Here is a 71,895-nt window from a genome sequence, read left to right on the forward strand (position 1 = left end):
ATTGCCTTGCGAGTGGAGAATTACGATTGGAGTGATACACAAAAAAGACACGATTCACTAAGTACTCACGTTTTAACAGATCGCAATCAGCTGATAACCAAAAGCAGGTGGTGTTTCAAAACACCGGTAGTATGAAGCGTCAAGAATTGGCTCACTTCTCTACTTTGGCCGCCTTAGAAGCCTTCTTCTCAGACTTCTCAGACTTTTCAGCAGATTTCTTTGGCAATAGAACCTGGTGGATGTTCGGAAGGACACCTCCGTAGGCTATAGTGACACCTCCCAGCAATTTTCCTAATTCTTCATCGTTCCTGACGGCAAGCTGGATATGACGAGGAATGATCCGGTTCTTCTTGTTGTCACGGGCTGCATTTCCAGCGAGCTCGAGAACCTGAACCCGAGAGGTCGAACGACACTTAAATCTCAACAAAATCAAGAGCAGAAACGATTATCGTGACAACCAAAAAAAGGCTCAACTGAAGACAAATGCCTCGCAATCACATCGTTCACTGAAGGCTCACAGCCTGTCATCAACTAACGATCAACGTGGCCAAAGCAGGGGCGCAAGAGGGCGGAGAAGAAACGAACCTCTGCAGCGAGGTACTCAAGGACGGCAGCGATGTAGATGGGGGCACCGGTGCCGACACGTTTGGAGTAGCGACCTTTCTTGAGGTAACGAGCGATACGACCAACGGGGAACTGGAGGCCAGCCTTGACGGATTTGGAGACAGACTTTTTCTTGGACTTACCACGGCCAGCGACACCCTTACCACCTTTGGAAGAATCCATGGAGAGCTAGAGAAGAAGAGAATGGGAGCAGAGAACGAAGAGCAAGCAGGCTGGCTATGGCGGATTTCTGCAAAATCTGTTGAAGAAGAAGAAGGTGGGAGAGAAGATCTTATAGTCTCTTTTTGGAAAATTTTGAATTTCGTTTTTGGCTCCAAACCATCCAACGGTCTCAATTCAAACTTTTGGCCCATCCTACGCTCCAGATCAACGATCCTCCTCCTTTCCTCTTCTCCAATCAATCCACTCCCTCCCACATGCCACCTTCTCCTCCTCTCTCTCTTTTGCCTTTTCTCGTTTGCGTAATTCTACCTGCATTCTCTACGTGCGTGGGCCCCCCAACAGACAGGGCAGGCCAACTTCTTTTAAGCATGTGCTCTCTCTCTCTCTCTCTCTCTCTCTCTCTCTCTCTCAATAGATTTAACTAGATTTACGGCAGGCAGTTTTTCCATCGTGGAGATAGTAACTACTAACGTGAAATTGAAGCTGAATCGTACTATTTTATCAATTGTTTAAGGAAAAAAGAGAATGAGTAAAATAGTGGACATGAGACGCGACACAAGGTCCGTTAGGACCCGATCCTCCCTGCAAATGTCAGGGGTGGTGATTTATTATTGATTTTGTGATGTCCATATTTTGGAAGCTGAAGTCCAACAAATACATGAATAAGGCGATACAATAACTGATCCTCATTGCAATTTTTACAATATTGTCACATGGACTACAACCATCGTTAGGACCCGATCCTCCTTGCAAATGTCAAGGGTGGTGATTTATTATTGACCTTGTGATGTCCATATTTTGGAAGCTGAAGTCCAACAAATACATGAATAAGGCGATACAATAACTGATCCTCATTGCAGTTTTTACAGTATTCTCACATGGACTACAACCATATGAATAAAGGTGTAGTCATCCTTCAATCTTGCATCCATCTTGCTTGCTCCCTCTCATCGATAACATGCATTAAACGAGAGGAATGTTGTAAGAATTCAGATTGAAAACAAGAAATTTTGAATGGACCAATAATTGAAAATATTTATATTATAATATATAATATATAATTATTATAACCACACATTATGTGAGCAGGGAGGTGGCGCACTTCCTTCCCCAAAGAGTTATAATCTGAGGGAACAGGCCCTTCCCTGGGTGCTGAGAATATAACGCCAAGAATATAAACGTCAAGAATATTAGCGCCAAGGACAAGTCTCGCAAATGGATAAGAAACTGGCATATTACCTGAATGTTAATAGTCAGAATCGTAGTCGAACGTCGAGAGATAATATCCGAAAAACTTGCCAATGTGAACCTGAGAGAGGATCTGCGTGTGTCGTTAAGCAAAATGATTCCAACATTCTCAAATCGCTCTGGACAGCACAAAAAGACAAGTATCATTAGAGGAAGTCCGAAGTAGAGCACGTAACATTCTCACCCTCCACTTAGCCAACGTTACGTGCCTCTCCAACCTCAAGAAAATGGATGCTTGAGCTGTTAGACTTGTGAGAGTAGAGCATAAGGTCATGCGAGGCTTTCCAAAGCTTCACATGCCAATAAGCCCAAACTTGCAAATCAAGTAGACAATCTCTTCAAATCGAATAGGTTTGAAACGTTAATATAGTCTTTTTATTGTGAAAAGCACCTATATGCTTCTAGTGCTTTAGTCAAAAGCTTAGCTTTTACATCAAACAAAATCAAGGGAAATCAAGGGCTTAGATTCATGACACATAGCTCAAGGGGGTGTGAGAAAACCCAAACATCTCCCTAGGCTATCTGCCATTAAAAAATCAAAAAACTATTAAAGATATATCACACATAATTGCACTGACATGTGAGAACATTGAGGGAAATAGGTCCCCCTACATACGAAAAATACCTCAAGCCAATTTATTAGTAGGGGGAGGGGGGGGAGTGGTATAAAGGTCCAAATTAACCTAAGGTTGTTTGGGAGATGAGGGTTATGCCAAGTGTCATCTATTCTGAGAGGTTTTGGCACCTTGCAGAGTTTTCGCAGTAGCTCGTGCAGGGTATAAGGGAGGGGTGGGAGGGCGAACTCGATTCGCTTCAAGACTCTACTGTAAGAGTGCATCATAAGTAAGAGCACATCACGGATCTTGGATGCTACTAACGTTAAACTTCCCAAAATGCATTTGAGGAGTAGAATAAGGACATGTTGCTGTAGAATGAGGCGAAAGGTTGCAAAAAATATGCAGACATGCTGCTATTAAACAGAGCATGAAGAGAGAGAAAGAGCTTACCATTACGTACACACCTGTAACATTAGTGATAGAAGTGGCTAAGGAGTACCTGGAGAGAACAAGCTTACGTAAGTGACCCACAAACATGATCGAAATTAACTGAATAGCGGACTGTAAAATGTTCACACATCCTGGAAATCCGTCAATTCATCCAATAACATGATCATTAGAACAATGAGATTCGTAAGGATGAACAACCAATGAGGGAAGGGGGAGGCGCGGAAGGGGAGGGGAGGGAAGGGAGAGGCGGACGGAGAGATGAAACCCACATGAATTTTCTTCCAAAAAATAAGAATTCGATCCAATTCACCCGAGATCGAAATCCTGTGTAGCATGTTAGATATAGATTTTTGAATAGGAGTGGGTGAGAACGTTGAGGGAATTAGGAATAGAAGAATATCACAAACACAAATATAGGTTTTCTTGTTGATATTCAAGGTGTACGCTTCCTCTTACATGCTATGAATGACTTTGAAATATGTAAGGCAAATACTACTAAACAAGGCTATACTATGTATGTACATATATTAGTAGATGCATTCTCCTATTCATTCACTCCTGCTCACTTGCTCCTATTCAAAAATATGTATCTAACATACTACACAAGATTTCGATCTCGTGCGAATTGGATGAAATTCTTATTTTTTGGAAGAAAATTTGTGTGGGTTTCACCTCTCCCTCCACCTCTCCCTTCCCTCCCCTTCTACGCCTCCCCCTTCCCTCACTGGTTGTTCATCCTCACGAATTTCATTGTTCTGGTGATCGTGCTACTGGTTGAATTGACGGTTTTGCAAGCTGTGTGAACATTTTGCAATCCACTATTCAACTGATTTTGATCATGTTTGTGGGTCACTTAGGTGAGCTTGTTCTCTCAGGGCCCTCCTTAGCCACTTCTATCTCGCTAACGTTACAAGCATGTGCATAATGGTAACTCTTTCTTTCTCTTCATGCTTATCTCATGGCACGTCATTCTGCCCCATCTTTGGGCTCCGTTCTACAGTAGCATGTCCTTATTCTACTCTAGCTAAATCCTCTGATGCATTTTGGAAAGTTTAACATCAGTAGAATCCAAGATCCATAATGCGCTCATACTTATGATGCACTCTTATAGTAGAGTCTCAAAGCAAATCAGGTTCTCCCTCTCACCCCTCCCTTATACCTTGTGCAAGCTACTGTGAAAACTCTGGAAGGCGCAAGAACCTCTCAGAACAAATAACACTTGGCATAACCCTCATCTCCCAAACAACCTTAGGTTAATTCGGCTCCCCTTTATACCACTCCCCCCCCTCCCCCTAATTAATTGGCTTAAGGTATTTTTGGTATGTAGGGGGACCTATTGTATCTACATATATTAGTAGTTTCTATGACATGAAAACATTAACCAATCTTAAGGAGCAAAGGAGATGGACACCAAAAAAGTGTTAAACATTGCCTCATCAAGGAGCTACAAAAATATTAACCCATCTTAAATAGCAAAGGAGATAAACACAAAAAAAGTGTTAAGCATTGCCTCATTGAGGAGCTATACAAAAACATTGTAAATTCAAAGAATCTTTATAACATCTAAATATGTATGCCCAAAAGGCATTGTGGCCAAGGGGAGAAAATTAGATTCCAAGGGGTTGAGATTGTATCTCTATAGTAAATCAATCAAAACAGACAAGCAAACTTGTCATTATGTAAGCAATAATGAACCAAATTCCAGTCATTTGTTCCTTGCTTGATCCACATGCCTATGTTCTAGCTATCGGATTGGAATAAAACATCATAATTCAGGCAGGCCTCTACAATTTGAGGCTACTTGATAATGAAAATCCATCTTAGATGGATGACAAAGTGAAAAGTGAAGGTGACCTTCCACTTTCACCATACACGAGATTTAAGTTTGTGGTGGTTAAGCTTCTATTTTTATTATGACCCTGATAACAAGGGAGGGATGTTTATGACACCTATCTTCCCAACTAAGGTCCAAGCAAATTCTCACCACGTTTTTCTTATTGGATGGTGGTAGGTACGTAAACTCCCTTCTTTAATAAAAAGTGATGCTTGCTATGACTTATTAAAGTTAAAATTTTTGTACAATTATGCATTCTACAAACTTTTTGCATATTGTTGTTTTCTCTTTCGTGTCCATTACCAAAATTGTTTTCATTTCACCTCCCCCCCCTCCCCACACACACACACACAACAATTGAAATATTAGTATATTAAGGTAGTGCAAATGTCAAAATTAGTTAGAAGGGTTAGGAGCACTTTTGCTTTACATTAGGTTACCCCCCAAACCATAGTTAGTTTAGGTTCACGTGGCTCAAAACTTAGTTTGGGGGTTCTATCATGTTGACAACCCTTGTCTCTTTCACGTCTAATTCTTGCTACATTAGTTTTTTGATTCTCACATTTTACTCTCTCAATGTTATGTGCTTCGGCCCGAGCTCCATCATTTATTATCAAGGAAAGTCTCATCCTACTCTCCCCATTCCAAGATCAAGAGCGCAATTTTATTTTGCTAAGAACTGGGCTGGTTAACTTTTCACGTGATACTACCTTTTTTTGCTTAGTCAAGCCCTTTTGGAGTTGTTTGCATGGTGCTACAACTATTTCTCAGCTTGCCACCACCTTTATTGGTGAAGGATTGGGTGCATCCTCTCAAAACTATTGTCTAGTTTTTTTGGGATATTTTGTCATTTTGTAGGTACAGCAAGTTGTGCATTGTTTATCCAAGCATCAACTTCTAGGGTAGTCTAATTTTGTTGGTGCAATATGATTTTCAATATGTGAACTTCTAAGGGCAATTATTTCTACATACATTTGAGAGGCTAAAATTAGAATCAAAATATAGGAGATGATTTTGGGGTTTTGGCCTATGAGGATAAATTGGGTGGCACTAAATACCCCCTTTGGAGTTTCATTGTGAAAAATTAGCTAGATTCAAAATGTCTTTGGGCTTTGTCATAGGTGATAAGGTATGCCTAGTTGATGTAGTTATTGCTCTTGCTGCACCTTAGCAAGGAGGTAATCCACATGGTAATAGTAAGCTTTGGAACAATCAACTATACCTACTACTCCTACCTAAGTTAGGGGAGATGAGATGCCAAAGATGTTGAGGATATGTCTCTCATTCCCTTGTTTTTCAAAAGGTTTATTATACTTATACCCTAAAGTACTTTGGAGGATATGTATTAGGCAAGGAATGAGACTAGGGTTTCTTATTTGAAAAGATAGCTTATAGTGTTACGATGCAAAAAGTGAATCAGTATTAGATCACTTGATTAAGGTCCAATACCTTAGACAACAATTGTTAAACATTGATGGGATGATATCTGATAGTTAGCTTGTCTCCTATACTTTGAACTCATTGCTAGAGTCTTATTTGGCTTTTTGTACTTCTCTATCCATGAGGGGTAGTACAGTTGCACTTATTTGACTTTTTGTACTTCTCTATCCATGAGGGGTAGTATGGTTGCACTAACTTTCCAAAACCTCATGGGATTGTTATTACAAGAAGAACATACAAGAGAGAGCATCTTTGTTGATATGCATTGCAAAAGGCATGGAAAAGCCTCATTTTGGTGGCTATCAATCCAGGATTGATTTGGCTTAGCCATCAAAGAAGAATTCAAAAAATGTAGGCTAGCCCAAAAAGAAGTTCCATTGTTGTCAGAAGCCTAGATAGAATATGGATGAATGCAAGAAAAGGTTGATAGTTTTAGATTCCAATGCATCAACTGCAAGAAAGGGTAGTGATTCAACAAATATGTAAATGAAGATTGGTCTTTCTTTTTTGGTTAACAATATGATGCTAGGTATGATCCCAATTATGAGATTACCTCATTCATTGTGAGTGATACTTCAGCTATATTTTGGTATTTTGTATCGGGGATTCCAAGCATAGCATATCAAGGAAGAATTTGTTTGCCAATTTATAGCCTACTCCAGTTGATAAGAGAGTGTAATAAGTCTTCATACTTTATGAAGGGAGGTAGAAGGATTTTGTTATCGTCAATTGATGGGACAAATTTATGCCTTCTTTATGTCCTTTATGACCTAGGGATTAAGAAGAATTTGTACTTAATTTTTGCTTTTGGGAGAAGAGGTTTTGCTATTAAAGGACCATTAGATGTCCAAAGGCACTTTAAATTAGGGTTTGTACCAACTACACAAACATGACAACATCATGTCAAATGCACATGTGTCATCAATTAGTTCATTAATGATGAATTCAAATTATGGCATGCCAGATATGGCACCATGTAAACTTTGGTAGTTCATAGTTATTGTTGATACATGGGATGGTACAAAATTTTCCTTTTATAGAGACTCCTCCTAGGCATGTTTGTGAAGGGTGCATTTTGGAAAATATGCACAAGAATTTCTTTTTGAAGGATGGATATGTTAGAGCTTGAAGAAAATTGTTGCTACTGATGTGTGCAGTCCTACAAGGACACCATCTTAGGAACATCATTTGTATTTTGTGACCTTCATGCATGATTTCACTAGATTCTCATGGGTATATCCCTTAGAAGAAAAACCAAGTGTCTTAGTGTTTCAAGTAGTCTGTGGTTATGGATGACAATGAATAAGTGTGTCAAGTGCAAACAATATGGGCAGAGAGAGGCAGGGAGTATATGTTTGATTCCCTCAAAGATTTCTTGAAGTGGAGAGGCGTTTTAGCATCAATGTACAACCACATATTTTGTTGGAGGATAGGGGGCTGACAGTGGTGTGCACAAGATAGCTAACTATACACTATGTTGTATTGAACATAAAGATGAATTGCTTAAGGTGAGGGTTACAATTTAATTGTATGACCTTATGCTATGGTGCAATTTACACAATGCTTAACACCCCCTCTTAAATTGCATCGGGTAAGTAGAGGTTGCATGTACAAGATATTTTTTGGAATTTTTTAATTGCATATGATAGCAACCAAAATTTAAAAAGAAAGATTGAAAATAATTAGAGTAGTATGTGCATGTGCGAGCACAATGACTACATGAAAAAAGCCTATAAAATTACTACAACTTAAATGTCCTATGCATAATTGTATATCTTCCTCTCTTAACTTGTAGGCCATCCTTTTCCTTTGGTAAGAAAACCTAGAAAATAGGCCAAAGGGATGAGAGAAGAATGCAAAAAGAAAGAAGCTTGCCTAGATCAAAGATTGGACAATAAAAAGATGATAGCATGAATGACTACCCATCCTGTGGATGGTTGAGTCAAATATGAACATAGACTCTATGGGCTGCAAAGTTACACTATGGAAAAAGAATTTGAGTGTGGAGCAGTGCGGCTATGAAGAAAAAATCTAGTAGATTGTGACAAAAAAACATGTCACCAACCCAGAAGTACTAATGTCTATCTATGGTATGTTGTAGTAGAGTAATCTCTATTAAATGATGCGGGGTTGAAGAAGATTGCATAGTCAATGTGGATAGAGTAATCTAGGGGTTGCATAAAAGCTTGGGCCAAAGGTGCAATTATGCTACTATGCACTGCTAAAGAGGCCTAATGAACTAATAAGGCATGGATTGCAATCAAACATATATGCTTAATCATTATGAGCTAAAGTCATTTTGTCGTGTGCATGGCTTAACATCCATTAGCATAGGATGTAGCATGTCCCATAGCCTCTTCAAGGAGCTAATAATAAGAAGGCATAGAAGCTTGAAATACAAAAAAAATGCATAAAGTGTATCTAATTTGGTAGTAGGACATATCTAAAGTCTTGGGTCCAACAATTAATTTGCATGAAGTATGGACTGCATACAATAGCCATAAGCACATGTGAGAACATTTTCGACTTACCAAATGCATATCTACATGGTCATTGTTGAACTCCTATGTATCTACATCATCTGTCACATTATGTGCTAAAGCATATGGGAGTGCCTCATGTTGATGGCTTACCTACAAATGTGTAAGATTAGAAATTAGAGGTTGATCCATACTAGCATATGATATATGTATCCAATCTTTCAAGACCAAATGAGATTCTAGTTGATGTCATAAACTGGTACATCCCTTTCGCCAAAAAACTTTAAAGTATGTTCTCTTTCTACTCGTAGATTTCATCTAGAGTCATGGCTAGTGTATCATTAATATTATGTGACTATGAATAGCTCCATATTAGAGATTATCTAGTTCTCTATCTGAGAGGCCTACCATCAAGAGTGTCTTCCCACAAGAACACTATGTGTGAGCTACCAATATGGGGCTTCTGCTCTGAGCTACTATTGTGGGGCTTATGCTATCCTATCATGCTATGATACTCTAGTCCTTGCTCTCAAACAAGGTGTTTCATAAGCATGCTCCAATTACATGGAGGAACATGTACCAAAGATTAGGCCTATTATGATATGATGAAAATAATGTGTTAGGAATAGACAAGAGATTGTACAAGGCTAATGTATGCGTGCAAGAACTAATGCCAAAAAAAGTGAACAAATGTATGACTTTACATAGGTGGCATGTGTGTGCGGTGTTAGATGTATGAGTGTGTACACCGATGATAGATTGAATGGACTAACACCGATGGAAACTAATCAAGTGATACAAGAAATGGCTCACTTGGATTGGTGGAACTCAATCTCCTTTAAGGCTGTGCTAGTCTATAGCTGTAATACACGTTTGATGCTGCATAAAATGTTTTATCTTTATTCTTTTCATGAGTGCAATGAACCAAGATGGTGCAATGAATCAAGAGGTGGTTCTAATGGGATAAGGGTTGAATGAAAATCTAGAGTAGATCTGATGTGCTTAGCATGTAGATTATGAGATGGTAATCATTTTTTCTTTTTATACCATTGCCAAATTTCTTAAGGATCAAAAGATATGACCATTTGAAAATACAAAAGTGCACTTGTGTAGCACTATGTGCTTAGGTGGCATTGATGATATGGCATGACATGATGACATCGTAGTTGCTAATGTGGCATTATCAATGTGTTAATAATGATGTGGCATTCTATTTGGAACTACTAATATGGCACTACCATGTGTCATGATGATGTGGCAAGCTAAGGTGACAATTTGATGATATGGCCCTTATTGACTCACCTAATGATGTTTTAGTTAATATGGAAGGCTCATGAGGCCTATGCCACATGTCATTGGTGATATGGCAAGCTAATTGTGCATATGATGACATGTTGGGTCTTGCCATGTGGTAGTCTTGACTAAGCCTATCCTATCCTACCCTTTATGGAGAATCAAGATGGAGGCCTGAGGTAGCATTGGTGCCTTTGCAGAGGAGGAACAGGATCACTAAAGTTGGAGGTGCTTGGTGGTCCTTTGTTGGTGTTTATTGGCCATTTAAGTCCCTTTTTAAAGACGATCATAGATTCATTGTAGATCTTTGCTTCATTTGTATTTAGTCATCATGATCATAGTCCTACTAAGTTGCGTGCCTATTGAGTCTGAGTTTCCTTCACTGTAATTGAAGCTACTCTATTGTGTGTGTTGGCTGTATGTTGAGCACCTTCCTTTTTGTTATTCTCTAACATTTTGTTCTTAAGTAGCTTTGTTTGCTTGAACTTTGCATTGTGTCATCGAATGTCATGGTCTTTTTGCTTGTTGTACATCGCAGTTCCACCCATCTTTGTAGTGTGTGCGCTATTGCATGCTTTGAGTCCCTTGTGTGCAATACTTAACTTGCCAGTGTTGAGATGCCTCTTGTTTGAGTCACCTTTGTGTGTGTTGAGTTGATACTTTGTAAGTCTACTACTCTCTTGCATTGTTTGTGTGCTTTGGCATCATTGGTAAGTATCGCTCATCATCGCTTAGTTGGTTTCTTCTCTAGTCTTTACTACAAAGTTGTGGGAGTCCTATTTTGCTTTAGGTAGCCATAGTGCTCACCAGTCCATAGCTAAATTCATAGATGCTTAGTTTGCAATAATCATGCTTTGAATGTCTCTGTGATCACTGCTAGTTGATAAATAGAAAACACACAATAGGGGCAGACATCTTGATAGAAACAACAACTAGTTTTAATTTAGTCTAGAACCTTCATCCATCATAAGTCTTACTTCTCAAGCAATGCTCTTGCAAATTCACAACAAAGACTACACATTTTCATTAGACATCTAGCTAGTACCTTGGGAGTTAAAGTGCAAGTTTATATTTATGTAAATGCCTTATCATAAGAAGGTCATTTACAAGTGCAAGTTTATGTTTTGTATAAAGAGCTTAAAATTGCAAGTTTATATTTATGTAAAATGTCTTATTATAATAAGGCCACGTAAAAAGATGGATCATTGGCTGGACAATTAACCAAATGTACCAATCTACAATTGCAAGCCATTTGCAAAGCTAACAAAACTTGGCATCAAATAACCAAAATGTTTACAAGCTACCTTAAAGGCTCCGAGAATTATGGATATTGTTTAGCATTAGGTTTCCTGCAACTAGTTGTAATTCATTGCAACTAGTTGTAATGCATCATGTGGCATCTTAACAATTTTTTGACCAAATAGCCTACCAGTTTGTAGGCTTTAGACCTAAACTAAAAAATATAATGAACTCTCTTTCTCTGAGTTAGTTTGAAATTTTCCTTGATCGGTCTATATATCTTTCCTACCACCGCCATTTGAAGTAAATTTTGGATTGATTAACTTTGATTTGTTCCTATCTTTTGATTTGTCTTTATTCAAGATGTGATCTTCCTGAGCCCTTGTGTCTCCTTGTCTTGTATTATCCATTCTTCTAGCTTTAGTTTTGGCTCTATCTCTCCTAGCTTGCTTTAAGAGGGATTGAGTAGACTTTAATGCTTTTTCCAAGAATCAAAGGGAGATTCAATAGCTACAAAAGTAGCCTTCCAAACCTCAATAACTTCATTTTGAACACTCTTAATTTAAAAAGCTCTAGATTAGCTTTCAATCATGAGAGTGATCTAATCCACTTCCAAACATCACAAACCAAGAAAAGGGGCTTGTAGTCTAAGAGAAAGACGAGTGAGAGGGTTTGAGAAACCAATTTAATAGCTTAGTAGGTCATGTGATAGGTAAGCCTATCCAACATTTCTTATGTTCTTAGGCCACCTACCTAACCATTTAACGATGTGAAGGTACCCTGACTAAGGTGTAGGGTGTCTTTTAGATTCTCCCATGCATGTAATTCATTGCCTTTAATAGCCATGCATTTATGCAACCATTTATATTTTACATGTTCAATGATATTAAAAATCACTAATAACAAAGGCATCACCATTTGACAGCGAGTCCCTACTGCATATTCTATGATGAGTACAACATAAAGCATTCCAATGCAATACCTCTTTGTTCCCATCTGTGTTTACCTCAATAAAACCTTCCTTGGAGTGGGAGAGTATAGCAATGGATGTACCCCCTTTAACCTCTTCATGATTAGTAAAGAGCCATTCCCTCCTTCTATCAACCATTTTCAATCTATTTTGAAGTGTCTGATTTGTGACCTCAACTTCCTATAATGCTAAAATATTGGTGAGAGAGCATCGGCTCTCACAACCAACTAGCCAAAAGATGCCCTCTAGAGAGGTCTCTAAATCCACATGCATTATGTGTGATGGGATTAGTTTACTTACCATTCTTGTTTTGGCCCTTTTTAGCCCTGGGGTTAGGGTGTTTTGCATGAGATACTACCTTGTTAAATTAGCAATTGGCAGTCTTCTCTTATTTTGTAAGAAAGCAAGGGCCTTGCTTGGATAGAGAAACCCTTCTCTTTCACCATGGCTTGAGGGAAATCTTCCTGTGAATGGTCTTTATCATTGCCATTAGTCATAGTTAGATCCACATTATTTGCCTCTTCTCCAAACTCCTTTGACCACCTTGACTTGACACCTATATCTTTAAGAGCATGTTGATGCTCTTAAATCCCCACAAGTTAGTTCTTGATCAACCAAGACTTCAAAGGATCTTTTGGTGATAGTAAAACTACCCTAAGCCATAATAGTCTATCTTGGATACATCATCCAATCATTTCTAGAGGGCTTCTTGTTGACCATTTGTATGTTCGACAACTCCGGTGCTCATTTGCCATCTTGTGAAAAACTATATGAACACTTTTTTGTTGCTTCGCCTTGACCCTTTCCTCATGGGTAGTAGTACATTGTTGATTTGTTGTGTTGAATTAGGAATTCCTTTGTCATGATCTCAGTTGCCAAATTGAAGGAGTGAATTCCTTGGTCTGATGATTTCAATGGGAAATTCAAATGTATAGATGACACTTGCATTTAAGAACCTTGCTATGCTTTGGATTGTGTTGTTTGCAAGCATTTGCTTTGGCCAAATTGGTGATGTAATTTGGTTGTAGCCACAATGTCCTTGTTTTTGCCTACGTGCATGGCAACTTTGAGTAGACCGATGAAATCCAATCCCCACTTTTGAAAAGGTTTCCATGGGTAGATCCACCATAATGGCATTTGACCTAAAAAGGTGGATCTCCCTATTCATTAGCATGAATCACAATGTTTGTAATGTTTTGCAAAATCTATGTAGATGATTCTTCACCATAGACTTGCACTTAGGATTTCTTTTACTGTGACTTTGTGGAAAATGACCATTGGCCATGTCTTAATGTGCTTCATCCATGATGTTGCTCTCTTGTGTGGGAAGACACATTGCTAGAGGAACATGTCCCCCTTTTTTTAGTACAAGTTGCTATCTATTAGGGTATACTTCTAGGATTTGAGAAAAATCATTTGCCATTCTTCTGTAGTTGCATCTTCAAGAAATTTTTCCATAGAGAGATATTCAAGATCTCTACATGCTTATCCTCATGCATCATCTCACCACCATGAATAATCTAGCATTTAGAAGACCATCATATGTCCCTTCATTAGGTTTCTTGTCTTTGTGCATGACAAGTAGTTGGTGTTAGAATGGGACGAACCAGATTTGTGGATGGTTTTAAAAGTTGACTTCCTATAGAAGTAATATCATCCATTTGATCAATCATGGCTTGATGATTGGTTTGAAGAGAAACACTTGGTGGTTCAATAGAAAACAAATGGGTTGCCCCAAAGATTATGCAAATATTTTTGAACATCATACATGATGACAAGGGCTTCCTTTTGATGTTGAATAGTTCATCTCCATTGTTGAGAAGATTCCACTTGCTTAGTAGATGGGAAAATCCAAGTTCCTACCTAGATGAGTCAAAATGGACCCAACTGCCCTCACTGTCCAAATACACATGAAATATGAAGTTCTAGCTTAACTTCCTAAGGGTCTTTGCTTTCAAGAATATCACTTGCAAACCTAGAACATTGCTCAATCCTTCATTCCACTCAAACTTCAAAGGGACTTAGCTATACCAGTGAACTCTTTGATGAGCCACTTGTAGAAGTTGAGAAACCCCACAAATGAGTGCATAAGAATTCAGATCTTTCATCTTTTATATGGCATCAATTTTGACTTTTCCATAATTATGCCTTTGCTTGAGATTGTGTGTTCTAGCAAGACTCTAGAGAACACACATTTGTAAGGGTTGAGGAAGATCTATGTCTCTTGGTACTTCTAGAACACCTTTTGTAGCATTTTGAGTGTGCATACTTTGTACTATAGATGGAGAAATCATCCAAGAATATTGATAGGATTTCATGTACTCCTATCATGCTCCACCATGAAGCACTAGAATATGGCGGGTGAATTCTTCAACCCCTTTCAATGATGAATCTCATATTCTCTTGATCCACTATATTCATCCATGAATGAATACATCTCGCGCTTCACTACTTTGTCTAGGATGTTATCTATAAATGGTAACAGGAATTCATCTTTGATTGTCTATTGATTGAGATTTTAGTAATCTATATAGACTCTCAATTTGCCATTTTCTTCAACATAATCACAATTGGGGACAATCAATCACTTTAGTCGACCTAGTAAATGAAACTTGCCTTTAGCAATTAGTTGATTTTGGCTCACTAAGCAATATGTAAGATAGCACATGAGTTCAATAGGAAAGGTTTTATTTCTTATGGAGTTACAAAAAATACACATTCATAAGGGATATAAGGGGTATAAGGGGTACCTAAGAAAAGGTTTTATTTCTTATGGAGTTATAAAAAATACCCATTCATTACAATTTGATCTGCATTGTTCCAATCCTTGTCTTCTCTAGCACAATTTGATTCATTCCGCAACAACATCACCAAAATCTTATGCCCAAATTATGGTGTCGCATGCAGGTAATTTACTTCATTGATATGTGCTATGTATGGCTTCGCATTTACTCTAGGTGTGCAAGGAATATAGCCATTTTTGGATGGCTAGAGGATGTAATGAATGAGTGTTAATCATATGTAGTGTAGAAGGGAACATCGAGGAAAGGGGGGAATTCTTAATTTATAAAATGAAATGGAAAGAAAGAAGACCAATAAGGAAAGAAACAGTAAAGATCAACGAGGGCATTGATGAGATTTGGATCAGAGGAGTTTGTAGACATGTGTTGAATGCAAAGTGGAAGGTGGGTCGCAGGATTGGGTCGCCTTTAAAGACGAAGGGATTATCAGATACCATGTACGAATGTATGCATGCAGAAGTGCGAAGAGAAAGAAGAAGAGGACGCACATGAGAAATTGAGACAAGAAAGATAGATCTGTTGAAACTGAGAAGTCGACTTGTATTATTCAACGATGAAGACGTTGTTATAGATGAACACGGCACGCTTGGTGGTTGTAACTATTGATGTCATTACATATCCAGAGTCCAATCTCCTTATTAGATTGAACTAACATTAGAGCTAAACTAACTAGCTTCTAACATGGTCATTGTTGAGAGCTGGTTGAAGGCTGCATTTTTGGTTGGAGCGCTGAGGCAACACTTAGAGCTTGGTACGTTGTTGAATTATCCATCGTGGAAGCTATTTTGCTCGTGGCTCGTTGGTCATTGTTGAAGCATGTTGTTTCCTCATGTGGCTCATCAGCCTAGAGCCTTAGTTGTTGCTAGAGTTTGTGGCCGTATCTTGGTTGTAGACGTTGAAGTCAACTCATGGAGGTCGAGGAGCTGGGTTGGCGCTGCTAGTTGGAGTCCCATTTTGTCCAGCAAATGGCTATCTTGGGTTCAGCTCAATGAAGACAATGTTGACTTATGTGAAGGGGTCGCCTAGTCCTTTGCCCCTTCTTTCATTTGTCCTCCATGATAGTATCATATGCATTGGACACATACACATATGGAAGCCGATGATGCATATGTTTTTCACTTGTGCATCATGCATAGTTAAAATAAGAATTACACATGCCTAACTATACAAATGGTATATTCATGACCTACATCAATCATTGTGAGCACAAGAATCTCACTTAAGGTCTCTACAATGTATCATACTCATCAAACACATATACATGTGGTAGAAGCCACTAATGCGCATTTTGTATACTTATACATGGTGCATGGATAAAAATGAGAAAATCTGCATGCCTTACCAGAAGTAATATTTTCATGCTATTTTGAAACATTTGCAATGGAATAAATTAGGTTGGAGTGTTGCAACTTGGACTGGTTACATAATCCCATACCTTTTCTAATCACGATATGCCCTCCCCCATATGCTAATAGAAGAATTAGATTGTCTTCATTGGATTGTGAATGATATGTTTGATCTCTAAATGCTTGAATGTTTCTCTATTTGCAAGCCTCTTCTCTGAAAATGGTGGACAAAGATGGCACTAAACACTAATGCAAGAGTGAAGCTTAAATTTTAATTCTATATTTAGTCTAATAGTTAGACTCAAACCAAAAAGGTCCAACAGCTACTATGTTAGATCGCTTCTTATGGAGTTAGTATACTCTTAAATTTTTCCTTAAAGTTCACAAAACTATTGAGCAAGCTGTTCTTTGAGTGGTTTTTACTTTTGAGATCCTCAATGTTATGGTCAATCTCTTTTTTGTACACTCAAGTTGTCAAATCTTTAAGAAATGTTGTCTCATTTACAACAAGATATTAATATCTACAAATATTAGTGCACCTTTTATAGAGTTATACCCTTTAAATTTTTCTTTATAGGTCACAATGTGTTTCGTGTACATACCAACCTAGTGTTCAATTAATGTCCGTGCACTTAGAAACTATGGTAGCTAAAGTGCACTTCTAAAACATGGAATCTATTGCAAATCAACATATATTTTCCACAACTTGAATGGGAGAAAAGAGACACTTCAAGAATAAAAGCAAATACACATGTTCAAACTTATTAAAATTTAATTAATAGCATTCATATACAATAAGGAAAGGTGGATTTATGCTATAATTTGACACACCATTAACTTCAACAAGAGAACAACAACATATAGAAGAGAGAATTACAGTTCATGGCAATGCATATAAAATGGAGTTGCCGCCACAACATCTAGAGAGGATATCAAGAGCTCAAGCATTGCAAGGGTAGGTTGAGAGCAATCTATTATTTGAAAATGGAAAGGTATAGGCTAGAAATTGAAGATAGAAACCTCTATTAAAAAGGGCAAGCTATACACTCTGATGAACATTTGTAGGTTTCCATCTTGAATTCATCGAAAAATGAAAATTTTCCTTGATTGAAGAGCTTACATGATTTCCCACCATAAGGGGAGGTGATATCTAGGCTAACAATATGGCATCAAAGAAATGGATTCATGCCAAAATGATTTTTGCCTTGATTCAAGGGATTACATGAATTTTTACCATAAGAGGAGGTGGTAGCTAGGGCATCCTCATATCTCTCCTCTTGCTCACCCATGTCCAATGTATTTTCTTTCATGCGCTCTCCTTGGAAAAGTGTCGAACATTTGGTGACAACTCATGCATATTTTGGAGGAAGTATCATGATGTATATTGATGCCTAGTATAGTACATTAGTTCAATTTTTGGCAACAACTTATCAAAAAACCTATAAAATTGTATTTAGTCAAAATTTTGGTGATATTTTTCTATTTTGGAGCCATTTATTCAGCCTAATCATGCTTGAGTCTACCAAAAATTCACTCAATAAAAATGCATTATTCATCTCCTCATGTTCACCCTCTTGCGCATCTTTCATGCTCACCCATTTCCTCATGCTAACCTTCTTGCTCAGCTCCTCTTGATTGCCCTCTTGTGCCTCTTTCATGCTCACCTCCTCTTGCTCACACATCTCCTCATGCTAACCCTCATGCTCACCCATCCCCTCATGCTAACTTGCTCACCCACCTCCTCTTGCTCACCCATCTCCTCATGCTAACCCTCTTGCTCACCTCCTCTTGATCACCATAGCCTTAATATCTTCTACTTTAGCAAGCAGGTCACCCCAAGTACGCACATTTGCATTTGGCTATTTGACTTTGCTATCGGATTGGTAGCTTTATCAACAATTATGAAAGCAACCATAGAAGCTTGTTAAAAGGCATTTACATGTGTTGGAGTTATTGATTTTTGTAGGTTAGTTTGCTTGCTTAGTTGCTCTATTTTTCATGTCATTGCATTATGTTGCCTACTTGTTGTATTGAAGCTGTGTGTGGCATCACCATTTGCCTTCTTGCTACCATCATTTGTTCTCTATTTTTGGTTTATTGTGTGGTGCCTTTAGCTAGTTGCCCTATTAGCTTGTTTGGGATGGGAAGTTGATTAGCTGCATGAAAAGGCTCTTTGTTTTAATATCTACTTTCCACTTTTGTCCTATCCTCTGGTCTTCTTTTAACAATGCTAGTCGTACTCACTTGTTCTCAATGTCAACCTATATGATCACAGCATATCGTGAATCTTGAGAACCTAGCATATCCTCATTTACTTTTACTAGCATCACATCACTCTCTTCTAGCCATGGAGGTACATAGCCAAGAAACCATGGACTCAATAATCTCTTACGGACTACAGTATCCTTACATTCATAAGCAATCAGACTATTAGATCCCTTGGGTAAAGGTATGAATTTATGCAACAAAGAAGTTACATGCATATGCAATCCCAAGTAAAAGGAATGCGGTTTTTTAATAAGAAACTCATTCCTGTGGCATCATGTATTTCTAGAGCCTCAGACCCATCGGCAATTGTGATACGTTGCCTATAATATTGTGCACCAAGGAAGATCATGAGATCATGTTGGATGGTAAAGAAAGATAAGATGTGTCCTTTCCAAGTTTCCCACACCCAAGAAGTCTTCAGCATTATCATCTGATTTCACAACCACCTTATCTCCCATCTGGTAAAGCTCTCCCTCGAACAATAATTTATTGTACTCTATGGCATTTCCAAATTTGCCATGACACCTTTCAATACCCCAAAAGTGCTTTGCATAGCGAACTTCTGCATCTTCTAGATTGTAATACGTCTTTCTCTTTCTAGTGATTGCGATGCCTTTTCATTGTAGAATCCTCTCACATGGATATCCTTGACCATATTGAATGTAAGCACTCCATATTTCTCTTGCTTTCTCAACAGAAGACACTTCAAGAATTCCACACTTACGCCATTCAAGACATTTAGGATATCTAAAATCTACATTGGCATATCCATCAGGGAGAATGAGACATCTATACAGTGTGTCTCTAAGCATTCTAGAAAAAGGTATAAGACCATCTCTGTCCCTCTGTATATGACTAAAAGTCTAAGTGAATAACTTGCGAGTATGATATTGAATGTATGAGATCTCATTGCTTCGGTTGTTTGTAGATATGTTTACATACGTACACATGTTTTGCTCAAAACCGAAGCACCAATAAACATCATGCATGCCGTGCCTTATGATATCATCAAATATTTCTCCATTTCCTGTAACCACATGATTATAAATTAATAACATGCTTTCTAAATTATGTAAACAGGTGAAAATAAAAAAGTTTCATGCAATTCAAGAGAAAGAACAAACCTGCCACATGTTTGTTGAGAGGAGATGAATTTGGGTGGTACGAACATGAGGCGACAAGCATATAAACATAAAGTATACATGTATATGTTAGAATAGTATCCATGATGCATGTGTGGTATATACAATCTATACAGATGATATTTCCCACCATTGGATCATCACCAAAATTTGCACAAGTCTTAAAATAATTGGTTTTTATGTCCTTGCAGAGTCTCTAGTGGATTGGATGCCAGATGTTCCACCAAGAAATAAGAATGCCCATATTTGCATGTAGATGCTACATATGTGAAGAAAAAATGTGCAACGGACACTGACATCCATATATCCCAACATCGGATTGGCACCAACTTTGTAGGGGTCTTAAAATAAGTTGTTTTAATGTCCTTGAAAAGGATCAGGTGCATCTGGTGCTGTATGTGATACTGAGAAGGCAGCTTGCCCCTATCCACATGTGGTCATATGTATGTCAAGGAAAATTACACATCGAACAAGGTAAAGGCCGTCGGGAGGCTGTGCTGTCTTGCGATGTTTGGTGTAGGATGTAGTTGAGGGCACTGTGTATTCTTTAGGTTTTGCAGTTGTTTAGGAGCTGCAAGTCAATGGCTAGGTCGACCATCTTGTAGCTTTCACTGTAGAAGTTGCTGGGGCAAGGAGCCGAGCCGAGTTGATGTCACGTTTGCTTGTAGATGGGCACCGTTAAGGTAGATTGGCTGCTCATCATGATAGTTGATTGTTGGTGCTACGCATATGTTGTTGAGTTGCTCATTTGGATGAAGGTGTTGATAGTCGATACTGTAGGGACATTGACTGAAGGCTGTGAAGTCGTTGGATCCACGCTTGTAGTTGTAAGTAGCTGAATGCGTAGTTGCTTTAGAGTGCTATGTCAGGCACAACAATTGTTGCAGCTCGGTGTGTTGAGACCCCAAGAAGCTTAGGATCTCTCTTTCTCACTCTGAAATCTGTCAATGGGATCTCTCAAATGCACAAGAATAGTCACTCAGCTCCATCTTTCACTCTCAATGGAAACACTCAAGATGAAGAGAAATCTCTCCATGAATAGAAGATCTCACAATAGAAATAATCTCTCTCTCTCACAACAAAAATCGATGGAAATCATATGGACGGAAATCCTTCACTTGACGGATGTGAATGGAATGAAAGAATAGAATCCTCTCAATCTCACATGGATAGAAATTTCTCTCACAGAACAGAACACTCAAGACTCTTGATCTCTCAATCTCTCAAATATGGAGAGGGAGAGGAGTGGAGATGAAGAGAGAGGACACACTTAGAGAGCAAACCACAAATGACTAAATGTACACTAGATTTAGTAGAAAATAAAGAATATATACAACACCTTTAGGGTTTGGGTTTGGGTGTACAACCCTTTCCATTTTAGCACTCTTTTGAATTAGTGTTATGCACAATATCGAACATGATGTCGAGATGAATCCTCAGCATTGTCAACATCCAAGAAGCATCATTTAAACTTGTAGCCACCTGGCCAACTTATTACTAAGAAATTTCAAATTTGGTAGACCTATGGGAGCTCCCAAATGGAAGGATTACCCTATGTTGTTAGCAATTTGTAACCCTGAACCTTGCCAGACTAAGGGCAGCCAATTGTGAAAATCTTTATGGTATGCCTTTGAACAAGTGAAACGACAAATTGTATTTTCTAGGAAAGATTCTTTTATGGGAATAGATTCAATATGGGTATCTGTCCTTTTAAAAAACACTCCCTAAATGACTTAGAACTACTGAGAGCTTGTCACTTATTTAAGAAAGGCCTTTAAACTTGGGAATAGTTGTGGGTCACAAAAGACCTAAAATGGAAATCCTGGCTTGAGATAAGGAGAGTTCAGATTATCAAATCAAGATTAAGAATTGGTCATGGGTAGATTAAAATTGTGGAACAATGATATCACATGGAAAGGAGGAAGTGTCCTAATATACACCAGGAGTTTAGTTGGGTGGGGTACACTTGTTTTCTTTCAATCCCAAAACCTTTAGATGGTCTAGAAGAAATAGTCATAACTTTAAATGGTAGGTGGAAACTTATATAAATGGAAAACTAGGTTCTTACGATCTGGGACAAAAAAATACCTCAAAGAATTTATACTTTATTATGGCTTATTATGCACATGGCTATCTGGACTAACTGTAGAAGTGAAAGAATTGGCAAACGGGATGGAACATGCAAGAGATGCCTTGATTTCAAAGAAGATGTCTTTCACCTCTTCATCACTTGCCCAGGTGCTAGAAAGGTGTGGAAGTTTGTGCAGTTTCACATAGGAGAACCTTTGAACTAGAAATCTTTGCTGCTTGGGAATGCACTCAAGATACCTTATGCTTCGTGGGCCATGATCAGAGCACATACACTATGGTTTATATGGATTGCTATGAATGCTTTGCAATTCAATGATGAATTTGGCATTGCTGAAGATCTATTTGCTCACTTGCTCATTTTACTAAAAAATGAGACGGTGACATCCTCCTAGTACCCACCCCCACCCCTTGTCAGAATACCTTTTAATTTCTAACACTCTAAATAGCATTCTGGTAGACTTGATATGCTACCAAAAGCCACAAGGATGGATGGCAGCCCTTTGGTATCTCCCAAGATAATAAGCTTCCAGTTTGAGGTCAAGGAAAACTAACTCATCAGCCCTACCTTGTTGCAATCCTATACCACAACCTCCACGACGCCAGACATGCCCAAAACAAGTGCATCACATCTTCCACCTCTCTGCCACACAGTGGGCAAAAGAGGATTGCCCCAGGACCATTTCATCCTACCTCGAAAACCTATCTTTCCACCTCTTTGTCGCAGGGCAGGAAAAAGAGGGTTGCCCCGGGACCATTTCATCCTCGAAAACCTATCTTTCCACCATTGTGGGGGTCTACATAGCTCCCTTTTTTTTAAAAGTAGGTAAAATCTATTTGCCATAAGATGCCTATAGGCAACTCTCACTGTCACCTTTCAAACCTGTGGAACTATCCACTAATTGGCCCGCCAAGAAAAAGAGAGAATAGTATTCATCGGCCAATGTTTCCACAACAATATCCAGAAGTGTCCTCTCCTGCAAAGTGAGTGAGTACTAGTCACACAGAGCATTCAGTGAGTGTGATGCCCCTTGGGTGGTATGGCTTAAATGGTTCCTCGAGAATGGCAAGAGTGCTGGTGTGTGGAGGATATGCCTTGGTATGTTCTAGTCAAATTTGTGGGTCGAACTTGCTACCAGGGTTTGTTGATGTTGTGTATGTGTGTGGTCCATTGTTGCTGAAGTGGAAAGGGCACGTGGTATTGCATCCCCCTTACAAACACACACACCCGTGCGCGCACACACACACACACATTTTCTACTCTCTCTCTCTCTCTCTTCCAATTTCTTTGACACACGCACAATTATGTGCCACAATAAATTTTTGCTCCCTTGTATGAATTACTCTAATTTCCCCTTGCTTTACTTCTGCTTTGCCTCTAGACCTAATCTCTTTTGTATTGAATTAACTACTGTATTAAACTGCCCTTGTATATTTATTTTGTCTCTTTAAAATTGTCATATATCATTAAATTGGCTCTTGCATAATAGTTTCTCCTCTTATAATTTTTCATTTATGGACTTTGGATTAGTAATGTTTCTTGGTATACTTATAATATTTTAAATATTTGAATTATAGTGCTCTAGCATATGGTGGATAAAAATTAATGATCTTTTAGACAAAACATTAGGTTTACATAATTTAATATGCTTGTGAATAATGTCAGCTCTAGATTAATTGTAGTTACCTTTATGCTTATAAGGTTATATGTTTTTATATGTATAGGTTTCTGATACCATTTGGTGAATATTAATTAGGCACTGTGTCAGGTACATATGCTAGCTACTGGGTTAATGCTAGCCTCGTGGAGATGGGATGATAATGGTTGGAGGGGTTCTACTTTGTGATGGTCTCTTGTATGTTGGGAAATGCACATATCTAGAATTCTTCACCTTCCTTAGCCTCTTACATATGCTGTGAGCTATGCATTCCCGAGTGCATGCTTGTTGGTTTTTACGTGCTAATTCACTTTACCTTGAGAAGGATTAACTTATTCACCCCCCAACTTGGTAACGCGTGCTTTAGACAAGGATGGGTGTCATTGTGAAGAGCAAGTGTTTCCTCCTTGTCTAACGCTGAGCATTCCTAAGATTCTCTGGTGGACTTGGTAGCATTAAGTAGCTCGTCTCCTTCTCTGACTTTCACCTTCCTTGCTTCCCCATTGTTCTTGAGTGTCTCATACCTTCTGTGCTTCAGGTTGCTCGACTAGTGCTCTTACTGCTAGTTCCTTCCGCGCATCCCTTGGGCCTATGGAAGTATCTAGCCAAGCTCTTCATTCAAGACTTTGTGATGGCGATGTCTCAGGTGCATGAGATTGCTTATGTGGTGACTACTTTAGTGCTTTAACTTGGATATACACACTAACGTTTGTGGGTGTTAACTTCTAGTGTCTGCACACTCCATCTATCTCTGCTCATATCTCATTGCTTGTGTTTGAGTGTTGAGTACCCGCTTGGTGCTTTAGGCTATTGTGTTCTCAATATCCGTTATTGCAGTGCCCTTGGTCGGTTGATTTTTGGTTCTTATACATGCTGTGGTTGCCTAGCCAGCCTTCTATCACATTTTGTACGTGGGTCTGGGCTAATGGCCTAGAGTTGCCAACATGATTTCCTCCATAGCTCTCACAATCTGCACGGTGGTGTTGACTTATGGTTCTCAATATCTCTGGCTTTGACTTTCTTCTCAGGCCTCTTGGAGATACTCAATTTCTAGCTCCCTTAGTTCCTAATGTCTCTTGTACTGCGGCTATTCTTGTCGGCTTATGTCCTCCAATGCATGGTATCTCTTCTATTACTTCCTTGTGCATTTCTAAGGATAACTCTTGCACGAGTCTCTCAGGTGCTCTATTGATCGTAGTCTCCTCTTGCTACTTTGACTCCCTTGTCATTCATGCTCCTCTACATGCATTGTTCCCCATTATAGTGCTCACCAGGCACCGATACAATTATGCGTTGCATAGTGACCTCACTTGTTTGCAACAACCTCCCTTGGGATGGTGGATACCAGCTCTTTAGCTTGCAACTGATTGCTTTGTTACCTTCATGCTCTTATGTCATTCCACTACTTCTATACGGTGCCTTTGCCGCCATTCATCCTCAAAGATCAAGTGGCGTGTTCCTTTTAGTGATCTGTCGCTCCTCCTATTGTTCTCATGCCTTGTGATTTTTTGGCTCACGGTAGCCAGCTTCAAGATGGTTCACGAGCCTACATTGTTGGCTCCTTCACGCTCTTGTTGCTGGTTGTTCTCCTCAATATCTAGCCTTCGTAGCTTTTAGTCTTACTGTTTTCTTGCTTGGAGAAGGCGTTCACTGTGTCATATACACCCTTAGGGACGTTGCCAAGCCAAGGTGGCTACCGTCAATGCCATACACTACAAGACTGCCGACAATGCCATACACTACCACACCTTATATAATTTAGATTGCTTTATAGATATTCAAAAGGTAAAGCTTATATAGTTTAATTGCTTTTAGTATATATATATATATATATATATATATATATATATATATATATATATATATATATATAAATACATATATAAATATATAAATACAAATACAAATATAAATACAAATATAAATAAATAAATAAATAATATAGTTTTGCTAGTACTTTATTCAATGAAAATCTAAACACACACACACACGCGCGCGCGTGCGTTCAGACGTCCGTGCCCATGTGAGAGAAGTTGTGGGCGATGATCGCTTACACACCAAGTAGACTCAAAGAGCCTGTAGTGACAAAAAAAGACGAGTTCATAGAGGAAAATGTTTTCCTATTGGTAGCTAGGCCCGGTGTGAGGATGAGTAGGCAAGGGGTGATGGTTGCCCAAGGTTTTGGGTGCTTTGCTAAATGTGCTCGCAATCATCGGGTGCCAAGTGGTGGCCACATTGAGGCACACCCCTGTTGCCTAAGCTTTGATGCGATAGCCTTTAGGCTAGGTTCACACCACCGTGTAGCCATCCTCCAGAAGGTGGTGTGAAGGCTGTCGTCCTAGTTGGCCCAAGAGGAGGGACGGGCTTGGCCACTAATATAAAAAGATTTGTGTTGGGCCAATGAAGGCCAATGAAGATTTGTGTTGGGCCAATGAAGGCCGCCCACTCTAATGGCAAGCTCCGTCCAAGTGCGACATAATGGACCCATTCCATTTACTCCAACCGCTAAACCAATCACACGTTGGTGACATAAATTAGCAACGTGATGACATAATTCGGCCACGGGTGGTTTGGAATCCATAATGGTGTCGTAGGTCCTGTTTCCACGCACCCAAGTGCGAAAGTGAACGGCAAAGACGGAGCGGAAACAAATCCACCCTTGTCTCCATGGAATGGATTCGCCACAGGTGGCTTGAAGGTCGGTGTCGTGCACCCGGGTGCGCGCACCTTGGGTGTGTGGAAGGGTGCTGATGATGAGAGGTCTTTTATTAATCCACAACTAATGCTGGTGGTTGACCGATACTGCTTAAGGTTTGATTAAGTTATGATTACTGAATTGCAAGCAACATTGAAGAATGTCTTTCGCGGATAATCTTGCATCTGCAGCAATCGATGCATTTTCTGGTTTCACAAACTCTTGATTCTGCGAATGCAATGCTGAAATCACAGATTTTAATCACAGGTTATTTGACGCACCGATTCGTTTCTTGGACGCACGGATTTTCGTCAAATGCCAGCTGCGGAGATCCAATGTTTTGCACCGCGCCAGCGTTTCGTTTTTGATTTCAAACAGCATTTGTGACATTTCGATTTTTCTATGGTTTGGAAGCGGCGATTCCATAGATGAATATCGCGTTGGATTTTAAATTGCTGCTTTGGGATTGCTGCCAGGTTGCGGCGAGATTTGAGGTTTGCAGTGGCATTTTGAAGCTCGGCTCCTGTGATTGCAGTCGAGGAAAGTGTTGATAGTTTGCACATGCAGCTGCGGAGAAGACTCGAAAACTTTGAGAGAATGGCTGTAGACTCGTGCTTTATGACTCTCGTTGCCAGGCATTGTAGGCAGCAGGCATGAAAAACGAGTTGCGGATTGTAGGAAGCTAGATATGGTGCAGGGTTTGCTTTGAATCTGTGCGAGAAACGAAGCTATGCTTGATTTGATCGGAAGTAGGCATCGGATGAGCGAAATCGGAGCCTTGAATCGTTGCAGGTTGTCGGTTCCGTTACTGGTTTGAAGCTCCCATGGCCGCCCCCGTTTTCAGGCTACAAGGATTGCCGCACGATGCATTTGGAGCTCCGAGTTTGAAGCTGCAGATCGAAACAAGCTGTGCTATTCATGGTGGTAGCGGCGTGGTTGATTGCAGCTATGGCGGACTCAATCCAATGCGAGCTTTGCAATGAAAATCTGCAAACGTTTCTGCTTCATCTGTGAGCTCCTGAAATGAAGAAGCCCTCGCATTTTCCCGTTGGTTTCGTCGCGGTTGAACGCCGATGGCTGTTTCCCTTGTTCGCCACCATCATCGCTTCCTCGCTTCTGTTGTTGACCGCAATCATCAGCCTCGGCTCCTCTTCTTCCTATCGGGCGAACTCCACCGTCATCAAGCTCATCCCACCTGACTCGGAGGAAAGGTTTTCAAAATCCTCTGCGCTCTCCTCGGACATGCCCATCCCCCCAAGGTTCGCTTATCTAATTTCGGGAACCAAGGGCGATGCCGCTAGCATGAAAAGAATCCTGCAGGCTATCTACCATCCTCGGAATCACTACTTGCTGCACTTGGATCTCGAAGCGTCTGTCAAAGAAAGGATCGCGCTTGCGAGATTTGTGAAGCAGTTTTCGTACTTCCAGCAGGTAGGAAACGTTCATGTTGTTGGAAAGGCGAATATGGTGACTTACAAGGGCTCTTCCATGATCGCATCCACACTCCATGGAGCAGCCATTCTGCTGAAGTACAGCCAGCATTGGGACTGGTTCATCAATCTCAGTGCCTCCGATTATCCGCTTGTGACTCAAGATGGTAATTCGGTTCCCAAGAATCATGAGCATGTTGTGCTACCGAACAAATTAATTTGACATGGTACTCAGTATTTTGTTTGCTTTTTCAGATCTGCTTCATGTTTTCTCTTACTTGCCCAAGGACCTCAACTTCATCGAACACACCAGCGACCTTGGCTGGAGAGAGTAAGCCTTTCTGGAAATGGGGCTTCACAAGTTGATCATCCAAATTATTTTATATTTGATGCATATATTCGAAGCTTAAACAAATTATCAAGCTGCATTTTAATGCGTGCACCTGGCAGGTTTCAAAGAGCCAAACCTATCATAATTGATCCAGGGTTGTACATGGACAAAAAGAGCGATGTTTTCTGGGTCACACAGCGCAGACCTCTCCCCAAGGCCTTCAAGTTATTCATAGGTATTTAAGCTCTCAAGCTGAGAGTGGTCGAGCAGTGTTTTATCAAAGCATCTCAGGGAAATAATTTCATTGTGTGACCCCTTGTACTTGATTTTGACTGTACAGATGGCTGCCGTCATTCTTGGCATTACATACAGCCATTTTGCCACGGGCTGCAGATTAAAAGTTATGGCACAAATTGGTTGTCGAGTAGGTTCTGTAAGAAGCATCCCAGGGGCGAGTAGTTTTAGTGGGCAATGATTGCTCTTGATGTGTGGCGGGGCTTGAGAAGATCATGGTCCTTGCTTTTCCAAGATTGACCTTCAGATCATGTGTCTCACAGAAAGTCTAAAGCTCATCCAGGTGTCGTTGGAGACTCTCGGTTGAGGAGAGTAGAACAATGCCATCTGCATATAGTAGAATCGTTGGGATCAGAGATCCAGTTAAGAACTTAAGGGTGAGCCTGCTCCATCTATTGTTATGATGAATGACTAAGCTCATCAATGTATAGTAGGTGATTAAGGTGATTAAGGACAACCCTGTTTGACCCTAACCGTCCTCATGATCTTGTGTGTCCACCCGATCGTCTTGAATCTGCCTGATACTTACTCGTAGAGTGTTTGGACTGCCCAAATGATCTCCCGATTGTATCTAAATCATGTAGTTGCTTGAGTAATCGAGCCTATAGCACTTGTCAAAGCCTCTGTTGCTGTGCCCTAGCCTCCTCAATTACGCCTCCTAGAGTGAAAATGTAGTCCATCATTGCACGATTTGCTCGGAAGCCTACCTGCCTAAGATCCCTCACACTCCACAAACTGACTTATCGAAGTGTGTCGTGCTGAGGCATAAATGTTGGACATGACATGCTTGATCATAATGGTCCTGTAGTATTTCAGACTCATGGGATCCCTTGCCTGTGGATGGGGATGATGGTGGTGTTTAGGGTCCAGGTGTGAGGGAAATGGGTGCAAACCGCTTCTTTGAATAGCTTTGCTAAGATTGAAGCTAGAGTTGTGTTGTTCTAGGTTGCTTAGGTTCAAATAGGATTTTGCAGCATAGATTTTCCCGCCTTTGTACAACTAAGGAGTCTTTTATCACTCAATATAGTAATTTGATCACTTTACTATTACACAAGAGGTATAATCCAAGGAAAATAATGAAAAAAGTACGCACAATCTTAGATATCAAGTCTTTTATCTATGGTGTATTGGCCTTAGGTGTGTTTAGAATGATTGAACCTAAGCTGAAAACAAAAAGCGGGGAGCTGAATAGCCCGTTTTTCTTTTAGTTTCAAAAGAGAGTTTGTTTGAGTATGCTTGTGCTTTCTAAGTTAGAAATGTATTTTTGACTCTTTGTAGGAAACAATACATAAGTGTAAAGGACCATTTAGCTTTTTATGTTTTAAATAAGAGTGAGAGTGAGAGTGAGAGTGAGAGTGAGAGTGAGAGTGAGAGTGAGAGTGAGAGAGAGAGAGAGAGAGCGATATTCCAATTTTTTGGAAGATTTTGTTTCTTGACTTGCTTGTTTATTTTTGCTTAGTCACTTGCTTCCTTTCTTCTTTATTTCTTGTTTTCTTTCTCTTTTGTTTATTTGACGTATTTTAGTAAGCACTGGGTATGCCCAAGAGACTCTGCGGGTCTTTAGAAACAATATAGCTGCTTATGCTTGGGCACTGATGACGACATAAGTGTTGCTTTGCTTGCTAAGTATGTCTTCCTTTTGTTTTTCTTAAAAGTTTTTGTTTACCTCTTTTTTCTTCTCTTTCATATTCTCTTTTATTTTCTCTCTTTTTTTCTGTGTAGATTTTTGATCTTCAGAACAACAAAAAATCTAAATTTGTCCGATTGGACTTATTCTAGTCTTACAAAGGTATATATTCATATCATCTATCAGGTCTTATCCATGTGCAATGTACTTATTGCATAGCCCCTCATGAGTCTTTGGCTCGGCCATTGTGTAGCTTGAGGGTTGCGTGTTTGATATCACTAGTGGTGAAGAGTGAACAAGAGGCAGGGCGGGGTAGCTATGAAAGGTGTGTCCTAGATGGTTGCGTTCGTGAGGGGAACTTCCGCTAGAAGTCCTTGGAGTTACTTCTAAGCAGAATATTTAGTAATTCCTCCTCATTCTAGTGGATGAAGTCCTTCTTCCGATGGACCAAGTGATGCTATTCTTGTTTGGTCTTGGTCTCAGGTGGAAGATGATGTTTTGTCTTGAATCTGAGTTGACAGTGCAAGGCTTTACACTCATCATCATAGCAGCTGTTACAACGGACTGATCCAATGGGTTGCAGGTGGATGGATTTTGTGTGAGAGTGCAGCGGAAACTAAAAGGAAAAGAGAGAGCAAACCACACCACACAAACTGAACTTAAAAGAAGGATAGAGACTGTAAGGGATCTTAGGGAAAAGCCCTCTGATCTGCTGGGCAAAACCTCCAATGATGAGATGATGCAACAAGGGAGGGGGGGCTATATATAGCCTTAACACGCCCCCATTCGGATGGTACGTGCTGGCCGACCCAATTTAGGAACCCGACCAGAGCTTGGGTCCTACTACAGCCAAGGGGTGGCCCCTCAACTTGGCCTACATAAGGCGCAGTAGAGGGGCTGGAATCGCTCAACCAGGCCCTATAGGGCTGCGATACAGCTCGGAACTGTCCTGTCTAGGTTCGGACCGACAAACAGATCCTCCTGGTACATGCGTAGGCCCCTGGTTCAGCATCCAAACAGCCAGAACACCTTAGAGGTGTCTGGACACATCAATAACCCCTGGCAGACACATATGCCTAGGTAGGCTCCCAACCCTACTCCTAAGCTAACCTCACGAAGGGCAGGCACACCCACAACAAAGGCCCTCACTCTCTGCCCTAAACATGGTACATCAGGAGATGCTCATCTCTAACACCCCCTCTCAGCTCTTGGATGTAACATCATCTTCAGCAGCTGGTGTGCCGCTGGAGCAACTGAAGGAATCCATCGTGTGAACCTTTGTCGTTGAAGGCCGCCACAGTATTGTCGAAGAAGCTCTCTCTTGGCACGAATCGTCTGAGCACGATCATTGGAAACCTGGTCCTACTGCTCCCATAGGTGCTAGGCAGAATGCTCTGGTCTGGTACTGTACTGGTACAACAATCCAATTGATACCGCCAACGGTGCAAGATCTGCTTTCCTGCATTGTATCACAGAGCTATACAGCCCCCTTTGAAGCCCCCTCTCACGTCCAAACTTGTACATGGACCCCTGATTGCTCCAGAAACAATGGGCATCCTACTGCTCACTAGGATCACATTGCAGTGTTTGGATTCTTGCACTGGCAATCATCAGATCCATCCGGATCTCCAATAGCTCGGTAGACAATAGCTGCAGCTGAACACAAGGAATTCCTCTCGAGGTCTGCTTGGTAACGTCCAAACAAATACAAACTGGATGCTGCCACCTGAGTCAACGCGAACAACTCCTTGTGGCTCGAGGGCCTGCCTGAAAGCCTGGTTTAAACAAAGACTCCCACCACTGCACCTGTCCGGCAGGTCCCGCTGCCACACACAAGCAAGCAATGTTCCTGCATTCATCAAGGTATATGCTTTTGCCGTATTAGCGGACATGCAAATTTCACCTTGTGAAGTTTTCGTCCATGTTGCGGCCTGCTGGTATTGCGATAATTCTTTCTATCTTAAATAGTGCGTTGCCCTGTCAGCTAGATTTAAATGCTTGTTTGGGAGAGACTAAAATGAAATCGTTTAGACTTCACAAGCAGTTGTAACTTGAATGAAGAGATTTTGGACTTCTTTTTTATTAGCCTTCTCCTTTAGTGCTAGCCTTCGTCATGGCTGAGTCTGCCCTTCACCTCCGGACTGCCAACAGAAACTCAATACGAAGACTTTGTATAAATGGATGCTCAAGTATGTGTGGGTGTGTGGATTTGTATGTGTGAGAGCATATTTTTATACTATGGTCTACACCCACTGTTGGGTGCTGATGACGTCAGTGGGGATGTCATAGTAGCTAGTCCTTGCTATGTGTGATGACGTCAGTGGATGTCATAGTAGCTAGTCCTTGCTATGTGTGAGAGCATATTTTTATACTATGGTCTACACCCACTGTTGGGTGCTGATGACGTCAGTGGGGATGTCATAGTAGCTAGTCCTTGCTATGTTGTGTTTTTAGAGGATGAGTTTCGGAATGTTCTTGGATTCATCTAGGTATATATATAAATCCTTCGTCTGGAACCAGAAGGCATGCAGGCAGCGCATCCTGCGTTGTGCTACTAGAAGGTTGGAACAATCGAAGTGTGGCTGTAGAATTTGCTTCTTTTTTCTCACTAGTCCTCTCACTTTTCCTTTGAGGACACTGCGGTCAATAGTGACCTTTTTGGCCACAAAGGTTACATGTATGTGAAGCCTTTATGTCCTCTCTTTCTGCATCTGTCAGCTTACCCCTACCCTTATGCTCAGCTGCCAAAGCCTCTGAGCAATTGTCTTGGGAAGGACTTAGAAATCTCTCCTCCTGGTCGAGCACCATGGGTACTAGTTCCTCCCAGGTTAACGTATTCTTCCTTCCACTGGTAATCAAGGACAAATAAATGCAGAGTATTGGGAAGACAAGTGGGACAGCATTGTTATGGCCATGTCCTTGTATGATATTTGCTTCCGTGCCTGGAGAATCTCTTGCTGAAGCTTGTAACTTATTGATGTTCTATTGTACAACGATGCCAAATGCTTTTGGCCACCGTCATGTGCTTTACATGATTAATTACTTGAGGAGTACAGTTTGGGAAAATGAAAGACCTTACCCTCACATTGACTCAGTCTTAGCTGAGACATGGTCTTGTCCTGCTGCTGCTGCAGGATCCCTAGATTTTCTGCAAGGGGATCAGGCCTGACAACCCCCAGCAATATGAAGTCTGCTAAATCATATGACTGCAAGAACTCCATCATGACCAACCACACACCGTAATTGAGTCCATCCAATTGACGGTCTGGGGGAAGGTGGGTAATACAGGAATTTTCACCTTGCTCTCGGCCATCTCAGCCAGGGTAGCCATGTCAAAATGAAGAGAGAGTTGAACTGAGAAGAGAGGGTGGATGGGAAAGAAGGTAGAGAAAGGGATTGACGGAGAAAGGGAGGAGAGGGCTGGAGAAGATAATGAAGAGCCTTGGGGCGTAGGTACCTTCACATTTTCGCTGTCCTGTCCCTCGAAAACACCTCCTTTCGAATCTGAAAACACCCTCCAAAGACTTCGCACCTTCCTTGACACCTGAACAGTCCACGCCTTCGCACACTCCTTGTCAAACACCTCCTCCACACAGTTTGCTGTCTCCAGACTCCCTCCACGTCTCGGGTCTCTACCCTGTGAGTGCAGCGGAAACTAAGGAGAGACACTGCAAGTGATCTCAGGGAAAAGCCGTCCGAGGGAAAACCTCCAATAATGAGATGATACAACAAGTGTGTGTGTGCGGGAAGGGGGCATATATATAGGCTCTACACCCCCCCAGTCGGCTGGTACAAACAGGTCGACCCAACTGCTCCATAAGGCCGAGTGGACAGCCAGTAGGGGGCTGACCAGCAGGTCGGTCCTTCCACCCCAGTCAGCTGGTACAAACAGGTCGACCCAATTGCTCCATAAGGCCAACTGGACTGGCAATAGGGGGCTGACCAGCAGGTTGGTCCTTCCGTGCATCTGGCCCTGGTGTGCTTCCCTAGGAACCCAACCAAACAGGTAAGGTCCTACAGCCAAGGGGTGGCCCCTCAACCTGGCCTATATAAGGTGCAGCAGAGGGGCTGGAATCATGCCATCAACCAGGCGCCTCTAGGGCTGTGAAACAGCCTGGAACTGTCCTGTTCAGGTACATGCACAGGGCCTTGGCTCAGCATCCAAACAGCCAGAACTGCCTCAAAGGTGGCTGGGCACATCACTAGCCCCTGGCAGACGCATATGCCTGGGTAGGCTCCCAACCCTACTCCTTAGCTAACCTCACAAGGGTGGGCACACCCACATCAAAGGCCCTCACTCTCTGCCCTAACCATATGCTCATCTCTAACATTTTGGTGGTGTGGGGAAAAGACGGAAGAGTGGCATCATGAAGTGAGTGGGTGATCAGGGTGGCTCTATCTTCTATTAGGAGGGTATCATCAATAGCAACAAGAAAATTGGCCACCAACACCGTTTAGTTTGCCTTGTATACATGGATTATAGTTCATTCCAAGATCAAGAAGGGGCCACCAACCTCGTTTAATTTCCCTTGATTCAAAGATCAAGAAGGGGCCCCTAGTAAGGAAAAGAGTGGCATTGTGCACTCTCCTACATGAAACTTCAGTCTCTCTTAGCTATAGATGAGAACTAAGAGAGGAGTGGGCATAAAAGACGCCACACTTGATGCGAGGAGGTTGTACATGACCTTGAAGAATGCGCGATGTGTGCTCATGATGAGGCAATGGATGATTCGAATGTGTATTTTGAGGAGGATGGGGTAGTGCCCAATGAAGAGCTCCCAAAAATACCATAAGATGAGGAAGGTGTTCATCAAGGATTCTTGGTTTGCTTGGGTTGACATTTTAGCCCTTGGGCAAAGTGAACGTCGCCCGAGTGTCCATAATTTCTAGTGTTTCTGCTACGTTGCACAGCTCTGTATTGAAATTCACGCCATATGGCTACTCAAAACTACTCAATATTGCCAGTTCAGGTGTATTAAATCACGAGACGGGCTAAAAAATGACTTTCCATGTTATTTCCAGTCTGTGGCAGTAAGCACAAAATTTGGAAGCTTTGTGATGTATGAAAATGATGTGACCAGGGGGCTTTGTGAAGGCTGAGAATAATACAATGTATTGCAGGTAGAAATCAATTATGGGACTATAGGTTCAATCAATAAGCTGTTTACTCATGTGTGCTTGATATGACTGATGATGATTGTCTGTATCACTGGTTTAGGACTGCCTCTCCAAGAAATCTTGTGAAGCTTTCAGTGAATATCTCAAGATAAACTCTTTAAAATATTTTTTTTGGGGGCTTTTATGAAAGTGGAGCTATTGCACATAGTTTCTAATGTCTGCTTAACACGACTGTTGACGATTGTCTGCATGCTTGGTTTATGACTGCCTCTTCAAGAAATGTTTCAAGCTTCAGTGAATACATTAGGAGAAACTCTCTGCTTGACACGACTGTTGTCTGCATGCTTAGTTTAGGACTGCCTCTCCAAGAATGTTTTCAAGCTTCAGTGAATACATTAGGAGAAACTCTTACATCCCTGAAAAAGTTTTCTTAGCGGGAGTCCCTTAAATCATGTTTGTAGATCTGTACAGCAGGAAATGTGCATTGTTTTCTGTTACAAAATGTCACTCATGACAATGACACTATACTGCAAGTATTGCAAGTCATTGATGGCAATGACACTATATTGCTCTATAGGCCTTGTCCTCATATGGTACGAAGTTAAATTGTCAATGATTGTCTTGTATTTTCATTTGCAGGGTCAGCTTGGATGGCACTGACAAGGAATTTTATCGAATACTGTATCTTTGGTTGGGATAATCTCCCTCGGACCATGTTAATGTATTATACAAATTTTGTGTCCTCCCCGGAAGGCTACTTTCATACAGTTTTATGCAACACACGAGAGTTTCGAAACACAACAGTGAACCATGATTTGCATTACATACAATGGGACACTCCCCCAAAACAGCACCCTATCACACTAAGTCTAAAGGACTTTGATAATATGACCACAAGTGGGGCAGCTTTTGGTAGGAAATTCAGGGCAGATGATTTGTTGCTGGACAAGATTGACAAGGAGCTTCTGGGCAGGGAAAGGGATCACGTAACACCTGGTGGCTGGTGCATAGGTTCCTATAGTAAGGGAGACCCATGTGCAGTTTCTGGTGATCCAAATATACTGAAGCCTGGACCTGGGGCAAAGAGGCTTGAGGCTTTGGTCTTAAGGCTGCTGTTGCCAGAAACTTTTCGGGCAAGTCAGTGTGCAGTTTACGAGAAATGACCAGCATTGCTTCCATTGTCCTGAATCCTGATGCAAAATGAAAGGATTTTGTATTCTGTATAGGTAATGTTGTGACATCTGCATCATTGATTGAGCAGTTGAGTGTGTCCTTTGTCTATAGCATGAGCTGCTTGTACCATTGGTGCTGACTCCAACACTCCTATCCAACCCAAATTTCAGTAGCGCAAAGGATGTGACATTTTTTGTTTGGGCCAGCTTAAGAAAGCAGGCCAAAACTCTGGGGTGCTTGAATTTGCCTCCATTACAGCATCGTGAACTGTAACCTGACTTGAACACCTTTCAGCTTGTGCTAAAAAAGGCTCATGCATGTAAGCATTGCCTGCTTTTGTATTTTTCTGATTGGTCTATTGGTGGTTCTCTCAAGTAAAGGAATGAACAATTTTTAATATACTACCCTTGGTACAACACCGAATTGCCATGTTTCAGAACCTGAGAGACTAGAATCGCATTTTTTAATGTGTTTAAATCGTTCACTTAGGGTGGAATTGTTTAGAGAGAATTTATTATTACAAACACGTGGAAGTTTAGAAAAAGTTTTGTTCACCTCGAAGGATACCCAAAGGGTTGAAAGGTTGAAAATTAATTCTCAAAGAAAATTCAGAATCAATGCTTCTAAACTCCTCTTTGATATTAATTAGGTTTCTTTCATCCAAACACTATTTACTATAATTCCCATACCCTCTAGAGACTTCTTGCAAGGAGAGGTGATCATTTTCACAAATGCAACAAGTCTAATCTTAGTGATGCGATGTTAACACATTCACAAACTCGTGAACAAAAGGGTATATTAACATTTTCATGACACATGTAAAACATACTTGTTTGCTTGGAGACAATGGGTTTTTTAGGAAATCTTGAAGGGATGGATGACTCCCAAACTTTCCATGATGTTTGACATTTGTGACAAGTCAGCAACTCTTAAGACTAGGCCAAGAATATGATAGGACATGCAACATGTGGTCCTTTATCCTATATGTGTTGAATTCATGGTATGAGGGCAACAAAATGTGTGGGCAAGGTGGAGAAGGGGGCACACAAATTGAGAACATAATGAATGCATGCGCTTATGTATATGTACATTTATTACATATATTTATGGAATGGAGATGGTTGCCACATTGTTATTGGAGAGTTGGTTGTATGATGACTTCTAGGAAGCCTTGTGCGGGTTTGAGCTCACCTTGGCACATTGAGAGTGGTTTGCGAATGTTTATATATAATCATAAATATTTACTTTGGCCATCAAAATGAAAGTGCATAATTTTATGGGTCTAGAGTTATGGACCCTTAAAAGTTATTGGATTTGCAAGGTGGTTGGGAAAAAATTTGGTAGAGATTTACTAGATGGTTTCCAAAACAAATGGGTTCTTGGTATACCATATAATGATACTATTATATAATTCTAGTATGCCAATATTGAAGAAGGCAAGAAGAAAGTATCGGTTGGATAGTTATGAACTTCATATGCCAAAGGTAGCAGAATCCGCAAAGTAAGGGGTGCAATATACTTCATGCCTTCATGAATTGAAATCCAAGTTGATTCTTGTTCTGATCGCTTGCAAGTACCCAATCAATGAACTTGATGTGCTTGGAGCTTTTGCTTGAGGTTAGACTAGAGGTAGTGTACTAATTTTTTAGATAGATGATAGGCCTATAGCCCATTCTTCGAGTGTGCAATTGGGAGGCATCATCTTTTCTCCAAGTGAGGCATTCTTTGTCCCTTTTTAACATGTGGCATTCCAACAATCTTTGCTTGTTGACAATGTTGTTTTGCGATCCACCATCCCAACCCTTGAGAGACCTTGTCATAAATTTGATGGAGAAAATTAGCCATAACTTCATAAAATGCTTATTTTCGTAAGCTTAGAGTTACGAAATCGTGCAACAAAAACAATATTCATGTTAATCATACCTTGGCATTTAATTTGATATATAACACCACCCCATTTGGACTTGGCAATCAAAATATATGGGTTGCCAAAGTTTGGCTATTTTCTAGTGACTAATACACATTTTTCCTCAATACCATTGTTGCTCAATAATTTCATCGCAAGCCCAAAGAATTGCATATAACTCTTAGCAAGTTGTTCTCTACATGTGTTAATGGAGATGGATGGCCCAGATTTTGTGAATCGATTCAACATTAGGTGCCCATTATATGGAATTAGGAAACAAGTTATTGATTGAACATTGGGTGCCCATTATATGGAATTAGGAAACAAATTACAATGTATTGGGCTAATAACAATGATGTTTTGATTTCACCTCAAGTGGCTATTAAAATGCACTTGGATGGTTCTACTAAAGTAATTTGGGATATTATGCCAAGGACAACATAGAGGAAAGAGAGCCAAAAGAGTCAAAATGTAGCAATTAGTAAACTCTTTATAAAAAACCATACGATAAAAAAGTAAACATAAATACATTTATACTTTTGGAAACCACATCACTTACCTAACTAGCCCTGTGCCCCCCCGCCCCTCGACAAACACAAAAACACATGTGTGTGCATGCATGCACTCATGTATGTGTGTGTGTGTGAGAGAGAGAGAGAGAGAGAGAGAGAGAGAGAGAGAGAGAGAGAGCTTATAGAAGGCCGAAACGTCCTATGAGATCAAGGCTCAATTACATCATCCAACATTACTCTAGAGATCTAATAAAAAAAGTTGCCATTGAATCTAGAGACAAAAAAGACTTTGCATATGTACCGTGAAAAAAGTATCATAATGAAAAATGCCAACGTATTTGAAATTTGCCTTGAAAGGAGAACTCTAATGACTCCATTAGTTATAAGTGTGTGTAGTATAATGTAAGGCGATCACCTGAGTATTATAATATCGAAACATATGTTGAGATGACAAGCATCTTTGTGCCAACCCTCGAGTTCTCATTCCCTTTGAAATATTTGCAATATGAATAGGGAAGGGATCAAGGGAAACTGTATTGTAATGAATGGGAGTGTAACCCAATCTCAACATGGGAGATAGGATCTTGAGAAATGAGGACTAAGGATACCACCCACAATTGAAGACCTTGGACCAAATCCCTAAAGAAGAAGATCCTTAAATTATTTGGATAATATTTGTGAATAAAAAATTGAGCTGGAAGTGAGTAGAAGCCCCAAGGCTAGGAAAGGGACCTTGTTAGTATGACTCAACACCATCCTCTTTTTCCTTTACCTTCTGCATATTGAAGATTCCGTTCCTTTTAGCTTCTACAAACTAAAAATACTCCCTCTCATAATATTATTTTGAAATGGAAAATTTTAGAAAATTAGTTGCTTATATGTGTTGTGGGGTTAAAACCTAGACGACATGGCTTTTTTTGGGGTGGAAAAGTGTGTGTTGATCACAAAAAAATAGCCAAACTCGAATGGCCATATTTTTAGATTGCAAACTCCAAATGAGGTCATGTTACATATAAAATCAAATGGAAAGGGATCATATGAGCATTTTGTTTGTGCTTTGGACCGTTGAACCAGTTCGATTCACGGGCGCAAGAGTGGTCGAAGTGGGATCTTTAGTTATGGAAGGGCCATCCTCTTTGTGGGTATAGTGGATTTAGCGAGAGAGTGGTTTTGCCTTCATGAGTGAGGCACTCAAAGAGAGTTCTAAGGTGCCCTTCTTCTCATACACGACACACATTGGTCATCTTCTTTAGCCTGAGGTAGTAGCCTGGACTCCCTAAGAGAGTGGCACTGAGTTGAGCAATAGGTACCCCGGGAGGTTATCTTAGATTTTGGTCATGCTTATGGACCAGCCGTAGCTCACGGAAGATTTCATATTTCTTCTAGATGGTGGCCCACTGAGGATTTCCATTGATACTTGGTTGAAGCAGATGCAGTTGATGGTAGATGCCACAGTCGCATGGGTAGAGGTATGGAGATGATCTGACATTGTCTTTGGAGCTGCCCTACAACATAGAGGATGTGGTTGGCGGCCCTTCGGATCATAGCTAGGACATAGAGGATGCAATGAGACTTCACCTAGGGGAGGGTTGCATGGCTAAGGGAGGGGTCACACCTTCTCCATCGATCGAGCCTCTCTAGCTTACAAGATCCAAGGTCATCGAGTCTTTCGGATAGAGGCATAGGACTCGAGGCCTCCCTCCCGACAATGCCCTATGCCTTGCTAGGGGACAAATTATGGGAGACTATGTCTAGCATCACTGCTTGGAACATCTGGGTTGTAGCATCACTGCTTGGAACATTTGGGTTGCCCGCATCCGTTTAGTAATGGGAGGCCACCAAGTCCCCTGAGCAACCATCCTTGTTGCCAAGGCTGGCAAGGTATTATCTACATCCTCCCACCATATGAGAGCGGACTTCATGATCTCAAATGACGACTAAGCAGTGGGCACATTTATGCAAGGCTTGGTCTATAGACGTCTTCTATGTATTAAGAGAGTAAGGCATTCGCTAAATGTATAGTTCTCCACCCTAGTTGTTTGCCCCTATTTTATAGATTTCTAGGCAAGTGAGTTGGGTTCTCTAAAAATAGGTTGGTTAACTCCTTCCATGATTAGCGCCTCATCAATGGACTGATTTGTCTGGGATTTTACCACTGTCATATGCTAGGTACGACTATCAATACGCTAGGTACCAATCTCATATGCTAGGTACTACTCTCATATGCTAAATACCGCTATTTAGTATTGTTGTACTATTTAGCATTTGCACTGCTAAGATTTCTGGATAAAAGCAACGAGATTTTGCTTCCTTTTTAGCCTTTGTAGCATTTCCATTTCCCTTATTCATTAATCTCTAAAGTCTCGATCCTAGCACATGAAAAGAAACACTCAACCTAGCCACAATGGCAAATTGCTTGTGAATTGCATGTTATCCTTTGATGAAATTATAGATTTTTCCCAATTTACTTTTGCCACATCCTAAGCTCACTCAAGTCATCCTCTGGACGCATTAAGATCAAGATGAAAAGTGGATTACAAAGAAGATTGTCGTCTTCAACGGTTAAGGGGAGGTATCTATAATTCCATCAAAGGCCAGTACAACACAAGCGATTTCCCATTCCACGTGTCCCCTTCGCCAATGTTAACCGCCACTTCAACCAACCAGAACCTTACATGTGTCACCTCCCAACCTTGCATTGTGACGCCTGCTCTAGAGGACATTGGCATTAGGAGCCGGTTCCCAAGAGAAAACCGTGGCCATCTGACGGTTACTATAGATGGCTCTGGTGTCCACCCCGAGAATTGGCTCTCGGCATCAAGTCACCAATTTCCTCTTAAGAATCGACTGCTGGCACCTTTTCAGATGCTAGTGTGTGTGTGCTCCTCTCCTTGAAGCCAGTCTCACTGAATGGCCCTGGTGTCCTTCGGGGAATGGGCGGGGTACCAGTTGGCCCCGGGTTCCTTCCAAGAATCAGCAAGTGGCTCAGATTCTTTAGGCCTTTCCAGGTGCTCGCCCATTCCTTCGAGAAAGGCCTCTCCCCGAAACCATTCCCTGAAATGCCCTCAAATCAACCAAACCTTTCCCGAAGAAGAAGAGCAAAGCGATAGCTATGGCTGCTGCTGCAGCTCGTTTGATGCCCTTCTCCATCGCACCTTCTTCGCAGCTCAGCTATGGTGCTGCCTTCCTCACGCATCCCTCCTCTTCATCTCCTGCTCTTCCTACCCTCAATTTCTCCAAACAATCGTTCGAAGAATTTCTTCTCACTTCCCAGGAGTCTATTTGTGGCCAGGTACAGGAAATTTCCCCCCGCTTCTCTGCTTGTTTGCTACGGACAGAATCTTACCTCGGAGGTCTTTAGATTAAATGCTGTGTTCCAATTTTCGTCCTTAGCTGGCTGCAGTCGACGGGAGTGGAAAAGAGTTTTGCTACGACAAATGGCTGAGAGGAGATGATCCGTCTGCTGGGTAAGTCCAACAAGAAGCTTTCTTCGTGGACGACGTCTATTAATGTGTCTCAACAGGGTTTATCATGAACATTTCTTCCCTTCTTCGTTGGTGCAGATGAATGTCCAGAATGTCCATTTACATTTTGGTAAAAACTCAGTCAATCTTAAGAATATGAGCCCTGCCCGAGCAACCAATGATTTTTTAAAACGCCGCATGGCAGATGATGAAGCGATCAAGGGTATTTATCATTGATTGCTAATACGGATAGAAGGTTTTAGCAGGTGTGAACATCGAAATGTCGTAGAGTGTTCTGTAATAAAGAATCAGGTGCAACTTATACTATCGAATTGCATAAATCGCCTGTCTTCTTGTCAGTACTTGAGCTTATTTCGTGAAGAACTCGTGAGATTCACTATAATAGAGCGTTCCGGTTCTTTTGCCTTCTACTATTTATGAAATGCCCTCCAGCTTTGCCAATGGTGGGCCCACCCTACTCTATTACAGCAAATCTCACGAGTTTTTTTTTTGCAATCCAATCCTTTTGCCTTCACCTATGTATGAGTTGCCCCCTAGATGTGTGCTCATGATAGGTAGGTACAATCCTGCGGTGCATTGCAGACCACCTGAAGCTTCTCTGAGGAATGTCTGTATTCTTTTTTTAGCAGAGAAAATTTGTTTAAAATTATCTAAAACATAAGTACATTTTAAGTAGAACAATCTTTTTTCCAAATGTCTTTCTTTGCCTTAGCTTTAAACCTCACCATATAGCAAACTATGGAATGGTAAACATTTATCGTTCGCCTTTGGCTAGGATCAAACATGCCACTTTTCCAAAAGACAGTATGTAGCCTGAAAAAAGAATAACTCTGCATACTAGCAGCAGATAGACCAGCACCAGATAAAAGCAGGGAAGATCTGCATCAAATGGTGTCCATGAGTTCCAGTATGAAGTTGTACAGTTCTTGATCTCTGTCCATCAGAGCTGTCAGTTGCTGCTGGGTCTTTGTGATTTCTGCTTTGACTGTCTTCCTGTGGAACCAAGCCGTGAACATAGCTTCAGGATTAGTATCCTCATTAATAAAAAAGAAATTATCCCTAGATGCCCAGATGAACCAGAGTGCATGTGCTCTGATTTCTGTCCATTGGTCTTGCAAGAATCTTCGACAATAATTGCACTCCAATTCAGAGGCTCTCCTCTAGTATATGGACTGTCTTCCATACATTTCTGGCAGGAGAGTGTACCACAAAAGGCGGAAGACATTTTACACTTTCCATCTGATTTTCAAATCCTGAGACTTCTACCACTAGTCCACTCTAGGCATGGATTTGAGCCACATCAGCTCAACTTCTGACCCATAGTATCCTGGAGTCTGCTTTCTTCCACCGCTGGTTGAGAGCAAAGATGAAATCTGAGTTATCGGTCTTGGGGATAGGGATGGGAAGGATAGAGTTAGATCCAACCTAGTAGTGGAGTTGGGATCCAATATTGGCGGGCAACCAGGGCTATTACTATAAGTGTGGTAGTCATCCTTGCTATTGGAGCAAATGCTTCATCATAATCTACCCCCTCTGGTGTTACAGCTCATCTTTCTCTAGAACCTCGTCCTCCTCCTCTACCATTTGCTCAATGGCAAATCTAGGTGCCCTTGGGGAAACTTTTGAAGCATCAGATCATGGTTGTACTTTCTCATCTCTTGGAAGATAACGGCATGACGTACCACCAATTGTTTCTGTTTTGGGTCATAGAAGTGGTAGGCTTGGGATTCTCGCTCGAACCTACGAACATGCATTTCCTACTTTTGGGATCCGACCTATTCTCGTCTGCTTTGTTCACATGGGCATACGCATCAGAACTAAAAACTTTTAAACTAGCAAAAATAGGCTTCTTACCATAATATGACTCATAAGGAGCCTTCCTTTCATACTGCTTTGGTCTTTGACCTGTTTCTCCACATAGACTGCCTCACCCTAGACAGTATGTGCAAGTCTTGCTTGAAGCTTACATATTCCCAGTTCTGTAATTACCTTGTTCTTCCTCTCAGCCACCCTGTCATGCTGGGATATATGCATTGTAGTTAGCTGACTTGACTCTCTTGATTCCGTGCTTCTTGCAGTGTAAGCCTTAAAATTTCCTGAAGTGAACTACCCCCCCACTGTAAAACAGTCTGTGGTAGATAGATTTTTCCGTAGATCTGGGCCCAACTGGGTCCCCTGCAATGCCTATATGTAGGCCTCATATGCAGCCTAAATCTGGCTGCCATTACACTGCAGTAGGCCCTCGCACCACATGTTTGCAGATCTGCTGCCCATAGACAACAACAAATTTTCCCCACCTTGAACTTTTACAAACTATCCAGGTACACTTCGTCCACGTCCTAGTCATATAGGGTGGGGCATGTAGGCTTTTTTCCATGTACTGGTCAACGTAGGATGGAGCAGTGACCTCCAACAGAACCGGGATTGGATCTCCAACCATACTTTCAGCAACGTATGTCGAGGATCATCCGCACTTTCCTGAAACTTAATTGCACTAGCTTTGCTTACCCTAGCAAAGTATGCCCAAGGGGGTTTGCAAATGAGACTGCATTTCCTCATTCCACAAAAAAAGAGATACAAGACCTGTGACTCTTGAACAAAGTTTCTAGGACCCTAACTCTTAACAGTTTGACTAATACAACTGATTGATTGATTGAGTTTCTAGGACCCTAACTCCCAAGAGTTTCGAAAGAGAGTTTGATTGAGTATGCTTGTGCTTTCTAAGTTAGGATTGTAATTTTGCCTCTTTGTAGGAAGCGATACATAAGTGTAAAGGGTCCATTTAACTTTTTATGTTTTAAAAGAGAGAGAGAGAGAGAGAGAGAGAGAGAGATTTTATTCCTGTTTTTTTGAAGATTTTGTTTCTTGACTTGCTTGTTTATTTTGCTTAGTCACCTTCTTCCCTTCTTCTTTATTTCTTGTTTTCTTTATCTTTTGTTTATTTGACGTATTTTAGTAAGCACTAGGTTTGCCCAAGAGACTCTGCAGGTCTTTAGAAACCCAGTATAGCTGCTTATGCTTGGGCACTGATGACGACATAGTTGTTGCTTTGCTTGCTTAGTATGTCTTCCTTTTGTTTTTCATAAAAGTTTTTGTTTACCTGTTTTTTCTTCTCTTTCATTTTCTCTTTTATTTTCTATGTAGATTTTTTGTCTTTAGAACAACAAAAAATCTAAATTTGTATGATTGGACATATTCTAGTCTTACAAGGGTATATAATACAACTGATTATTGTAAAGTGATTTGATGCTCTAAATTCAATTTAATGCTTTTGAATAATGACCAATAGTAGAAAATTAAAAGGGTGTTCCCATAAGGTGTCCAATGCTTGTCCAAACATTCAGAGATAATGTCACGGGGACTTGGAAAAGTGATGTAAAGTATCTTTGTAACTCAACCCAACTTAACCTGGGGTTAACCATGGCTAAGTGTAGTAATGGTTTGGCTGTGAGGGACTGGCTAGAGGAAGTGCACGCTTCCTAGAAGTTCCTAGGGGCAAAGTCTAGGTGCACCACTAGGTCCTAGGGGCAAGGCAAAGGCTTTAAAGAGGGGTTTAAAGGTTGGGCCCAAGGACAACCAACGTTGTCCTTGGTATGGGGGTTAGGACTTTACTGAACGGGCAAATGGCAAGGAGGAGGTGCCATTTGTCATCCATGTGTATGCATGCCCTACCCCCACCTACCATCCCTCTCCTCTTACTCTCTAGAAGGCTTGGGCGTCTAGCAGAAGCTTCCTGTGGCTGTTTCATAGGATTTTGCTGCTGCTCTTGCTCTTTGGCTGCTGTTCTGACTCTCTCCCCAGCTCTTGCAAGCTCTAGAAGCAGCCCCGGCTGTTAGACCGCATCTTGAGCAGCTGTATGGCGTGGCACGGATCTCAAGGCGGCTTTTTGTTGTCACATTCCAGCCGTGTAGCAAATCCCACAAAACTCTGCAAAATCAACACTGAGTGAGCAAGCACTAGAGGGTAAAATCAGGATCTCTCCAACGTAATTCACAATCAAAAGCAGGGATTCTGTAGGACGTAGGCTCAAAAATAGCGATTGTGTTGGGGGAGTATCGATCTCCTCTAAAACTCCTCGTGGAGCAGACAAGACAATATTTGGAGGAGTCTGCAGTGATCAGGTGTCCTAGGGAAAAATCACAATTCCCTGGTGACTGAACCTGGAACAGGCTGAACTGCAGATTATGCAAGATCACCACCCAAACTGCAAAAGCAGTCAACGATTTCGTAAGGAATGTAGAATATTGCAAGGACCACACATTGGAGTAGAGAGAGAGCGATTTGGAGCTTCAGGTAGAGAGAGAGATGGCAGGAGTCTCTCTCTCTCTCACACATGCACGCATGCACCTTGTGCACATACAAACTGACTGAACCAAGTAACTAACTGCTGTAGGTTGAGTTTGACTTACAATGGCTTTAATATTTAAAAAAATCTCCTTATACCCCTCTACCCTTTATAGTCATTTTTAGAAGTCAATTGTTGGGCCTTTGGGGGACCGAAAAACCTGAGCTAGATTTTGCATACAGGTTCTGTACAAGTGCACGGAGGTTTGACCAAAGCCTGGTGTATAATGATTAATTCTAAACTAGATATGACTCGTCTTAATTTACCATAATTGCTAAGTGGCCTTGATACTTCATATAGTCTTGTATTTCCCATAAGACTGTGTGTCCTGGTGATGTTACAAACACCTTCGGTGCACCGTGGTGGGAGCCTTGGTGTGTTGGGGACAATAGATGTCCTAGATAAGTGATCAACCAATCTGCATGCTGGTTGATGTGAACTAGTACATGGCCAGGCGGAGGGCGATCCATTACCAACCTGGGTGTGTCCTAGCTGTCCAACTATATGCTACAAAGGTGTTATTTTACATTTTATATAAGCCATGCAAAGATGTGACCAAACCTCGTAAACTAGTGGCACCACATGCTTGGCTTAAAAAGACAAATTAAGGCTGTATACCTTGAATGTGTGCTGAATAAGCTGTCCATTTGTAGAGAATGCTTATAGCACAATCTAACATTTGCTTAGTCCCACTTTTTTCTGGAGCTTCTGCTGGTGAGCCTTAACATGCCTTTGAATCTGTATTATCCTTATTACTGTCTTCCCAGCTATGGTATTACAAGGGTGCTTGAGGAGGGTAACTTGATGGAGAAGGCAGCGGCAAACGTATCTATCATTCATGGTCACCTTAGCGAAGCAAGGGCCAAGGCAGGTGAGCTTGCATACCCTTTAGTTAGCATCTGGACATCCAGTTCCAGATTTCCTGGATATTTATGTGAAATGTAGGTTTCTTCAAGTGGTTGTCTGAGGCTTAGATTGTGTCAAGCTTACTTTACATGGCCTGGCTTTCTGACAAGAACTAGAGGTCTGCACATGGTAAGGTGAAGAGGCTTGCCATTTTTCAAACTAAAGCATCAAAAGTTGTTGTAACCTTACAAATTTAGCCTGGATGCCTAATTTTACAGAGAGCTTGTCAAGCTCAACTGTAGGTATTCTCTTTCATGCAGGCCATGAGTGCACGGGGACGCAATGTAGAAACTGGCTCCAAATATTTTGCTGGGGCATTATCTTTGGTTTTCCATCCTATCAGTCCACACATCCCAACTTTCCGATCTGATATCCGTTATTTTGAGGTGATTACATTCAGCTATTTTTTTTAAAAAGTTGACCAAGCGAGCTCTCTCTATCCTTATAGCATATTCCTTACTAATTGTCTCTGCTCTTGGTCAGGTGGGACACACTGGATGGTTTGGAGGCGGTGCTGATCTAACACCATGTTGTAAGCTTTCGTCACAATTGTGTTTTGAAAATCTTATTATGGTGCTTAAAGTTTGAAAGTGTTTGGTACTTTGAATGATAACATTTAATTGTGCTGCAGATTTGGATGAAGAGGATGCACATTTTTTCCATCATTTTTTAAAGCAGATTTGTGATCTGTATGATTCCAGTCTGTATCCTCGTTCCAAGGCTGCTTGTGATTCTTATTTCTTCCTTCCTGCAAGGAAAGAACATCGTGGCATTGGAGGAATCTTCTTTGATGATTTAGAAACATTTCCTGTTTCAATCGATACACAACAATTATATGAGGAAGATGAGGTGGCCAGAGTGAACAACAGAGCTCAAGTGTTTGATTTTGTGAGCAAGCTGGCCAACGGGTTCTTATCCAGCTACTTGCCCATCATTCAGAGAAAGAAGGGATTACCATATACTGATAGAGAAAGGCAGTGGCAGCTTCTCCGCCGTGGAAGATATCTGGAGTTTAACTTGCTATATGACCGTGGAGTAAAGTTCGGTCTTGATGGTGGGCGGATAGAATCGATCATGGTGTCAGGTGAGACAAAGGCTTGACTTTTTTTGTGTGCAAGGGGTTTTTGCTTTTGGATCTCAGGTCTGAGAATCACTGAGTTCAAAAGTTTTAAGTTTGCTTCCAACATTGCAATTGCATTTGTGGCCTAGAGAACAGGCATGTATCTCATGGCACAGCTTCACCTCCGGAGTCCCAACAGAAACTCAGTACGAAGACCTTTGTATAAATGTATGCTCAAGCATGTGTGGGTGTATGGATTTGTATGTGTGAGAGCATATGCTTATAATACGGTCCTCACCCACCGTTGGGCACTGATGACGTCGGTGGGGATGTCATAGTAGCTAGTCCCTGCTATGGGTGATGGGTTTATGGTTTTCAGCCTGACTATCATGAGATTGAAACTGTACGGTGTTCTGTTTTTAAGGGTTGAGTTTGGGCATGTTCCTGAATTCATCTAGATATATGTATTTCATGCCTAGCACAGAATTTAGAACTTTCCAAATGTCTTTCTTTGCCTTAGCTTTAAACCTCACCATATAGCAAACTATGGAATGGTAAACATTTATCTTTCTCCTTTGGCTAGGATCAGCATGCCACCTTTCCAAAAGAGGTTAGACCTTCTGAAGCACTCCCTTAATACAAGCTAGGATAATGAACATTTATCTTTCTTTTTGTGGCTAGGGACAAACATCCTTCCAGGAGTGGTTAGATCTTATGATACTTAGTCTTCTCAAGCATTGTTGGCCAAATACTTGGGAGTTCCGGAAAAATAGAAGATCCCTACATGGTATCATATGGAATCCAAACATAACCTAAAGGATTCAGGCAGGAACCTCTTTCAAAGCCTTGACCTTGTCTCAGAAGCCATGAACAATTTGTGAGTTTGGAGGGATATCGAGACCACTTTCCATTAAAAACAACACTTTAAAGGTACTAGTGAAAGCACCAAGCTTGTGGGCTCTGGTTTTTAAGGATGAGCAAGCTTGGGGCAGCTGCAACAGTGAATTGGCATCTCTACTGGTTTGTATGTGCACACATGCACATGCACAGGCGCACTCACACCCTTACCTCATGTGATCTCAGTATGCCAAGATATAACGGTCTTCAGTGACCCAGGGTATATGTTTATGCATAAGTGGAGCTGTGTGAGCATATGCATGTACTTGTTTACATGGCTGTGTGCGCACACACGGACGTGCATAACATAAACATATACAAGATCACTTACTCATTCACCAATGTTTACATGCACCCTCTATACTTGTCTTGTATGTTTTTTCTGGCCTTATTAACGGGGCTCTTTGTTGTAGTAAGTTGTCCTTAGTGTTTGCACCTCTTCCAGAGGTGTCCAGGCAGCATGAGCTCTTTGGAGTCTCCAAATGCTTGGCTAGTAGTTCTGTACATGTAGGTAAAAGGAAAAAATCAGTGGTGCATTCACACTGACATCTTTTTGGTGGCGATAGGGCACAGGACTTTGTGGGTTTGACTTGTTTAAATGAACTTGCAGGGGCCTGGAGTTTTCTTTTTGGGCAGAATTTTTTTTTTTTTTTGGGCAGAAGGGCTAGGAGTTTTAAATGCTGAACCTTATGGCAGTTTCTCAAATACATGCAGTACTTTCGGATCAATGCCTTTTACTTGGCATTTGTATTTTTTAATAGTGCCCTGCTCCTATGCCTTTGATGTACTGGATGTAAACTTTTTCTTCTATCCCCATTGGGTTATCATGCCATGATTTTCTCCGCGTCCAGCTGATGAGCATCCACAAGCATTTCATTAGTTCAACACTACAGGTGCTATTTTTTGTTTCGAAGAGTGCATATTAAGCTGAGAGTGGAGACATGATTATTATTGCATGGCATTATTATCTGCTTATGGCTGTACCTAGACCATCCCTGTGTATTATGTATCAGGTCCACCTGGACTAACTTAAGCTCTGTGTGACTGTAGTGTATTGGCTTAAGTGGAGGTTTCCTCCCAAACGTCTTAGCCTTTTGCAATTTCTGAGGAGAAAATTTGTTAAAGGACCTGAAACTGTAGATAGTACTCTAGAACTACATTAGCAAGGTCCTTAAAAAATTTGACCATTTTGTGTTACCACTGGGATGCCCAAAAACACTACGGATTAAGTGCCCCTAGAAACAGGAGTCCTCTGATTAAGTGCCTTGTTCGTATGAGATTTTCCTACATTATTTTACCAACGTAAGTCTATATTTTATGTAGTCTAGTGTAAAGACTCTCTTGTATAGCAAAGTAGTGTGTGGTAGTCTCTCTATAATGAAATCGTTTGGTCTTCACAAGCAGTTGTAGCTTGAATGAAGATCTCCTTTAGTGCTAGCCTTCGTCATGGCCGAGTCTGCCCTTCACCTCCGGAGTGCTGACAGAAACTCAGTACAAAAATGGATGCTCAAGTGGTTTTGTATGTGTTTATACTATGGTCTACACCCACTGTTGGGCGCTGATGATGTCAGTGGGGATGTCATAGTAGCTAGTTCCTGCTATGCGTGATGGAGTTCATGGTTTTCAACCTTATGAGTGACTATCATGAGATTGAAACTGCACTATGTTGTGTTTTTAGAGGATGAGTTTGGGCATGTTCCTGGATTCATCTAGATATATGTTATAGTCTCTCTTTACTTTCGTCTGTTACCTCTTGTTATTTTTTCCAATTCTGCCTACTACATATGCTCCCTGCTCCCCCTTGACCAAAAGAAAAGAAAGAAAAGAAAGAAAAGAAAAGGGAAGAATAAATCTGCTCCCTTTTTATACCCATGTGGGTCATTTTAAGCTGCTGATCTATTGGGCATCGTCTTGGCAATGATGTGCACAAAGAAATGCAAATATACGCAACAGGACGACAATAATTAATATCAAAAGGGTTTTTGAATACTTAATTTGCAAATTTTAAATGCAGCTCCACCATTGATTTCTTGGAAATACAATGTTAAGCCGGAGATTGGCTCTTTGGAAGCGAAAATGCTCGAAGTGCTGGGATGTCCTCGTGAATGGGCATAAAGTGGAGGCTGGATTTATTTCTGGACTAGTCCTGTGACCAGTTTTTGTTACAGCAATGGGATCTCTTTGCGGAGTTTACTCTTGAATTTTCGGTACATAGCTACAAATTCTTGAAATCCTCACAATTTTCCCTGAATTTTTTGAGTCAAATCTTTATACACTGCTCAGAAATATGGAGTTCAGAAGAGGATCATGACGCAATTCCTGCATTGGGTTAAACTTTTTCTGTAGAAGTAAATGTATTCAATTCTGCATGACATTTGGTTTACCATAATCCTATATTGGGTTTGTATTATGCTGTTTTCTGTGAAATAAGTTTGTGGCAAGGTTTGCCATTTAGTAGTGAGCAATTGCGGTGCATCTGTTGTTGCTTTGAACTTCAACAGGCTTATTATTTTATCTTTTGAATGTAATGTTTTGCAATTGAAGTCAGAAATGCAGTCTTTGCTCTACCGATTATATGGCTATGGCAGTTGTGGGCCTTTATGAATTCTATTCATATGATTGTGTTGTTATTGCAATCTTTGAAATAAGCCTCAGAATTCAAGAATATGATGGAAAATTTAGTGGTTTAAATCTAGTATATGCAAATAAAGGAATCATGCGGGCTCTTAAAAAATTTGGGAAAAAAAAAGTGCATATTCATTTTTGGCTATGGATTTCTAACGAGGATTACAAGATGATTTGGCTGATACAAAGCTCTCAATATTCAAAGGATCAGTTTGGCGTGCATCATAATCTCTTGTTTAGAATGCTCATTCGAATGTTAATTGGCATAGTAGATGAATGTGAAATAAAGTGCATCAAGTGCTCATAGGATTTAAGAAGTGTTTGGACAAATGTTGTGTTCCATACATTGCTTCATCATCTATGCAAGTCAATTACAATTGACATTGTCATCCTCAAACCACTCTCACGCAACTATTCATTCATCACCTGTGTACCTATGCCTCAATGCCTCACATCTATCAACATTCTTCAAATTGTAAGAGCCCATGGCTCTACTAGAAATAGCAAATGGGAAGGATACTCAAACTAGTAGAAAGCATAAATCCCCTTATGAATGGCCACTCATCCTTTTCTTTTTCTCCTTGTAAAGCTTGTTGTGCACTCCACGTAGAGCATTTTGCTTTGTAGACATTCTAGAACCCCTTATGAATGACCACTCATCCTTTTTATACCCCTTGCAATGCTTGTTGTGTACTCCATGCTTGATGTCTAGTCGATGTTTAGCATTTTGCCTTCGATTCTACTTGATTGTCATTGAAGATTTCTTCTAAGAGGAAGTAATGATGAAAATTTTGGTATGGTTTTTTTGCCTACTTCTTGGTGCAGCAGTCATCACCTTCGAGTTGTCATTATGGGTTGGTCCAGATGATTCAAACTTTAGCTTGCAACTTCCTTTATTTTTGGTTCTCTTTGCTTGGTTTGCATCGTTGGATATCTTTTGCCTAGGGGTTTAGTTGTTCTCCTTCCTCATATTTAGTAGGGCATGGGGTAATTGTAGACTTTAGAGCATTTGTGGAAAAAGTGTTGAGAAGAACTTGGGCTCTAAATTTGGTCATTCCACCATGTCCAACCCATCAAGCTATTCCAAGGATGCAAACAAGACATTAGCAAACCTCTTCTCAAGCTCAAGGTCACTCCAAGAATTGGTTACTCCTTGAGGAATATGCGAAGTCCTTGGCTCCAATATAAGTTGAGGGCTTTTTAGGTCTTGGATCTTCTCCTCCAATTAATCTTCTTCTAGATTCAAGAGCCACATTGCTTGTCGTTAGAAAATTCTATTGTTGCTCCTCCTTTTGCATTCAAGGAACAAATAACATAGTTGGGTTCTTAGATGGAAGAACTCCAAGTGCAAGTTTCTGGTATCATGTTGTGCATTATTGAATCATCTTGCTCATGATTGCTCTTTTCTTTTGTAGGTTCATATTGGCATTCTTGGGATGCCTTCTTTACCCATGCTTCTTTTAGTAAACATTGATATTTTTCATTTAAGGTGATTCATGAGGTCAATAATGTGATGCAACATGTCACCTTTCATTTGGTTCTCGTTCACCGCTTGAAATAGGATCTTCATGTATTGAAATAAATTTCAAGTCTCACACAAGGCCAATGATCCTTACATGTATAAATCATAGCTCCTCATTGTTTTGCACGTGTGCCTATGGTTTGAATCGCCCATGGTCTTGAATGCGCTTATTAGCTATCTACTTATGGAAGACTTACATCATGCACATTGGCATAATGTCTTCTCATCTAGGTGATCAAAATGATTTTAAGTTTGCTCTACCAAACCCGAGGTGCTTGATGACACTTGTAAATCCCCAAACTTTCCTAGCATAATATTTACAAATATCGTTTTCATCCAAAAAGCTTCAAATAAAAAACCTTAACCATCAACATACTCTAGAAATAAAACCATAAATATCAAAATAACCATTGGTACAAAACAAGCATTGAAATAGCCATCGATAATAACAAAAAAATGTTAATAAAACTATCTACATATGATGCTTATATCAATGCTTATATAAAGAATGGACAAAAAAATGTGGCCCCATGCCTTTTGGAGTAGGTGAGAAGCCTCTTTGAGGCTAGAAAAAGACTAAACCTTTTGCATATTTGGCCAACATCTTACATCAGATTCCAATTAAAGTGTAGTAGAAGATGAAGAGAGGAGGAAGGAGGCGAGGCTGCGAAGGAGAGCAGGCTGGTGGAGATGAGTGACAGCCAGCACATAGGGAGGGAGGCTGTAGAGATGAAGAAGTGAAGCATAGTCTAGATAAGTCTAATCAAAGAGAAGACTAGTCGAAAGGGGATACACTTTACCATATTGACATTTAATCTCACATTAACCATACTAACTTGGCTTCATTTGTCATGCGGGGGTGGGGCTAATTGATTAACCTAAGGTTATCCCATGCGAATCGATTAGTGTCTATTTGGCACCTATTCGCTTAAGTTAATGGCGTCTCACCCATGCGGCCTCCACTACTAATTAATCAATTATATTTTTAGGAACGGGGTGGGCAGCTATGTATTAGATGGGCACATTCATACTAGTGAGATTACATGGGCACATTACACAAAGATAAGCCACAAAAGATAAGCGGCCGCTAGTCAGATGAACGGTACTCTAAGCTCAACAATGCCGCTGCTGTATCCGTTCGGCTTTTGGTAGCTGCCTGAAAGTGTGATCAAGTTTTTGCTTCTGAAAAACCAATCTCCGCTGTTCCGAGTGTCGCGCGCCTCGCGAATGCTGTATGGGTAGACATTCCCATAAATGGCATCGGACAGAGCATCGTCAAAATATAACTGCGTCGTGTCGTTGTACGTGACGCTGCCTTTCTTTGCGTACAGACGAACCCTCAGATGTAGATGAACGGCACGCCGTCTATACCAACCTGCAAAAGACGGCACAGGATTATTGATTCAAGGCAAAGACTCGCTTACTAGGCTGGGTGGCGTACAACGTAAAAACCAATCCAAGGTTGAAGCTTTGAGAGCGGAGTAGCGTACCAGGATAGATGGTGTAGAACTTCGCGTAGCCAGTTTCGTTGGTGATCTGATAGCCTCGCAGCCACTTCTTGCCGTTAGTTCGTAGAGCTCTCACGTCGCTGTAGAGACCGTCATATCGACAGTGCCAGAGATCTACCCGTGCATTCGAGATGGGAACACACCCACCGTCGCGAGTAACATTTGCTTCCACGACCCTCAAGGTGAGGTTGAGGGGTACGCCGTAGGACACGCTATCTCGCAGATGGGCGGTATGTATATCATCCTCATACCAGTAGGGGCCGGGGATCTGTTCGAAGACAGTGGTGCAATTGGCAGCAGAAACGTAGAAGAAACGGGGGGAGAGTGATGCGGGGGTGCAGAAGAACAAGAGGAGGGAGAAGAATTGAAGCAGGAAAGAAGGCAGGAGTTGCATCTTCATCGTGTTCATGATTCCCGGACGGAATATGGAGATGAAAGTTCATGAATTTATGGCATTGGAAACATAGATGTTCGTCTACATATATTTGATACTCCATCGTGTTCACATCTGAAAGTTCATCACTTCATGGCCTTAACGGTATTGAAAACATAGACATCGATGTACGTCTATATCGAGGGAAAAGCTGATGCTTGTATGTATTTAGCACTGGCTCTGCAACGTGTGCTTTTAAGGTGCTCTCTTAAAAAGTTGTACCCTCCCTTGATAACAAAAATCTATTATGGTTTGAGTAGTTGAGCTAACCTCTTAAATGCTAGAAAGCGTCCCTGCCACAACGAGCAGATTAAACACAGAGAGCCTCGAAGGTTCTCGCTCGCGGCCATGGAACACCTATTTCATTAATTTTGGACTCGTGCGTTGTTCAAATTCATTTTGTGAGATAATTTTGGATAAAACATTTTAAAAAAAGAGGCTCTTATAAAACAAAACATTGAGTCAAAAAGGAAGATTTTAAAAAATCAAATTAGAAAAAATGACGTGAGATGTTATTAAAACTAGAGTACATTAAAAATAGAGGACATCACATTGTTAAAAGAGACAAAAAGTAAGATTTTAAAAAATCAAATTAAAAAAAATGGCGTGACATGTTATTAAAACTAGAGTACATTTCAAAAAGAGCACATCACATTTGTACAAGAAGTAGATCATATAACTCAAAGCCATATGGTGTCAAAAAACACCTTAATACAGTAGAAGATCTCATCATTGGTCTCTCTTATCTTCTCAACAACCCAATCTTTCACTGCCTCCACAGCTGTATCCTTAACATAATTACATGCAAAGAAGAAATTTAAGCAATCACAAATTGTTTCTTTATAATTTGTCTGAGAGGCTCTTATTGTTCTCTCAGCATCCGCATCAAATCGCCCATGATGAGAGCTGCGATAACGCAGATTACTTAAGAAGTCTAAGAGATCTTGTCGTGCTTTTATCATACGTCTTAAAAGTCTTTCACTCTCTGCTATCTTGAGAGTCTCCTCCCTCTCTGCGTGCCTTTGTGCATCAAATTCCTCTCTCTCCATGTGTGTCAAAGGAGAACCTTGTCGAATTCTGGCCTCTCTCTGTGCTCCTTGGTCAGCAATCCATTCTTTGAGATTGTTAATTCCGAACTCCATATCTTCGACAATGCCAAGGACATCCATGGGTAGCGAGATGATAAAAAAAGGGAGATGGACTACGATGCAAGAAAGAAGAGAGTGTCTGTGGAAGGACTAGGATGGAAAAAGAATACAAGTTAATGAGAAGCACTAGGATGGATGAAAGAAGAGAGTGTTTGTGGAAGAACTAGGATAGAAGAATACAAGTTATCAGGATCGATGAAAGAAGAGAGTGTTTGTGGAAGGACTAGGATAGAAGAATACAAGTTACTCAGAAGGACTAGGATGTAAGAAATAAGAGAGTGTTTGTGGAAGGACTAGGATGGAAGAATACAAGTGCACTAAGGCACGATGTGTTCACTATGATAAGGATAAGGGTTGGAATAAAGTGAGAGAAGCATTGGTAATGCTCTACTTTAAGTGAGTGGAGATTGTTCAACTGAATAAAATTTTGCGGAGCATTGGGAATGCTGTACTTTAAGTGAGTGGAGCATTGGGAATTGATACTTGCGAGTGAAATATATTACAAGTGAGAGAGAGAGAGAGCGATATGATAAGGATAAGGGTTGGAATAAAGTGAGAGAAGCATTGGGAATGCTCTACTTTAAGTGAGTGGAGATGATAAGGATAAGGATTGAAATAAAGTGAGAGAAGCATTGGGAATGCTCTACTTTAAGTGAGTGGAGACTGTCCAACTGAATAAAATTCTCATCACACAAGGATTTATTTCCAAATAATCACATCATCACACATTCATATAATAAAATTGTGTGCATGAAGAAATATATTACAAATATTACATCATCACATATTCATATCAAAATTCTCATCACACAAGGATTTATTTCCAAATAATCACATCATCACACATTCATATCATAAAATTGTGTGCATGAAGAAATATATTACAAATATTACATCATCACATATTCATATCAAAATTCTCATCACACAAGGACTTATTTCCAAATAATCACATCATCACACATTCATATCATAAAATTGTGTGCATGAAGAAATATATTACAAATATTACATCATCACATATTCATATCAAAATTCTCATCACACAAGGATTTATTTTCAAATAATCACATCATCACACATTCATATCATAAAATTGTGTGCATGAAATAATTATATAAATATCATCAGTAAATGCCACTTAAGTAATAAGTCACAAATTGGTGTATAATCAACAAAAACTACAAACACAACATCATACATGCATCACAACTCTTCTGATGCTTCTAGTGGAGACTGTGGCAACTCTTCTGATGCTTCCAATGGAGGCTGTGGTGCTCTAGATGTACACTCAGTCTCTACTTCTTCTGTAGTATGTAGTGCTTTCAGAGTAGACTCAGTATCCTCTTCCTTAAATGCAAGCAGAGGCTGTGGCAACTCTTCTGATGCTTCCAGTGGAGGCTGTGGTGCTGTAGGTGTACACTGGGTCTCTACTTCTTCTATAGTATGCAGTGCTTTCATAATAGACTCAGTCTCCTCTTCCTTAAATGCAAGCTCTGATATTGCTTCAGTTGCACGTTGTATTCTAATGGCAGCAATTAGGTCTCGAATAATTTCAGCCCTAAACAATTGTATATCCTCCTCTGAATATTTGAGCTCCAAAGAGTCTTCCGATGAGATCTGTGGCTTAAGTGAGAAAATTTCTTTGAAAATCCAACATGCAGTTGTAGGCAACTCTCCACCCACAACTATGCCCATCTTCCTGCTCTACTACTAAATGCTTTTGGAAGTCTACTGAGTCTTTGCCCATCTTCCTGCTCTACTACTAAATGCTTTTGGAAGTCTACTGAGTCTTTGTACTATCCTGTTTCTCTAATAGCAGATACCAACTTCTCAATCGACCTGCTCATCATGACATATTAAAAAAACTTAGTGTGTCTATTACATAAGGTATATAATATAGAAGTAACAACAGACTAATAGAATACTTACGTTTGCACTGAGCCATGAAAGCCTGCAATCGAGTTAACAAACCAACAATAGTTGTCTTCAAGGTCCCAAACCACCAGACTCCAATGTTCCCTACACGAATAATTAAGAACCATTATTATTTAATACAATGTTGCCAGTATAAGATGAAAATAAAGGTTGCCATGATACTTACATCTCGTGATATGTCATAAATAGGACTCGTACGCCATGTAAACGTAAAGGCTGTAACCATTTCCAAACATCGGCTATTGTCTTTCTGCTATCGCTAAGTATAGAAGAAAGGAGGGAATCCAACATATACACACGGTTTTGTACGGCTCTACCAAATCGTGAGATAACTATACTGCACCAACAAATAAATGAATATTAGCTTATTAGATTTAATCAAAATATTGAATTATCAAGCAGAACAAAAGTTTGTATCAAACCTGAGAATGGCCATCATAACATTGTTATTGACCTCATTTGAAGCTCTAGAGAGAATTAAAATCTCCTCTCCCCCAAATTCAAGATACTGAGGTCTATGTTGAATCATAACCCTAACATTAAAAGAGCTTTCCAATTCTTCCAATGAAGCCATGTTTGTACAGTTGAGGTCTTCTATCCTCTTTAACTCTTTGACAGCATTCATTTCGCAATCAATGATTGATCGAATGGTACATGTTATAAATGCATAGAGATGCAAATCCGTATATGTTGATAGTGTGGTGTCATTTTGTATCTCAAAAATTTGACCAAGTACCAAAAAGCAATTGTAGCCCACCCTCCATCCACAATTATAGATGTGGCTATTCTCTTGATATGATACCTGACATGTTATATACTCTATTTGTTGTGCCAAGTCACATTGCCGCATTACTAGGTTGATAGCACCTACTAACTTTCGAGCTGATCTGCACATCAAAACATATAACAATAGTGAATATGTGCATTTCATATCAATGTACATGTCAAGAAGTGACAACAAGTGTAGTCTATACTTACTCTAACACATTGCCATGGATGGATGTCATTGAGTTGGCAAAGAAGCACTTATTCGCAAGGATGTCCACGACTACCAGACTCCAATGTAAGCTGCATTATCAATAAAGAATAATTACTGTGTTTGAGACAATTTTAGCAATGCAATAGAAAAAACAAGTAGGGTTTGATGCTTACTTCTCATAATATGCTGTAAAAATAACTCGTGCGTCATTCATAGGAACGTGCTTCAACCACTTGCAAACATCCTGTATGGTTTTTTCTTTGTTGCTAAGCACTTCCGAAATACGAGGATCGAGCATATATGAAACGCTTTGTATATTTTGCGGAAAATTTGCTATAACATTACTATATTAAAAAAAAAAGTATTAGCTTCTTGGGTTTAATTAAAATAAGCAAAGTATAAAGCCAAAGAAAAGGCTGCATCAAACCTGAGGATGGTTGTAATGACTTTGACATTAACCTCTTTCTTAGGATTCAAGAGGATTGAAATCTTTTCTTCACCAAATTCAAAAAAATGAGGTTGTTGTCGAATTAACAAGATAGCGGTCAATGAACTTCCAATCTGCTCCAATAGATTCATATTTTCATGACTCATCTTATTGAGAGAGTAGACTACATCGTATTCTTCTTCACTTGCTATGTCCTCCACATCCTCCTTCTGCCATAAAAATATAAAAAAGTTATGCGATGTACACATCCCAAATAAAGGCTTAAATAAGCAGATAAAGTTTCATACATGCTCTCATTAGAGTGAGTCTCTCCTCCGCTTGGAGCAAAAATTTAAAAAGGTTTCATACATGCTTTCATTAGAGTGAGTCTCTCCTCCTCTTGAAGGAAAAATTTAAAAAGTTATGAGATTTACACATCCCAAATAAAAATAATGGTTTAAATAATCATAGAAGTATAAAGATAGCATGCTTTCATTAGACTCGGTCTCTTCTCCTCTTGGAGGAAAATATAAAAAAGTTATGAGATTTACACATTCCAATTAAAGGCTTGAACAAGCATACAAGTATAAAGATAAGGTTTTATACATGCTGCAATGTAGTTATATTTTCAGGTTGTTTTCCAATGGTAGTAATTAGACGTTGAATACTCTCAGCCCGAAATGCTAGCAGATCGGCTTCTGTATATGATTCCATTTTGACTGGTAACTCCAAATCAAAAATCTCTCTAAGAAACAACATGCAGTTGTAGGCAACTCTCCACCCACAGCTGTGTCCATCTTTTTGCTCCACTGGCAGACGTCTTTTGAATTCTACTTGATCTTGTTGCTCCGTGGTTGTTCTGACAGCAGATACTAGCCGATATGCAGCACTGTCCATCATGACATATTAAATATATTAATATGTCATGATCATAAGATACAAAATAAGAAAGTATCAAAAATATTAAGAGAATAATTACCTTGGGGAGTTGGCATGATAGCCTTCCATTGAATTCACAAACCATAAATGGTTGAGTTCAAGGTCCCAGAAGATCAGACTCCAATGTGAGCTACACGACCAGAATAAAAATGATTATTGTTTTACACAAACTTGCCAAAGAAATAGTAAAAATAAGGTTAGAGTTGATACTTACGCCTCATGATAAGGCATTAAGATGACTCGCACCCCATCTAAATTCAAAGGACTTAACCAGGTACAAACATCTTCTATAGTCTTTTGAGGAGAGCTAAGAATAGAAGAAAGGAGAGCATCGAGCATGTAGACACGATGCTGCACTTGCACTAGGAAGCTGAGAAATAACTACACTGCACCAAGAAATAAACAAACATTAGCTCATAGAATTGATTTGCATTCTGCACTAGGAAACTGATATATAACTACACTGTGAATACAAATGTTAGCTCATTGAAGTAGCAACAAATAAACAAACATTACCTGAGAATGGCAAAGATAACATTGTCCTTAACCTCTTTTAAAGGATTGGAGAGGATTGAAACCTCGTCTCTACCAAAGCTCAAATACTGAGGTTCTCGTTTCAAAACGATCCTAACTTCAAATGAGCTCTCCATTTTATCCAATGCAGCTAAATTTGATTCTTCAATCAAATTTAGAGGTGGTTGCATTGTTGAAGTAGAAGGGAGTGCCTCCGCAGTGACTTCATTCATTTCTTCTCCCTCTATTGCCTGTAAACAAATATGAGAGATTAGATTCATTATCTTTAAATTTAAATCTTATTTAAAAAATTACATTTAGTTGAGAAATAGAGAGTTCATACCGCTAAGTATTGTCGTAGTAGCCTTTTTTTATAACCCTGCGAGCCATAATTATCAAAGAAGGCATCATCATATTTGTCTTCATCGAGTCTTCATCCACCAACCTCTCTATGAACGGGTCATGTAAGTCCATCTTTTCATCATCATCAACTGGGACATTATGATCTTCAAGGTAATCATCCATGTCATCAGTGTCCTTGTGGTCTATCTCTTTTTCATAGCCTATGGTTAGATCTGCTTGAAGCTAGAAATAAGCCATGAAATGCTTATTTTCAATAATATTTGTGGAGTTGCCTTTTTTGAGGAGATCCTCAAATAAATATCCCATCCTGCACAAGGTGACCTCCCAACCTGCCGATAGTAAATTCTCCATCATGGTAAGCAAGAGACTCCCACTTTTTGCAGGACTTCCATAGTTGTTTTTTTGATAATGTATGGACCTGGGAATATCTTGCTCTTCTAGCATCAATCTCAAATTATTTGAATTCCCTCTTATGTTCTTTTGTAAGGAGTGATTAGGGTTGGGACTCCGCATACACAAAAAGAATGATTCAACGCATACACAAAAAGAATGATTCAAGAGATTGAATCGCTATGCCACATTCTCTCTTGCCTCTCTTTACTGCATAAACACCACTATAGATCTTCAAATCTGATGAATATGCTCGCTCTAGAGTAACTTGCATGGCTTCTTTGTCTTTTTTATCAACAAAAATGACAATGTTGCAAATCGCCACTGTGCTACTGGTGGTATATACTATTCTATCAATGAAGTTATGGATATCCGCTAGAAACTTCATTGATAAAGAATAGTTGTGGCTTATCCCATGCTGACTCATTCTTAAAGAAGTCATTTTCTGAGACTCCCTTGAAGTTCACAAGCTTTCTAGACTCTGCCGTAACCTCTACATTGAATTGAAAGCTTTGGTGCATATCTGTCGGCATCCTTATCTCACTGATTAATCTTTCCACATATGCAACCACCTGTTGTGGGATTTCTTTTCTCATATAAGAGGTTACTATTTCTGATCCATCTTCATCCTTTTTAATCCACCTGTTTGCCCATAGCTTTACCTTGGGTGTTGACAAAGAAGCTATATGCTTCATCACATTATAGTCAATGTTACAATGAGTAAGTGGAATTTGTTTCTCTGACAGCAAATACTTAATGGCACTATGCACTACATCACGCCTCACCTGTACATTGATGCATTCTTCCATGTAGTGGTCTTTGTCTTTTTTTCCAAAAAACCATTCTTTCTTAAAAATTTTTTGTACTGCCATGGATGCATACTTATCAGGTAAGTACTTTATAGGCCTCCACATCCTTGCCGTCAACTCCTTCTTATCCATTGCCTTTGACTTGTCGGAGATAAACAAAGGAGCTTCATAGGTCAACTGTCCACGCTCACAAGCAATGCACATTTCAAGCATCTCATTGAACACTTCAATAGGACGAAATATGATAGAAGTGTAGTCGGCATATTTGTCCCTCACCACCTTGAGGCTTGTCATACTTTCTTCTCGCTCTTGAGTTCCCCTAGGCACAACTGCATTCAAAGAAGTATAGAAGTTCGTGAGTGTGTCGGCATCTACTTTTGTGACCTTTCGCTTCAAATCAGGATTTGGAGAACCAAATGTTGTCCATATAACCCTTGCCTTCTGTAAGACCTTTGATGTTGAGGATATCTTACGCTTTCCATGGACATAATGATTAAGTCTTTCGGACTCAATCAAATACTTGATCTCATGCTTGAATATACAGATTGTTGCAGGATAATAATGGAATGAACTTATCTTTGCAAATTATCCTGGAGTGAGTCTTTTGCCCTCCTTTGCTTCCCTTGCGATCTGATTACAAGCATAAGCCCAATGTTGACCATCAATGGGCTGGAATCTGCAATGAAGAAGGAATTCCTTCTTTACTTCCTTTAGCATATTCTCACCTTGTGCCTCTTCGCCTTGTTCATGTGGAATATTTTTAAGAGTGTCTTTAAAGAATTGACTGAAGGTTTCCTCGAAATGTGTAGGTCCTGTAAATGTTATTTGATCCAGAAAACTATTTTTGGTTGGACAAAATATTATTGGGCGCAAGACCACATTGCTTGCCACAGGTTTCTTACCATCTCTCAAAGCCTCGTATATTTGCATTGCATAGGATATATCAAGGCTTCGGCTATTAGTAAAGAGAGCTACAGCTTCCACATTTTTAGCATTCACAAACCACGTTCTTTGACCCTAGATATATCCCACATCATCATCTGTAACTGCTTCATTAAGACGCAGATTAAGATTTTTGATTGATGTGAGTTCATCTTGATCATCTTCAGTCTCGGGTTCTAAGTCTTCTTCATCTTTCTCTTCTTTTAACCGTTTTTCATCCACATTATCTCTCTCTACAGTGGGACGATGTCTTTTTTTACTGCTTGGAACCGTGGCTCTTATAGTACTAGCCTTTTGCATTTCACGTCGTGGTTTGCTAGCAAGAGCTTCTAGCATAACTGCAGTGGATCGACCTTGATCTTCTTCAATTTTTTTAAATTCCCGTGCACTCAAGGCTTGTTTTTCATCATCCTTAGTTACATCCACCATTTCTTGCTCTAGAAGTTTGCGCTCATGTTCTGCACGTTTGTGACAATGTGCCTGTTCTTCTTGTCCCTGCATCGAAGTTTGAGCTTTTTGATCTCCTTCATGTGAAGATCCTTGAATATGAGGAGCATATTCTGCATCCTAAAAGTACTCAAACATTATCTTTGCATGCATCCTTTTTGCCACCACACTAGGAAATTGCTCCCAAGTATATGAAAGAGTCTCCAATGCACTTTGCAGCTCTGGAAACTTTGATGGTTGAGGAGGAGGCATCACAAAGGTCTTTGAGTCTCTTCTTGACACAATAAAATGAATACCGCCAACTTCAGGATCTGAACTCTTTGTTAAAATATCCACAAAGGTGTCTTTTCGCTGTATTATTATGCCTACCACAAGGCTTGAAGTCATATCTTTTTTGAAGAAAGTAGCATCCCATGGATCTTCAACACCATTGAACTCCCTTTTTGACATAAGTAGAAAGAGTCTCTTTTCCTTTGGATGAAGAAACCAAGCTCTTCTGCCCATGTGATATCGAGTCCACCTACAAAAGCCATTGGGGCTATATTCCTTTCCTTTGAAATTCAAAGTGACATCAGAAACCCATTCTCTGATCTCAGAGTCATTTAGGATAGCCATCACATTAGCTGATTGCTCCATAATCCTATAAGAAAAGATAATGAAGAATTTAGATACATACAAGTAAAGTACAATATATAAACCTTGATACAATAAATGTGGGAAATAGCCCAAAAGGCTTTACAGGCTTCATATGGCAATAAATGTGGGAAATAGCCTAAAAGGCTTTACAAGGCTTAAATATTTGTACAAATGTAAAAAAATTAGCCAATAAAGCTTTACAAGTAATATAAAATGTCGTCTAGTGATAAAGCTTCAATCTTCGTGAAGACATGTAATCTGTCCATCCATTGATTTGCCCTCTAGTCATAAAGCTTCAATCTTCGTGATGACATGTAATCTGTCCATCCATTGATATCTGTGCACTGATACCCAATTGATGCAATCTATCCACTAAAAATTGTTCCACTGATATCCACTTATGCAGCCCACATGATATCCACTTATGCATCCCACTGATACTCATTAAATAGTGAATGGTCGGGATGGTCGGGTTTATTACAAGGCGCTTCATATGATAATAAATGTAAAAAATAGCATAGAAGGCTTTACAAGGGTTTTTATGACAATAAAGGAGCTTAAATATTTATACAAATGCAATAAAAATAACCAATAATCATCAAGCTCCAATATGTCCCATGACATGTAATCTGTCCACTGATATATGTAATTTGTCCACTGATATCTGCTCATGCAATCTGCCCACTGATAAACTTCTTGGTAAATGGTAAAAGGTCTTATTTAATAGCATGTTATGAGTGTTAAACCGCATGTGAGCGAAGGGATTGACAACGATTAGGAACTAGTTAGAAAAATTTGAGCATGGCTTCGATTGGCAACTTGGAGAATTGTCTCTCCTCTAAGGCAATCTAATCTATGCTAAACTATGCTAAACCAACCGTCGAAGCAAAGAAAAGCAATAAATAATTTCTTTTTCTGTGTTCATTTTAATGTGCTGGGGTTTAAGAGGCTTAAATATGCAAAAGAAGGGGTTGTGATGTAGAGGCTAAACCTGCATGTGAGATAAATGAAGAACAAGTATCTAAAGAAAAGTTAACATTTTTCAATTTAAAAGATGAATATATATAAAAATATTATCTCACCTTCAAAACAAACCATAAATTCACTCTTTTATGATTTTTTAAAAGTATAATATAAAACATGTAAATATATAAAACTCTCTTTACTTTCTCTCTCTCTCTCTCGACTCCTAAATCTCTCTGTAGCCATAGTCAAGACACCTGATTCTCTCTGTTAATCTCTCTCTCTCTCTCTAACAACTCTTATGTGTTTCCCTCTCTATCCTCATCCCACTTATTCTCTTTCTTCCTCTCCCTCCCTCTAGCACAGAAGTTTCATTCCTCCCTCTCTCTCCCTCTCTCTCTTTCTCTCTCTCTCTCTCTCTTTCTCTCTCTCTCTCTCTCTCTTTCTCTCTCCCTAAGTCTCCCTCTTCTCTTCTCTCTCTCTCTCTCTCTCTCCCTCTCCCTCCCTCTCTTTCTTTCCCTCCCTACTCTTCTAGCAGAGAAGTTTCATTCCCTCTCTCTCCCTCTCTCTCTTTCTCTCTCTCTCTCTCTCTCCCTCTCTCTCTTTCTCTCTCCCTAAGTCTCCCTCTTCTCTTCTCTCTCTCTCTCCCTCTCCCTCCCTCTCTTTCTTTCCCTCCCTACTTTTCTCTCTCATTGCTGCGAGGAGACTCTCTTCTCTCCCTCCCTACTCTTCTCTCTCATTTCTCATTCTCTCTCTCCCTTTGGCGGCCACGGCTCCGAAGAGCCCCTCTTCTCTCTCTTAATTTCTCTCTTTTCCTCTCTCCTCTCGCCACGTTTCATTTTGATAAACACATCTCTCTCTCCCTCTCTCTCCCTCTCTCTCTTTCTCTCTCTCTCCCTCTCTCTCTTTCCCTCTCTCTCTCTTTCTCTCTCTCCCTCTCTCTCTTTCTCTCTCTCTCTCCCTCTCTCTCCCTACTCTCTCCCTCCCTCAAGCAGCCACGACTCCCAGGAGACCCTCTTCTCTCTCTTAATCTCCTTCCCCCTCTCTCCTCTCTCTTTCTTTCCCTCCCTACTCTTCTCTCTCATTTAAGGAGCCCCTCTTCTCTCTATGAATCTCTCTCTCTCTCTCTCTCCCTCTCTCCCTCTCTCTTGGCGGCCACAGCTGCCAAGAGCCCCTCTTCTCTCTCTTAATTTCTCTCTTTCCCTCTCTCCTCTCTCCTCTCTCTTTCTCTCCCTCCCTATTCTCTCATTTCTCAATTTTACAAACTCAAATATAAATAAAAAACTAATTAAAATAGAACTCAAAAACTCAAATTTAATCCCTCTCTCTCCCTCTCTCTCTTTCTCTCTCTCTCCCTCTCTCTCTTTCCCTCTCTTTCTTTCTCTCTCGCCCTCTCTCTCTCTCTCTCTTTCTCTCTCTCTCCCTCTTTCTCCCTACTCTCTCCCTCCCTCAAGCAGCCACGGCCCCCAGGAGACCCTCTTCTCTCTCTTAATCTCTCTCCCCCTCTCTCCTCTCTCTTTCTTTCCCTCCCTACTCTTCTCTCTCATTTAAGGAGCCCCTCTTCTCTCTGTGAATCTCTGTCTCTCTCTCTCCCTCTCTCCCTCTCTCTTGGCAGCCACAGCCGCCAAGAGCCCCTCTTCTTTCTCTTAATTTCTCTCTTTCCCTCTCTCCTCTCTCCTCTCTCTTTCTCTCCCTCCCTATTCTCTCATTTCTCAAATTTACAAACTCAAATATAAATAAAAAACTAATTAAAATAGAACTCAAAAACTCAAATAAGAAACTAATTTAAAAAGAATTGTAATGCCTTTTAAAAGACCCCCCTCCTCAAAAACTTTAACAATAAACTAATTGAAAAAGAATTATAAGTAAAGAAAAAGAATTACAAGATGAATTTTAAGAAATAGAACTCAAAAACTTTAACAAGAAACTAATTGAAAAAGAATTGTAAGTAAAGAAAAAGAATTACAAGACGAATGAAAAAGAATGCAAGTACTTGGAAAAAGTGAAAAAAGTAAGGCTCCGCTTATCCTTTCTCTTCCGCTCTTGGTTGCTTCAATGAAATGAGAGAGAGTTAGAATGAATGAATGGAAAGAAAAGTATATATAAGAAAAACTAGCCCACTCCTCCTACGCATAAATTTGAATTTTCAAAAAAGAGAGGGAAATTTGAATTCATTATAAATTTGAATTCAAATTTGTGTTTAACATTCTTCTCATACTTTCTTCTCGTACGTTCCTTTTGAATTCAAATTTGTGTTCAACATTCTTCTTGATGCTTTCTTCAACATTCTTCTCGTAAGTCCTTTTCATTCCTCTTGTAAGTCAAATCTTATTTGTCGCTCTTGCTCATGATAGTAAGTCAAATCCTCCTCTCCCCTCTCTCTCCTTCTGCTCCCTCCTCTCCTCTCCCTCTCTCTCTCTCTCCTCTCTCTCCTTCCTCTCCCCTCCCTCCCTCGACCCCCGCCCTCCCCTTCTCCCCTCCCCTCCCTTCCCCTCCCCTCCCCTCCCTCCGCCGCCAAAACTCCTCCCTCCCTCGACCCCCTGCCCTCCCCTCCTCCCCTCCCCTCCCCTCCCCTCTGCTCCCTCCGCCGCCAAAACCCCTCCCCCCCTCGACCCCTCCCCTCCCGCTCCCCCCCTCCCCTTCCCCCTCTGCCCCCCCCCTTCCCCCTCCCCCCCCCTTTCCCCCCCCCCTACCCCCTTTCCCCCCCGCCCCCGTCCCACCTCCTTTCCCCCCCTACCCCCTTTCCCCCGGCCCCGTCCCAACCCCTTACCCCTCCACATCCCCTTCCCCCCTTTCCCAGGGCTGGCAGCGTGGCCGCCAGCCCCCCCCCCTACCCCCTTCCTCCCCTACCCCCTTTCCCCCCCTACCCCCTTTCAGCCCTCCCCCCCCCCTCTTCCCCACCCCCCCTTCGCGGCCCCCGAGCTGGCGGTGTTGGGATAAAGGGCAGTGTGCCCACCCACTTGTACAGTGCCCATGTATACTCATATATATATGATAGAGGAATAAGCTGGAGTAGCTTTTGCTCCACCACTTTTGGTGTCTCCTATCCCTTTGTGTGTGCTCTCCTCTCCCACAACTGGTATCAGAGCCTGGTTGAGCTTGGTGAGTGTGGCTAACAAGGAGAGAGTCCGGTGGAGCTTCAAGCAGTGCATCCTAAGAGTAGGAGCCAGGCCTCCATGTGGATCGTTGCTGGAGTCTTCCTTTCTAGCACTAGTGGATCTGACTGCGACGACGAGGATGAGTGACAGTTGTCTCATTGAAGAATTTCCACCTCGTTACAGCAGCAACAGATCATTTGCTTGACACCAAGAGTGAAAGCAAGAAGAGCATGCTCACATCCTTGGAGATACCTGCTTCAAAATCACCAGTAGTAGAGTCAATGATAAGCACAACGCAGTTGACATCTCTATTATGGGTTTAGAATGATGTTTTTGGCACGACAGAAGACACAATTGTTTCCCAAGAAGACTGCCTGCTGTGTTGAAGATTTGGGTCGTTTTGCACATGAAGGATTGTAGGGAGTGGCTCAGCAAGGCCTGTACTTAGAGTCTTGAATGCGGTCATCATTGTGGTGGGCTGAGAGGTGAACGAGTTTGCTTGCCACGTTTAGAGAAAAATGGTCATCAAAACTCTTCGTTACGTAAGGCATACCGTCCTTCTGCAGACGATTTCTGCTCAATTTGCACGGTTGATCCTCCTTGTGCAAAGAAGTAAGTGAAGGAAGGTTTTCCTGGTCCAGAAATCAGCTTTGGACACCTAACTGCTCATAGTGCACAAAGCGCATGAAGCATGATATGCGGGAATCATTGGATTTGCTGAACTTGGTAAAGGCAAAAGCAATGAGTTAATGAGCTGCAAGATCTTGCGAGTGGATGAGTTAATGTGAAAGTGTTATCTTGCACAAGTGCTTCTCACCTCATCCCTTTCTATTCTGTAATTTCCATTTTACAAGCTCCCACTGGTGTGTGGTTGAGACGTGCTTTTTGGCACTTTTGGTACAGGGAAAGTGAGGTCTTCTTGCAGAAATATCTCCCATACACAATGAATGCATTTGGGGCAAGAGGTTAATGCCATTTTTGACACTGTTTTTTGATACTTGAAAAGTGGCAAATGCATACATGTTGATGCATTTTGGCAAGTTGATGCATTTTTGGCAAAATGATGTAGTAAATGTCACTTGGTATATGCCATTGGTGATGCATTTTGGATGCATAAGTGAGTGACAAATGCATACAATTTGATGTTCACTTGAATGCCAATATAATGAGGCCATATACATGCAGTAAATGCATTTTGGGGACTCTTGAAAGGCATTTTTTTATTCTCTGGTATGCAATTTCCAGAAAGCGGTTTATGCATTGGATGCCACAGTATATGCAAGTATTTTTCTCAGAAATTGGATGTTCAATATCTGGTTATGCTTTGAAGCCCACGAGAAAATGATTGATATTCTTGACTGACACGTCATTGAAAAGTTGCTGCTGTTTTTTTTTTGGTTTTTAATGACAAAACAGTCATTTTCAGGACTGAATATCTCTTTCCTGGTGCAGAATTGCACTTTATGCCAAACTGGAAAGTTGTAGTTCACAGAACATACTACAACTTTGCTTTTGGAAGCAAGTTGATCCGGTATAAGCTGCAGGAGTTACAGCCTCTGTAAAATCACAAAAAGTTGCAGTCTACTGTCTATTTGTGACTAATGTGCAGGAAGCTGTTTTTCAGGTGAGAATATCTGAGAATCCACAAGGATTTGGCTCTTGAAGTCAACTGACAAGTTGTAGATCTTTCTACCAGCTACAACTTTGCTGTTTACAGCTTTGGCATCCGGTCTTTCAGTGAAAAGATATCGCTGTTCAAAAACAGGGACAGCGTGTTATTTTGCCCAAAGTGGCTATGAGGTATTGTTGTAGGAATTTCTCTTGCACAACAGTGAATTAGGAACTCACAGTAAATTACAGAAAGTGATTGGGATCTCACTTCAGTCCAAGGGCATTATTGGCATTTTGGCAAATCACCTTGGCACATTTGGCAAGTGGTGAATGCTTGATTTTGTTGCCAAAGGATTGCACACTTGAGGTGATGCATTGGTGTTACAGTAAATGCCATTTTGATGCATTATGGATTTGCATTGGTGGATGCCGCACTGATGTTTATGGATAGTTGAGCTGGGCTCCTATTGCCATTGGTTGAGCAGGCATTGCTCATTTGGTTCAGTGCATCTCTTACTTGGATTGCCAGGCATTGGCAGGTTACTGGGCTGCATATATTCTTGTTTATGCCTCTTTATGGTTGAGTGCTATTGAGCATTGGATCAGCCAGTTTATTTGGAGACCTGATTGGTCTGGAAAACACTATATTTTTTGGTCATTTGGGTTGCCTATTGCACTATACTGCTCTTTGGTTGTGACCTATTGTGCCACAGATATGGCATCTACAGCTGGTAGTGCCCTCTTTGATATTGAGAGGTTGGATGGATCAAACTTTCAGTATTGGAAAGAGCAGATTTATGATGTGTTAGTGCAGAAGAGGCAGCATAAGCCCATTCAATGCAAAGGTGTCAAGCCTAATAGCATTAAACAGAGTGATTGGGATGACATGGATGAGCAAGCATGCTCTATCATTCAGGCATCACTCTCGAAGTCAGTCTACTTGCAGGTACAGGATGGTGTACAGGGTGTAGACTACCATGCATATGAGTTTTATACTCGTATATGCCAGATGTATGACCATGATAGTGTTATGTTACAGCATGATGGGCTGAAATATCCTGATGGGCTGAAATACAGCCTTGATATGCACTCCAAAGGTCGATCAATTGGTAGAAACAGGTCATGTTCAAGGGGGAATTCCAAGAGCAAGTCTAGATCTCGGACTTGTGTTAGATGTTTCTATTGTGGAAAGTATGGCCACATGAAAAAGTATTGCTGGAAATGG

General features: G+C 40.6%; 4 protein-coding genes across 6 annotated transcripts in view; 2 read left to right on the forward strand and 2 right to left on the reverse strand.

The window, feature by feature from the left end:
• LOC147895156 (histone H2A-III-like) overlaps positions 1-826 on the reverse strand; it is a 958-nt gene extending 132 nt beyond the window's left edge. The window contains exons 1-2 of the mRNA XM_087383871.1: positions 586-826; positions 1-388 (exon numbers count right to left, since the gene is read on the reverse strand). The exon at positions 1-388 is cut by the window's left edge and continues 132 nt beyond it. Of these exons, the coding sequence (XP_087239997.1) occupies positions 152-388; positions 586-786 (438 nt within the window). The 5' untranslated portion in view covers positions 787-826 and the 3' untranslated portion in view covers positions 1-151. The remainder of the gene's footprint in view (positions 389-585) is intronic.
• A 25,647-nt stretch (positions 827-26,473) lies between these two features.
• Positions 26,474-36,626, forward strand: LOC147895157 (beta-glucuronosyltransferase GlcAT14A-like). 2 transcript variants are annotated; one of them, XM_087383342.1, is made up of 5 exons: positions 26,474-26,562; positions 26,772-27,892; positions 27,981-28,056; positions 28,176-28,291; positions 35,735-36,626. In XM_087383342.1, exons 2-5 carry the CDS (start codon positions 27,319-27,321, stop codon positions 36,256-36,258), a joined length of 1,290 nt encoding a protein of 429 aa, XP_087239468.1. In that variant the 5' UTR covers positions 26,474-26,562; positions 26,772-27,318; the 3' UTR covers positions 36,259-36,626. The 2 variants fall into 2 exon arrangements, with proteins under 2 accessions (XP_087239468.1, XP_087239467.1); XM_087383341.1 differs by having other exon boundaries at positions 26,507-27,892.
• Positions 36,627-41,706: 5,080 nt separating this feature from the next.
• On the forward strand, positions 41,707-51,821 carry LOC147895158 (uncharacterized). 2 transcript variants are annotated; one of them, XM_087383733.1, is made up of 7 exons: positions 41,707-41,978; positions 42,080-42,153; positions 47,284-47,383; positions 47,683-47,808; positions 47,906-47,954; positions 48,054-48,506; positions 51,394-51,821. In XM_087383733.1, exons 1-7 carry the CDS (start codon positions 41,799-41,801, stop codon positions 51,492-51,494), a joined length of 1,083 nt encoding a protein of 360 aa, XP_087239859.1. In that variant the 5' UTR covers positions 41,707-41,798; the 3' UTR covers positions 51,495-51,821. The 2 variants fall into 2 exon arrangements, with proteins under 2 accessions (XP_087239859.1, XP_087239860.1); XM_087383734.1 differs by lacking the exons at positions 47,683-47,808; positions 47,906-47,954 and having other exon boundaries at positions 47,284-47,387.
• A 2,502-nt stretch (positions 51,822-54,323) lies between these two features.
• Positions 54,324-55,480, reverse strand: LOC147895159 (uncharacterized). The gene is made up of 2 exons (XM_087384196.1): positions 55,017-55,480; positions 54,324-54,901 (listed from the first exon to the last, which is right to left on the reverse strand). Exons 1-2 carry the CDS (start codon positions 55,441-55,443, stop codon positions 54,618-54,620), a joined length of 711 nt encoding a protein of 236 aa, XP_087240322.1. The 5' UTR covers positions 55,444-55,480; the 3' UTR covers positions 54,324-54,617.
• Positions 55,481-71,895: the final 16,415 nt, after the last annotated feature.

The sequence above is a fragment of the Dipteris shenzhenensis genome, chromosome 13, assembly GCF_047967505.1.
Source record: "Dipteris shenzhenensis isolate YYH24624 ecotype China chromosome 13, Dip_SZ_1.0, whole genome shotgun sequence".
Taxonomy (NCBI): Eukaryota; Viridiplantae; Streptophyta; class Polypodiopsida; order Gleicheniales; family Dipteridaceae; genus Dipteris; species Dipteris shenzhenensis.

Excerpts from the sequence above, each read along its gene's own strand:
- LOC147895157 (XM_087383342.1), top strand. The coding sequence starts at position 27,319 with ATGAAGAAGCCCTCGCATTTTCCCGTTGGTTTCGTCGCGGTTGAACGC. Across the intron at positions 27,893-27,980 it reads TCCGCTTGTGACTCAAGATG|ATCTGCTTCATGTTTTCTCT; the intron begins GTAATTCGGTTC and ends TTGCTTTTTCAG. Across the intron at positions 28,292-35,734 it reads GGCCTTCAAGTTATTCATAG|GGTCAGCTTGGATGGCACTG; the intron begins GTATTTAAGCTC and ends TTTCATTTGCAG.
- LOC147895158 (XM_087383733.1), top strand. The coding sequence starts at position 41,799 with ATGGCTGCTGCTGCAGCTCGTTTGATGCCCTTCTCCATCGCACCTTCT. Across the intron at positions 42,154-47,283 it reads GGAGATGATCCGTCTGCTGG|CTATGGTATTACAAGGGTGC; the intron begins GTAAGTCCAACA and ends CTGTCTTCCCAG. Across the intron at positions 47,809-47,905 it reads CTGATATCCGTTATTTTGAG|GTGGGACACACTGGATGGTT; the intron begins GTGATTACATTC and ends GCTCTTGGTCAG.
- LOC147895159 (XM_087384196.1), bottom strand. The coding sequence starts at position 55,443 with ATGAACACGATGAAGATGCAACTCCTGCCTTCTTTCCTGCTTCAATTC. Across the intron at positions 54,902-55,016 it reads GTTCTACACCATCTATCCTG|GTTGGTATAGACGGCGTGCC; the intron begins GTACGCTACTCC and ends CGTCTTTTGCAG.